At 42.9% G+C, this 72,089-nt stretch overlaps 1 protein-coding gene and 1 pseudogene across 1 annotated transcript; both read right to left on the bottom strand.

The window, feature by feature from the left end:
• Positions 1–33,547: 33,547 nt before the first annotated feature.
• On the bottom strand, positions 33,548–36,909 carry LOC123403945. The gene is made up of 8 exons (XM_045097850.1): positions 36,380–36,909; positions 36,181–36,261; positions 36,037–36,096; positions 35,485–35,528; positions 35,273–35,315; positions 34,177–34,248; positions 33,996–34,097; positions 33,548–33,921 (listed from the first exon to the last, which is right to left on the bottom strand). The coding sequence occupies exons 1-8, from the start codon at positions 36,698–36,700 to the stop codon at positions 33,796–33,798; spliced, it is 849 nt and encodes a 282-aa protein (XP_044953785.1). The 5' UTR covers positions 36,701–36,909; the 3' UTR covers positions 33,548–33,795.
• On the bottom strand, positions 36,771–43,521 carry LOC123405147 (annotated as a pseudogene).
• Between the last annotated feature and the right edge of the window lie 28,568 nt (positions 43,522–72,089).

The raw sequence follows: 72,089 nt of genomic DNA, 5'->3' as shown, positions 1-72,089 counted from the left end.
CAACCTGTCACGTGAAAAACTCGTGTGAACACAGGCTGAACTCAAAACCCTCACGGACAAGTATACAAGTCTTCAAGCTGATTGTAAGGGGGTCAAAGTGCAATTCGTGAAAGCTGCAACTACTGCAATTGATGAATACAATAGCAGAATGGCCTCTCCAAAGCGGCAGACAAACCCTCAGCCAAGCTATACTATTTAATTGACTGAGGAAGATGAAAATAAAGAACTCGTTGCTGAAGAAATTCCTCAAAATATTCCAGATAAAAAATTTGTCAGGCATGACACTCATGAAATAGTGCCTGATGAAATAGCTCATTCTCCAAAATCCTCAAAGGTGAAGAAAGTTACTCCGTCTGCAACAAACGTCAAGAAAACCAAAGCGGCTGAAAAAGAAGCTAAAAAGAGAAAAGTTTCAATGGCTTCAGAATCCTCAGAAGCTAAACGTGTGAAGATTATTCCTTCAGAATCTTCATCAACCCCGGTGGATGCTACTCCTCTAAATGTAGCACCTTCGTATACGATTGTTCCGTTCGGTGGGGAATATGTCATTCCTGAAGAGGATGAAGAAATGGAAGACACTCGCTCTCGTGCATCCACATCGATGGATGAGGAAATTCAAATTGATGATATTCCTCAAACCACCACACCTCCAATGACTACTGAAGGAAAGGAGGGTGGTGAAGAAATTGGATGCAACACACATGTGATCCATGATAAGTTATGGGAAGAGACTCATCCAAACTCACCAAGAACAACTCAAATCCTCAAATTCCAGTTGTCACTGAGATTCTGATCGGCTTTGATGAAAAGAGCATTCGTGAGGAATCATCACAAGAATCAGCTGCATCAGCTGAAGAAAATGCAACATCAAACACTTTAACTACTTCCTCAGATAAGCAAATTCCTCAAGCTGAAGAAAATGCTCCTGCTCCTAATGCTGAAACTGCAATTGTCGTAGTGAATCTTGAAACTTCAATTGTGGTGGCCACTACTCCTCAAGAGCATAATCTTCAACCAAAGTCTCATCAGCCCTTCACCAAGAGGCCTAAGTTTCAGAAGGAAGCATTCTATGATGAGTGTCAGTACTTCACTGGAGAAAATCCCTATGATAAGCTTCGCATCAGGCACAGAAAATTCTGGACCAGAAATCAACTCAACTACTATGCCTTTGTGTTGTGTGGTAGAAAGAAGATATTTCTTCACACTCATATTCCTCACTATGACATGGAGGAAATACCTTGCTTCACCCCAGTCCTCAATGTTCTTCATGAAGCAGGGCTCTTGCCATTCTGTATAGATATCAGTGACTGGAATACTGATATAATTCTTCAATTATATGCCACAGTGCATATCTCAGGAGACCCCAAAGACATCAACACATGGGTCTTGGACTGGATGACTCAACACACATATTATAAAGCTCCGGCCACAGAATTGCTTCGAGTTCTTCCAATGTCAATTCCTTCAAAAGATGCAGTAAGAATGTATGGTGAAAGAGAACTGTCAGACAAGCTCATGGAAGTCCTCATGAAGCCTTCGGCCAAGGGCCAACCTCCAAGGACTCGATTGCTGGTGCAGGATTTGAAATATGAGCCTAGGATTGTCTACAGGATCTTGTCAAATTCCTTTGCAACTATCAAAGGACATGACAATGAAGAAGATGTCGTAGGCATCATGAAGAATATCCTGTTCAACGTCATTCATGGCATCCCTATGAATCTTCATGATTTATTCTTGAGGACTTTGGCTGATAATGCTTTGTCACCATATGAGTTGAAGATTTATGCGCCTTGGATCATGAGATTCATCAGGAACAGATCAAGCATCAACTATCAAGCTGACTTTCAGAATCACCTCGGATATCTGTCGCCCATCAAAGTATCAAGCAATCTTTTGAACCAGTTGAAGGCAAAGGCAAGTCTGTGATTGATGAAGGAAATCGGCCCCTAGATGGCCAATTTCGCAAGGCTGACTCATATTCCTCATATGATGGCACTGCTACTCAAGATCCTTCAACCCCAACTACCCCAAGGGTGATGACTAACAGAGCACTTCTCCTCAGTCTTCACCACAAAGTTGATCGCAATCACAAGTGGGTGAAATGCCAGTTTGGTGCTATTGTGAAAACCCTCAATGAGACTCAAAACGCAGTGAAGAAAAATCACTATTATCTTCATGAGGTTTTTTATCGCACTTGGGCCACCTTGGCTCACCTGAAGACTCCCGAGGAACTTGAAGAACTGGAATTTACTCAAGACTTTGACTGGTCGTGGACTCCAAAGAAGAAATTCAAGCCAATTCCAGTTCCTGACTTGGAGGATGATACGTCTCAAACGTATCTATAATTTTTTATGGTTTCACGATGTTATCTTGGCAACTTTGGATGTTTTGTTTACCTTTTATATCTTTTTTGGGACTAACTTATTAACTCAGTGCCAAGTGTCACTTCCTGTTTTTTCTGTGTTTTTGACTCTTTTTAGATCTGATTTTGGAATGCAGTCCAAACGGAATAAAATCCCCGAAATGAATTTTTCCAGAACGGAAGAAGATCGGGAGGCTTGAGGGCCAAGCAAGTGGGCCCACAGGGGGCCCACAAGTCTTGTTGCCGTGGCCAGGGGGGAGGCCGCGGCAACCAAGCTTGTGGCCCCCCTGGCGCTCCCCTGCCCTATTGGGGAACGTCGCATGGGAAACAAAAAATTTCCTACGCGCACGAAGACCTATCATGGTGATGTCCATCTACGAGAGGGGATGAGTGATCTACGTACCCTTGTAGATCGTACAGCAGAAGCGTTAGTGAACGCGGTTGATGTAGTGGAACGTCCTCACGTCCCTCGATCCGCCCCGCGAACAATCCCGCGATCAGTCCCACGATCTAGTACCGAACGGACGGCACCTCCGCGTTCAGCACACGTACAGCTCGATGATGATCTCGGCCTTCTTGATCCAGCAAGGGAGACGGAGAGGTAGAATAGTTCTCCGGCAGCGTGATGGTGCTCCGGAGGTTGGTGATGACCTTGTCTCAGCAGGGCTCCGCCCGAGCTCCGCAGAAACGCGATCTAGAGGAAAAACCATGGAGGTATGTGGTCGGGCTGCCGTGGAAAAGTCGTCTCAAATCAGCCCTAAAACCTCCGTATATATAGGTGGGAGGGAGGGGGCCTTGCCTTGGGGCTCAAGGAGCCCCAAGGGGGTCGGCCGAGTCCAAGGGGGGAGGACCCCCCCCCAAACCGAGTTGGACTTGGTTTGGTGGGAGGGAGTCCCCCTTCCTTCCCACCTCCTCCTTTTTTTTCTCTCTTGATTTTCTCTCCTTGGCGCATAGAGCCCTTTTGGGCTATCCCACCAGCCCACTAAGGGCTGGTGTGCCACCCTCAAGGCCTATGGGCTTCCCCGGGGTGGGTTGCCCCCCCCCCCCGGTGAACTCGCGGAACCCATTCGTCATTCCCGGTACATTCCCGGTAACTCCGAAAACCTTCCGGTAATCAAATGAGGTCATCCTATATATCAATCTTCGTTTCCGGACCATTCCGGAAACCCTCGTGACGTCCGTGATCTCATCCGGGACTCCGAAAAACATTCGGTAACCAACCATATAACTCAAATACGCATAAAACAACGTCGAACCTTAAGTGTGCAGACCCTGCGGGTTCAAGAACTGTGTAGACATGACCCGAGAGACTCCTCGGTAATTATCCAATAGCGGGACCTGGATGCCCATATTGGATCCTACATATTCTACGAAGATCTTATCGTTTGAACCTCAGTGCCAAGGATTCATATAATCCCGTATGTCATTCCCTTTGTCCTTCGGTATGTTACTTGCCCGAGATTCGATCGTCAGTATCCGTATACCTATTTCAATCTCGTTTTACCGGCAAGTCTCTTTACTCGTTCCGTAATACAAGATCCCGCAACTTACACTAAGTTACATTGCTTGCAAGGCTTGTGTGTGATGTTGTATTACCGAGTGGGCCCCGAGATACCTCTCCGTTCACACGGAGTGACAAATCCCAGTCTTGATCCATACTAACCCAATGAACACCTTCGGAGATACCTGTAGAGCATCTTTATAGTCACCCAGTTACGTTGCGACGTTTGATACACACAAAGCATTCCTCCGGTGTCCGTGATTTATATGATCTCATGGTCATAGGAACAAATACTTGACACGCAGAAAACAGTAGCAACAAAATGACACGATCAACATGCTACGTCTATTAGTTTGGGTCTAGTCCATCACATGATTCTCCTAATGATGTGATCCCGTTATCAAGTGACAACACTTACCTATGGCCAGGAAACCTTGACCATCTTTGATCAACGAGCTAGTCAACTAGAGGCTCACTAGGGACAGTGTTTTGTCTATGTATCCACACAAGTATTGTGTTTCCAATCAATACAATTATAGCATGGATAATAAACGATTATCATGAACTAAGAAATATAATAATAACTAATTTATTATTGCCTCTAGGGCATATTTCCAACAGTCTCCCACTTGCACTAGAGTCAATAATCTAGTTCACATCACCATGTGATTCCAACGAATCCAACACCCATATAGTTATGGGGTCTGATCACGTCTTGCTCATGAGAGAGGTTTTAGTCAACAGTTCTGAAACTTTCAAATCCGTGCGTTCTTTACAAATCTTTATGTCATCTTATAGATGCTGCTACTACGTGCTATTCGGAAATGCTCCAAATATCTACTCTACTATACGAATCCGTTTCACTACTCATAGTTATTCGGAATTAGTGTCAAAGCTTGCATCGACGTAACCCTTTATGACGAACTCTTTAACCACCTCCATAATCGAGAAAAATTCCTTAGTCCATTAGTTACTAAGGATAACTTTTGACCGCTGCTAGTAATTCAATCATGGATCACTCTCTGTACCTCTCAACAGACTTTGAGTCAAGGCACACATCAGGTGCGGTACACAGCATGGCATACTTTAGATTCTACGGCTAAGGCATAGAAGACGACCTTCGTCTATTCTCTTTATTTTGCCGTGGTCGGGTTTTGAGTCTTACTCAAATTTACACCTTACAACGCAACCAAGAACTCCTTCTTTGCTGATCTATTTTGAACTCCTTCAAAAACTTGTCAAGGCATGCATCTTATTGAAACTTTCATTAAGCGCTTTTGATCTATCTCCATAGATCTTTGATGCTCAACGTTCAAGTAGCGCAATCCAAGTATTCCTTTGAAAACTCCTTCCAAACAACCTGATATGCTTTACAGAAATTCTACATTACTTCTGATCAACAATATGTCTACCACATACACTTATCAGAAATTCTATAGTGCTCCCACTCACTTCTCTGAAAATACAAGTTTCTCATAAACCTTGTACAAACCCAAAATCTTTGGTCATCTCATCAAAGTGTATATTCCAACTCCGAGATGCTTGCACCAGTCCATTTAAGGATCACTAGAGCTTGCATACTTGCTAGTATCTTTAGGATCGACAAAACCTTCTGGTTGTATCACATACAATGTTTGCTCAAGGAAACCGTCGAGGAAACAATGTTTTGACATCCTACGTGCAATATTTCATAAATAATGCATCAATAACTAACATAATTCTAACAGACCTTTAGCATCACTACGAGTGAGAAAGTCTCATCATAGTCAACTGTTTGATCTTGTCGAAAACATCTTTGCGACAAGTCGAGCTTTTCTTAATAGTGACTTATCACCATCATCGTCTGTCTTCTTTTAATGATCCATTTTACTCAATAGTCCTATGACCATCAAGTAGTTCTACCAAAGTCTACACTTTGTTTTCACACATGGATCCTCTCTCGGATTTCATGGCTTCCAGCCATTTGTCGGAATCCAGGCCCACCATTGCTTTCTCCATAACTCGTAGGTTCACTGTTGCTCAACAACATGACCTCCAAGACAGGGTTACCATACCACTCTGCAGTAGTACGCGACCTTGTCGACCTACGAGGCTTGTAGTAACTTGATCCGATGCTTGATGATCACCATCATCAGCTTCCACTTCAATTGGTGTAGGCGCCACAGGAACAACTTCCTGCGCCCTGCTACACACTGGTTGAAGTGATGGTTCAATAACCTCATCAAGTTCTACTACCCTCCCACTCAATTCTTTCGAGAGAAACCTTTCCTCGAGAAAGGATCCGTTTCTAGAAACAAACACTTTGCTTTCGGATCTGAGATAGGAGATGTACCCAACTGTTTTGGATACCCTATGAAGAAGCATTTATCCGCTTTGGGTTCGAGCTTATCAGACTGAAACTTTTTCACATAATTGTCGAAACCCCAAACTTTCAAGAAACGACAATTTAGATTTCTCTAAACCTCAGTCTATATTGTGTCATCTCAACGGAAATACGCGGTGCCCTATTTAAAGTGAGTGCGGTTGTCTCTAATGCATAACCCATAAACGATAGTGGTAATTCAATAAGAGATATCATAGTATGCACCATACCAAATAGTGCGTGGCTATGACGTTCAGACACATCATCACACTATGATGTTCCAGGTGGCATGAACTGCGAAACAATTTCCACTTTTGTCTTAACTGTGTACCAAAACTCATAACTCAGATATTCATTTCCATGATCATATCGTAGACAGTTTATCCTCTTGTTATGACGAACTTCACTCTGAAACGGAATTGAACTTTTCAACATTTCAGACTTGTGATTCATTAAGTAAATACTCCTGTATCTACTCAAATCGTCAGTGAAGTAAGAACATAATGATATCCACTGCGTGCCTCAGTACCCATTGGACTGCATACATCAAAATGTATCACTTCCAACAAGTTACTATCTTATTTCATCTCAATGACAAGGCCTTGCTCATGTGGTATGATTTGCATGTCACTAGTGATTCGAAATCAGGTGAGTACAAAGATCCATCAGCATGGAGCCTCTTCATGCAATTTATACTAACATGACTCAAGCGGCAGTGCCACAAGTAAGTGGTACTATCATCATTAACTCGTATCTTTTGGCACCAATATCATAAACATGTGTAACACTACGATCGAGATTCAATAAACCATTGAAGGTGAATATTCAAGAAAATAGAGTAACCATTATTCTCTTTTAAATGAATAATCGTATTGCAATAAACACGATCCAATCATGTTCATGCTTAACGCAAGCACCAAATAACAATTATTTAGGTTTAACACCAATCCCGATGGTAGAGGGAGCGTGCGACGTTTGATCATATCAACCTTGGAAACACTTCCAACACGTATCGTCACCTCGCCTTTAGATAGTCTCCGTTTATGTCGTAGCTTTCATTTCGTGTTACTAATCACTTAGCAACCGAACCAGTATCCAATACCCTCATGCTACTAGGAGTACTAGTAAAGTACACATCAACATCATGTATATCAAATACACATCTTTTGACTTTTGCCAGCCTTCTTATCTACCAAGTATCTAGAGTTGCTCCGCCTCAGTGACTGTTCCCCTCATTACAGAAGCACTTAGTCTCGGGTTTGGGTTTAATCTTGGGTCTCTTCATTAGTGTAGCAACTGTTTTGCCGTTTCACGAAGTATCCCTTCTAGCCCTTGCCCTTCTTGAAACTTAGTGGTTTTACAAACCATCAACTATTGATGCTCCTTCTTGATTTCTACTTTCGCAATGTCAAACATCGCGAATCGCTCAAGGATCATTGTATCTATCCTTGATATGTTATAGTTCATCACGAAGCTCTCACAGCTTGGTGGCAGTGACTTTGGAGAACTATCACTGTCTCATCTGGAAGATTAACTCCCACTTGATTCAAGCGATTGTCGTACTCAGACAATCTGAGCACACGCTCAACGATTGAGCTTTTCTCCTTACTTTGTGGACAAAGAATCTTGTTGGAGGTCTCGTACCTCTTAACAAGGGCACAAGCATGAAATCACAATTTCATCTCTTTAGAACATCACTTATGTTCCGTGACATTTCAAAACGTCTTCAGCGCCTTGCTTCTAAGCCATTAAGTATTTTGCACTAAACTATCGTGTAGTCATCATAAACGTGTATGTCGGATGTTCACAACATCTACAGACGACGCTCGAGGTGCAGCACGCCGAGTGGTGCATTAAGGACATAAGCCTTCTGCGTAGCAACGAGGACAATCCTCGGTTTTACAGACTCAGTCTGCAAAGTTTGCTACTATCAATTTTCAACTAAATTTTCTCTAGGAACATATAAAAACAGTAGAGCTATAGCGCAAGCTACATCGTAATTCGCAAAGACCATTAGACTATGTTCATGACAATTAGTTCAATTAATCATATTACTTAAGAACTCCCACTCAAAAAGTACATCTCTCTAGTCATTTGAGTGGTACATGATCCAAATCCTCTATCTCAAGTCCGATCATCACGTGAGTCGAGAATAGTTTCAGTGGTAAGCATCTCTATGCTAATCATATCAACTATACGATTCATGCTCGACCTTTCGGTCTCATGTGTTCCGAGGCCATGTCTGCACATGCTAGGCTCGTCAAGCTTAACCCGAGTGTTCCGCGTGCGCAACAGTTTTGCACCCGTTGTATGTGAACGTTGAGTCTATCACACCCGATCATCACGTGGTGTCTCGAAACGACGAACTGTAGCAACGGTGCACAGTCGGGGAGAACACAATTTCGTCTTGAAATTTTAGTGAGAGATCACCTCATAAGGCTACCGTCGTTCTAAGCAAAATAAGGTGCATAAAAGGATTAACATCACATGCAATTCATAAGTGACATGATATGGCCATCATCACGTGCTTCTTGATCTCCATCACCAAAGCACCGGCACGATCTTCTTGTCACCGGCGTCACACCATGATCTCCATCATCATGATCTCCATCAACGTGTCGCCATCGGGGTCATCGTGCTACTTATGCTATTACTACTAAAGCTACATCCTAGCAAAATAGTAAACGCATCTGCAAGCACAAACGTTAGTTATAAAGACAACCCTATGGCTCCTGCCGGTTGCCGTACCATCGACGTGCAAGTCGATATTAACTACTACACCATGATCATCTCATACATCCAATATATCACATCACATCGTTGGCCATATCACATCACAAGCATACCCTGCAAAAACAAGTTAGACGTCCTCTAATTTTGTTGTTGCAAGTTTTACGTGGTGACCATGGGTATCTAGTAGGATCGCATCTTACTTACGCAAACACCACAACGGAGATATATGAGTTGCTATTTAACCTCATCCAAGGACCTCCTCGGTCAATTCCGATTCAACTAAAGTTGGAGAAACTGACACCCGCCAGTCATCTTTGAGCAACTGAGTTACTCGTAGCGATGAAACCAGTCTCTCGTAAGCGTACGAGTAATGTTGGTCCGAGCCGCTTCGATCCAACAATACCGCGGAATCAAGAAAAGACTAAGGAGGGCAGCAAAACGCACATCACCGCCCACAAAAACTTTTGTGTTCTACTCGAGAAGACATCTACGCATGAACCTAGCTCATGATGCCACTGTTGGGGAACGTCGCATGGGAAACAAAAATTTTCCTACGCGCACGAAGACCTATCATGGTGATGTCCATCTACGAGAGGGGATGAGTGATCTACGTACCCTTGTAGATCGTACAGCAGAAGCGTTAGTGAACGCGGTTGATGTAGTGGAACGTCCTCACGTCCCTCGATCCGCCCCGCGAACAATCCCGCGATCAGTCCCACGATCTAGTACCGAACGGACGGCACCTCCGCGTTCAGCACACGTACAGCTCGATGATGATCTCGGCCTTCTTGATCCAGCAAGAGAGACGGAGAGGTAGAAGAGTTCTCCGGCAGCGTGACGGCGCTCCGGAGGTTGGTGATGACCTTGTCTCAGCAGGGCTCCGCCCGAGCTCCACAGAAACGCGATCTAGAGGAAAAACCGTGGAGGTATGTGGTCGGGCTGCCGTGGAAAAGTCGTCTCAAATCAGCCCTAAAACCTCCGTATATATAGGTGGGAGGGAGGGGGCCTTGCCTTGGGGCCCAAGGAGCCCCAAGGGGGTCGGCCGAGTCCAAGGGGGGAGGACTCCCCCCCCCCAAACCGAGTTGGACTTGGTTTGGTGGGAGGGAGTCCCCCTTCCTTCCCACCTCCTCCTTTTTTTTCTTTTCTCTCTTGATTTTCTCTCCTTGGCGCATAGAACCCTTTTGGGCTGTCCCACCAGCCCACTAAGGGCTGGTGTGCCACCCTCAAGGCCTATGGGCTTCCCCGGGGTGGGTTGCCCCCCCGGTGAACTCCCGGAACCCATTCGTCATTCCCGGTACATTCCCGGTAACTCCGAAAACCTTCCGGTAATCAAATGAGGTCATCCTATATATCAATCTTCGTTTCTGGACCATTCCGGAAACCCTCATGATGTTCGTGATCTTATCCGGGACTCCGAACAACATTCGGTAACCAACCATATAACTCAAATACGCATAAAACAACGTCGAACCTTAAGTGTGCAGACCCTGCGGGTTCGAGAACTATGTAGACATGACCCGAGAGACTCCTCGGTCAATATCCAATAGCGGGACCTGGATGCCCATACTGGATCCTACATATTCTACGAAGATCTTATCGTTTGAACCTCAGTGCCAAGGATTCATATAATCCCGTATGTCATTCCCTTTGTCCTTCGGTATGTTACTTGCCCGAGATTCGATCGTCACTATCCGTATACCTATTTCAATCTCGTTTTACCGGCAAGTCTCTTTACTCGTTCCGTAATACAAGATCCCGCAACTTACACTAAGTTACATTGCTTGCAAGGCTTGTGTGTGATGTTGTATTACCGAGTGGGCCCCGAGATACCTCTCCGTTCACACGGAGTGACAAATCCCAGTCTTGATCCATACTAACCCAACGAACTCCTTCGGAGATACCTGTAGAGCATCTTTATAGTCACCCAGTTACGTTGCGACGTTTGATACACACAAAGCATTCCTTCGGTGTCCGTGATTTATATGATCTCATGGTCATAGGAACAAATACTTGACACGCAGAAAACAGTAGCAACAAAATGACACGATCAACATGCTACGTCTATTAGTTTGGGTCTAGTCCATCACATGATTCTCCTAATGATGTGATCCCGTTATCAAGTGACAACACTTACCTATGGCCAGGAAACCTTGACCATCTTTGATCAACGAGCTAGTCAACTAGAGGCTCACTAGGGACAGTGTTTTGTCTATGTATCCACACAAGTATTGTGTTTCCAATCAATACAATTATAGCATGGATAATAAACGATTATCATGAACTAAGAAATATAATAATAACTAATTTATTATTTCCTCTAGGGCATATTTCCAACATGCCCTAGGTCTTTGGCCTATAAATTACCTAAAAATCCAGAAAAAATCAGGGCGTCCATGAAAACACGTTTTCCGCCGCCGCAAGCTTCCGTTTTCGCAAGATCTCATATGGAGACCCTTCCCGGTGCCCTGCCGGAGGGGACTTTGGAGTTGGAGGGCTTCTTCATCAACATCATCGCCCCTCCAATGACTCGTGAGTAGTTCACTTCAGACCTACGGGTCTGTAGTTAGTAGCTAGATGGCTTCTTCTCTCTCTTGGATCTTCAATACAAAGTTCTCCATGATCTTCATGGAGATCTATCGATGTAATCCTCTTTGGCGGTGTGTTTGTCAAGATCCGATGAATTGTGGATTTGTGATCAGATTATCTATGATATATATTTGAGTCTTTGTTGATTTCTTATATGCATGATTTGATATCCTTGTAAGTCTCTCCGAGTCTTGGGTTTTGTTTGGCCAACTAGATCTATGCTTCTTGCAATGGGAGAAGTGCTTGGTTTTGGGTTCATACCGTGTGGTGACCTTTCCCAGTGACAGAAAGGGCAGCAAGGCACGCATTGTGTTGTTGCCATCAAGGGTAACAAGATGGGATTTTATCGTAGATATGAGATTGTCCATCTACATCATGTCATCTTGCTTAAGGCGTTACTCTGTTCTCATGAACTTAATACACTAGATGCATGCTGGATAGCGGTCGACGTGTGGAGTAATAGTAGTAGATGCAGAAAGTATCGGTCTACTTGTTTTGGACGTGATGCCTATAGATATAATCATTGCCATAGATAACGTCATGACTTTGCGCGGTTCTATCAATTGCTCGACAGTAATTCGTTCACCCACCGTCTACTTGCTTTCATGAGAGAAGCGACTAGTGAACACTACGGCCCCTGGGTCTATTCACACCTATCGTTTCCACTTTCGCTTTTACTTTGCTTTATTTCTTTGTTGCTTTCAGTTCTCACTTGGCAAACAATCTATAAGGGATTGACAACCCATCATAGCGTTGGGTGCAAGCTCTTTGTGTTTGTGCATGTACTTGTGATATTCCTTCACTGGATCGATACCTTGGTTCTCAAAACTGAGGGAAATACTTACTGCCGCTGTGCTACATCACCCTTTCCGCTTCGAGGGAATACCAACGCAAGGCTCCAAGGCCACGGGGGAATCCTTTGCATATTTTCCAAGGAAGTCCCTAAAGGCGTAGCCGTAGCAGAAGGATTCCTGGTGCCGTTGCTGAGGAGTATCAAGACAAGAATAGTCTCCCATCAGCACGCTTGTTTCTGGCACCGTTGGAAGGTCTTTTGTTGCAGTAGCAGAAGTATTTCTGGCGCCGTTGCTGGGGAAGGAGAGATCTATCCAAGTAGGTCTCACAAACTCATCTCTTGCATTTACCCTTTTTGCCAGTTGCCTCTCGTTTTCCTCTCCCCCACTTCACATTTGTCGTTTTCATTTGCCTTTTTTTTCTTTTGCCTTTTTCTCTCGCTTGCTTTCTGTTTGCTTCTGTGCCATGTGCCTTCAATATGCTTGCATCTTCGCTTGCTGAAAATCTAGTGATATGGATCCTCATCCACTTGCTAATCTCTTTAAGAGATCCACTTATGTGGAACCAATTGCTAGTGAATTGAGTGCACTTGACTATCTTTATGGAGTTTTGCTTGAGATGCGTGAATCTGAAAATCATGATGAAGAAACTTATGAAGTGATTCACGAGGGCTCCTTGAATGAAAAGCATGATTGCAATGGTTTCACTATAAATCCTATTAGTGACAATCATGCTAAAAATATGCAAAACCCTAAGCTTGGGGATGCTAGTTTTGCTATGACCACTGCTTATTGCAATAATCATGATTGGGGTGATGATCTTTCTTATGATCTTGAAAATTTGTTTAAACCTCATGATGAATATGATATTTGCAATATTATTGAAAGTGGGTTTGGAGAAGTCATGACTTTAGTTGATGATAATCCCACTATTTTTGAAGAGCGTCAACTTTGCATGCATGTGGATCATGAAAAGAATATCCTATGTGATAGTTAAATTGTTGAATCCGAATATGATCCCACATGTAATTATTATGAGAGAGGAAAATATGGTGGTAGAAACTTTCATATCACTAAATCACCTCTCGTTATGTGGATATTGCTATTGTCTCTTTCTTCTTCCTTGCATATGGTAACTATTGGTTGTCTTGACAATCTGTTTTCCTATAAAATGCCTATGCATAGGAAGTATGTTAGACTTAGATGTGATTTTCACATGCTTTATGATGCTCTCGTTGTGTTTCAATTCTTGTCTTTTGTGAGAGCATCATTGAATTATCAATGCCTAGCTAAGGGCGTTAAACAATAGCGCTTGTTGGGAGGCAACCCAACGAATTTATCCTTTTTATTTTGTTTTGTGTTTTCCACACTTTCATAATTCTTTTATGATTGTGTTTTTGTGTTTCTTTTTGCGTTTGTACCAAGCAAAACCGCTATGATTAGTCTTGGGGATGATCGTTTGGTCATGCTGGAAAACACAGAAACTTTCTGCTCACGAAAAGAATTTTCATTTTTTTTCTGTAAGAGATTTTGAGTTGATTCTTTTTGCTGCTGATTGCTATGCAAATTCTTCAGACTTTCGTAATTGTTCAGAATTTTTGAAGTAACAGAAGTATACGAAGTATACAGATTGCTATAGACTGGTCTGCTGTTAACAGATTCTGTTTTTGTTGTGCTAGTTGCTTATTTTGATGAAACTATGGATAGTATCGGGGGGTATTAGCCATGGAAGATTGAAAATACAGTAACCCAACATCAACATAAGTAGAATTTAAGTTTGCTACAGTACCTAAGGAAGTTGTTGTTTGCTTTCTTATACTAATGTTATCACGAGTTTCTGTTTAAGTTTCGTGTTGTGAAGTTTTCAAGTTTTGGGTGAAGTTCTTATGGACAAAAAAGATAAAGAGTGGCAAGAGCTCAAGCTCGGGGATTCCCAAGGCACCCCAAGTTGATTCAAGGATGCCGTAAAAGCCTAAGCTTGGGGATGCCCCGGGAAAGCATCCCCTCTCTCGTCTTCAATCCATCGGTAACGTTACTTGGGGCTATATTTTTATTCACCACATGTTATTTGTTTTGCTTGGAGCGTCTTGTATCGTAGGAGTATTTTATTTTTGTTGTGTCACAATCATCCTAGCTGCACACCTAGAGAGAGATACATGCACTCACCGTGATTTTGTCGAGCTTCACTTATATCCTTTGGTTAGACAATTCAGCTCACATGTGCTTCACTTATATCTTTTGAGCTAGTTGATTTTGCTCTATGTGCTTGACTTATATCTTTTAGAGCACGGTGGTGTGTGGCTTGGTAGTTGATCTATGCTATGAAAGTAGTCTCAAAATGGGTAGTTATCCAAAGGGATACGAAAACTTCCACCTTCATGTGCATTGAATAGTTAGAGAAGTTTCATTCATCTCAACTAGTTTTGAGTTGTGGTTATGGTAATATTGAAGTTATGCTAGTAAGGTGTTGTGGATCTAGAAATACTTGTGTTGAAGTTAGTGATTCCCGTAGCATGCACATATGGTGAACCGCTATGTGATGAAGTCTGAGCATAATTAGTCTATTAATTGTCATCCTTTGTGTGGCGGTCGAGATCGCGCGATGGTTTATACCTGCCAACCCTTCCCCTAGGAGTATGCGTTGAATGCTTTGTTTCGATTACTAATAGAACTTTTGCAACAAGTATATGAGTTCTTCATGACTAATGTTGAGTCCATGGTTTAGATGCACTTTCACCTTCCACCATCACTATCTTCTTTAGTGCCGTGCAACTTTCGCCGGTGCACAAAACCCACCATTAGCCTCCCTCAAAACAGTCACCATACCTTCCTACTATGGCTTTTTCAAAGTTATTCCGAGATATATTGCCATGCAACTACCACCATGACATGTGCCACCATGTCTACATTGCCATTGCATGATCGTAAGATAGCTAGCATGATGTTTCCACTAATGTCTATGCCATGCTAGACCATTGTCACGGTACACTACCGAAGGCATTTCATAGAGTCATCATTGCTCTAAGTTTTGAGTTGTAAGTGTGATGATCATCATTGATGGAGCATTCTTCCATGTGAGAAAATAAAAGAGGCCAAAGATGCCCACCAAAATTTCAAAAAAAAGGCCAAAGATCCCATCCAAAAAAATGAGAGAAAAAGAGAGAAGGGACAATGCTACCACCTTTCCACACCTGTGCATATTAAGCACCATGATCTTCATGATTGAGAGTCTCTCGTTTTGTCACCACCATATAGCTAGTGGGAAATTTTCATTATATAACTTGGCTTGTATATTCCAATGATAGGCTTCCTCAAATTTGCCTTAGGTCTTCGTGAGCAAGCAAGTTGGATGCACACCCACTAGTTTTCTTTAAGAGCTTTCACATACTCTTAGATCTAGTGCATCATTTGTATGGCAATCCCTACTCATTCACATTGATATCTATTGATGAGCATCTCCACAGCTCATTGATATGCCTAGTTAATGTGACCATCTTCTCCTTGTTTGTCTTGCAACCTCCACCACACTCCACACCACTTATAGTGCTAAAACCATGGCTCACGCTCATCTATTGCGTGAGAGTTGAAAAAGTTTGAGAAAGTGAAGGTGTGAAAACAATTACTTGGCCAATACCGGGGTTGTGCATGATTTAAATTCGTTGTGCAATGATGATAGAGCATAGCCAGACTTTATGATTTTGTAGGGATAACTTTCTTTTGGCCTTGTTATTTTGAAAGTTCATGATTACCTTGCTAGTTTGATTGAAGTATTATTGTATCCACGTCAATAGCAAACTATTGTTTTGAATCTAATGGATCTGAACATTCACGTCACATAAGAGAAGTTACAAAGGACAATCTATGCTAGGTAGCATGAAAGCATCAAAAATTCATTATTTATCACTTCCCTACTCGAGGACGAGCAGGAGTTAAGCTTGGGGATGCTTGATACGTCTCAAACGTATCTATAATTTTTGATGGTTTCACGCTGTTATCTTGTCAACTTTGGATGTTTTGTTTACCTTTTATATATTTTTTGGGACTAACTTATTAACTCGGTGCCAAGTGCCAGTTCCTGTTTTTTCTGTGTTTTTGACTCTTTTCAGATCTGATTTTGGAACGGAGTCCAAACGGAATAAAATCCCCGAAATGAATTTTTCCAGAACGGAAGAAGATCGGGAGGCTTGAGGGCCAAGCAAGTGGGCCCACAAGGGGCCCACAAGCCCTGTTGCCGCGGCCAGGGGGGAGGTCGCGGCAACCAAGCTTGTGGCCCCCTGGTGCTCCCCTGCCCTAGGTCTTTGGCCTATAAATTCCCTAAAAATCCAGAAAAAATCAAGGCATCCACAAAAACACTTTTCCACCGCACCAAGCTTCCGTTTCCGCGAGATCTCATCTGGAGACCTTTCCCGGTGCCCTGCCGGAGGGGACTTTGGAGTTGGAGGGCTTCTTCATCAACATCATCGCCCCTCCAATGACTCGTGAGTAGTTCACTTCAGACCTACGGGTCTGTAGTTAGTAGCTAGATGGCTTCTTCTCTCTCTTGGATCTTCAATACAAAGTTCTCCATGATCTTCATGGAGATCTATCCGATGTAATCCTCTTTGGCGGTGTGTTTGTCGAGATCGGATGAATTGTGGATTTGTGATCAGATTATCTATGATATATATTTGAGTCTTTGTTGATTTCTTATATGCATGATTTGATATCCTTGTAAGTCTCTCCGAGTCTTGGGTTTTGTTTGGCCAACTAGATCTATGATTCTTGCAATGGGAGAAGTGCTTGGTTTTAGGTTCATACCGTGTGGTGACCTTTCCAAGTGACAGAAAGGGCAGCAAGGCACGCATCGTGTTGTTGCCATCAAGGGTAACAAGATGGGCTTTTATCGTAGATATGAGATTGTCCATCTACATCATGTCATCTTGCTTAAGGCGTTACTCTATTCTCATGAACTTAATACACTAGATGCATGCTGGATAGCGGTCGACGTGTGGAGTAATAGTAGTAGATGCAGAAAGTATCTGTCTACTTGTTTTGGATGTGATGCCTATAGATATAATCATTGCCATAGATAACGTCATGACTTTGCGCGGTTCTATCAATTGCTCCACGGTAATTCGTTCACCCACCGTCTACTTGCTTTCATGAGAGAAGCCACTAGTGAACACTACGGCCCCCGGGTCTACTCACACCTATCGTTTCCACTTTCGCTTTTACTTTGCTTTGTTTCTTTGTTGCTTTCAGTTCTCACTTGGCAAACAATCTATAAGGGATTGACAACCCCTTCATAGCATTGGGTGCAAGCTCTCTGTGTTTGTGCATGTACTTGTGATATTCCTTCACTGGATCGATACCTTGGTTCTCAAAACTGAGGGAAATACTTACCGCCGCTGTGCTACATCACCCTTTCCGCTTTGAGGGAACACCAACGCAAGGATCCAAGGCCACGGGGGAATCCTTTGCATATTTGCCAAGGAAGTCCCTAAAGGCGTAGCCGTAGCAAAAGGATTCCTGGTGCCGTTGCTGAGGAGTATCAAGACAAGAATAGTCTCCCGTCAGCACGCTTGTTTCTGGCGCCGTCGGAAGGTCTTTTGTTGCAGTAGCAGAGGACAGGTCATTTTCTTCATTTCGCACTACAGGATCAGATGAAGAACTAGAGGACACTACAACTGATCCAAGGAAGAAGCATGTCTCCAAGGATGCTCACGCCTCTACATCTACAAAGAAGTGAATTTTTTCAAGGGCATTAGTACTCAGTTTTGTCCCTTTTCATGGCTTGATGACAAAGAGGGAGAAATCTGAGAGTTAGTCTTCAAGCGGGATTCACTATGGGCTTATAAACTCTATTAAGTTACAAACTCTTGGCTCTTCTGAAGTTTTTGATGTAATGAGTTGTAACTTAAGCCCGATGGTGTTCTGACTCTTTTGAACGTTTTTCTTCGCATGCTTATTCCTCAAAGTCTATTAATGCCGGCATGCTGAAATTCGTCGGACACCATTTTTCATCATGCATTTTTAATTCCTCATACTATATGTTAAATGCATGCATGAATTGCAAGATACAGGGGGAGATCTCCATGATATAAATCATCAACGTGCATCTGTTGTGCAAAGCAAATTCCTTAAAATATGCACATCTTCAGGGGGAGTTTCTCTGTATCTTGATTTCAAATTCCTCAAACTATGTACTTACATTTCATATTATTATTCCCGTTGAAAACTTAACCTAATTTTCATCAACCACCAAAAAGGGGGATATTGTAAGTGCATCTAGTGCCCCTTAGTGATTTTGGTGGTTTGAAGACTTATAGGTTAAGAGACTAATATGTTTGTGAGTGTACATAGGCTCTATAAGTCGTTGAGTAGTTTGAGTTATCCGATGAATATCGACCCCTAAAAATGTATGTCTTCCGGTGAAGACTTTGGTCCTTCCTTGAAGACTTTGATCACGAATAAATTGTGATGAAATTGATAGTCCTCATGAAGATATTGAAGATGAGGAATTCAATGTGTCTTGAAGAAAACACTCTAAAGACTTTGAAGAGTGAAGATTTACTCTTTGTGTTTCATTTTCTTTACTCTTGAGTCATAGAAATACCGTGTTGTTAAAGGGGGTCGAGGTAAAACTACGGAATGAATATCCTCATGATGCTCAATCCAAGCCTAAATCTGCCAAAGCCTCAAAGTGAGGAATATGAGAGACATGAGGACTTTCACAGTTGAAAGTTCCAACAGTTGCCGCGCCTCACGCCACCTCACTGATCTTATCCACCCAACAGTCATATTATTTAAGGGCATTTATGTCAAATCATGTCGGGATGCTCCCAGGCTATAAATAGCCACCACCACCACCCCCCCCCCAAACAACCACTATTTGGTTGGCTGCTCCGAGAGAAACTGACACTTGTCATTTAGAGCAACCCAAATTCCTCAGAGCCTTTGAGAGAAATCATCGAGTGAGGAAATACTCCAAAAACACCAAACCCAAACCAAAAACCAAAGTGATTGTGTATCACTAAAGAAGTTGTTCCTGTGTGAAACCGACGCTTGTTACCTTTGAGGACTGTGCATCCTCCAGACAATTAAGCGTCATGGTCTAGAGCTCCAGCAGTCAATTGTGGATCGTCGGGTGACCGAGTTTGTGAAGGTTTGGAAGTCTGCCCTGAAGACTTACCACGAGTGTTGGACGAGGACTGTGTGTCCTTATATGAAGGAGAATACGGTAGGGACTGTGTGCCCGGGACTGTGTGTACTTTGGTTTCAATACCAAGCCGCTCCGAACCAGACGTACAACTATCATAGCAGTTGGAACTGGGTCATCAACAACTATCTTCATCAAGCTACGGGTTCTATTTCTTGAACTCTTTCATTTCCTCTATTGTATGTTGAAGACTTTCATCCGTACTGCTTGAAGAATTTGTCTGAAGACTTTCTCTAAATTTCCTCAACCTAAAATTCTTCACTTGAGTTAATCTTCACATGCTTACTCTGTACTTGCGAACTGTGCAAACTGAATCTTATAAATCTCATCGAGTACTTTGTTGTAATCGTTTTTGCACACCTGATCCTGTAATATTTCCGCTGCACTTAGTTCATGATTGATGACTTTCCTCACAAGGAATTTCCTCAGTGATGAAATTCTAAAAATCGCCTATTCATCCCCCTCTAGTCGACATAACGCACTTTCACTCATGTTATTCTAGGAGTTGTTGTTTGTCCGGAATACGCAGGTTACATCATTTTTTTCTTGGATGTTTTTGTGGATCATACTAGGAATTTGAAATGGATTGTATCTTGCTTTGAGACACTATCCAGGGTGAAGATTAATTTCCATAAAAGTGACCTTCATACTATCCATGTGGAAGAAGACCTTTGTAACGACTAAGATGCAGCCCTTTCCTTATTTGGGGGCGAGGCCTCAAAAGGGCAAAGGGGCGCATCTATGCATTTCGCAAACGGGATAATCATCACAATACATAATTAAAGAGTAACAAGTAGGGCATACACTTGCCATCTGTTAAGAATATATCATATAGCTTATAGACACACATTATTCAGAGTAGCAGCAGGTCCAGCTACGGACTTAAACAGAAAACAGATGATCTAACACATCACATATGCTAGCCCACGATCACGACCACGGCCTCAGTCTTTCGATAGTTCACATACAGACGGCCAGAGTCCTCATCGAACTCCCACTTTAGCTGGGTGTCATCAGGATCTCCTGCGTCGGGCGTACCTGTACCTGTCGGGGTTTGTAGGAATCTGTGAGCCACGGGGACTCGGCAATCTAATGACCTTGGTATCGAATCTAGCCAAGTTATTAGGTGAGGAAGGTTTAGTGTATGGGTTTGCAGCAACCTAAGCATATATGGTGGCTAACTTACGATGAATAGAGTAATTATATGGTGGTCTACGCGAGCGATCAAAGACTAGATTGATCACTAAGTGATCCTGAATACCTACCTACATCAAACATAACCCCACCGTGTTCTCGATCGAAGAGCGATCTCCGAAGGAGACAGTCACGGTTACGCACACAGTTGGCAGTTTTTATTAGAGTTAATTCAAGTTGTCTAGAACCGGATGTTAACAAAATATCCATATTTGCCACATAACCGCGGGCACGGCTTTCCGAAAGATTAAACGCTCCAGGGGTGCTCCAACTAGTCCATCACAAACTGCCACGGGCTGCAGAGTCATCCTCTATCACGAAACTCGTGATCTCGTCGGATTCCTTAGAGGAAAACCTCAACTTTGAGGAGACCCAAAGTTTCACCGGAATCCCTATAAGCAAGATATATCGCTAAGGTAAGACAACTCTAGCAGGACCTCCCGGTGTGTCGACGACCCGATAGGAGCTGCATTCTCGTTCTCAGGACAACATTGTCTATGCATAGTGGACAATAACCAAATGCCTCAGGTTGACCCGAGGTGGCATCGTCGACTACTAGGTGGGTGGACCAACACTCATGAGGAGCACTAGCCCGGGTTGTTGATTAAATCCTCGGGGTATCTATTCCCTATGCAAATTATTGTTAGGTGATTAGCAGATTAAAACCAATGTTGGGTCCTGCCAGATAAGCCTTAACACTACACGATTTATCAAGGGGGTCCCCATAACAACCCCGACTGTGTTAGGAGCGATCAATTATGGAATCAAACACCGGTAACCGAAACTAAGGCGGCAACAACAGAACAAATCACCCGGCAAAAGCCTAGGCCTTCCGTTATTTACCAAGTATATAGGTGCATTGATTGAATAGCAGTTTAAACATAACGATATAAAAAATACTCTTGTTGTCACAAGAGACAGCTGGCACCTGCAACTAGCAAAGCTACTCATTAGAGGTTGAGCAAGCCTACTTAGCCAAACAACATTTGCTAGGAGAGGGAGGTGTTTGGGTTCATGGCAAAGACAGGTGGCATTATATCAAGTGGTAGGCAGCGAGCATGTATCGAAGGAAACGTGATTCTAAGCATAACAAAGCTAGATACGGTATCAAGGTCGCGGCCATCTTGCCTGTGATGTCTTCAGCTTGGAACTGCTCTTGATCTTCCTGCACGTACTCTCTAGAATCCACGTACTCGCTCTCTGATCCCGATGCTACCCAAGATAAGATAACATCCAATGAACACCAACACAACATAATGCAACAAGCAATATGATGCATGTGTGAACAAGGAAGCATGCATCACTATTCTAGTCACTTTTCATATGCATTAGTTGAGTTAATTGAATTCTGGATAGAACCTCATTTTAAGTTATCTTGACACGCATGAAGATGGCATGAACATGTGCATCACGAGAAAACGATGCAAAAACATATAAAGGACGTAGAGAACGGAGTCACGGATCAACCGGAAACTACAGAACAAGATATGGAGACCTACGGTTCAAATCAGCCACAAATACACTCCAATGGCACTCCCCTGGTGTAACCAGGTTGCCACATGATCAAGCAACAAAATATAAGTGGGTGGTGCATGGGAACACACCACACCATCAACAATGCCCACACAAGCTTCAAATCAACACAAACATGCAATCTGTTTTCAACAGCAACATAGCAGTTTGTCTACAATATTTAAAGTAGCTACAATCATCTAAAAGAGTCAAACAAGATATGAGGCAGAGGCCATCGAAAAGCTCTACAACCCTGAACAAGAAGCTAATGCAAAGGAATCACCCATGAGCAGATCTATGGACACAAACTTGGACAAAATATCAAAGATTCTCGGACTTAGTGAAAATCATAGATTTTCACCAGTTGCTTATGCTCTGAAGCATTTTGGCAGCCTCCAAAATGATATCTACAGGAAGTGAAAAAGCATGAAATTTAACAGGGAGCTAGACAAACATAAAATCTAACAAATTTTAGTTTGTTGCATGGGATGATTCCCAACACAGGAGCTAATTCATCCAAGACAACAGGGGAAGAAAATAACATCAGATTCCCAGACTTAGTGAAAATCACAAGGTTTCACAAATCTGTTAGTTTCAGCCAAGTGTCAACTTTGAGAGGGCACAATAGGTGCATACAAATTCCTAAGAACAAAACAAAGACCCCATGTTATAGAGGGGTTCACCCACTACCACTATATCAAGGATTCATCCTCAAAGGGTCAAGGCACCACCTAATACAAAGCACTAAACATGGCATCATGACAGAAAATAACAGTTTTATGAAGTTGCTCCAAAGTGAAATCTGATTGCACCAATGGATTCCTGGGATGATTCTACCCCAAAAACATATATCATACATGGGTACTTGCATGTAACATCAAGGCCCAAAGCTAACTCTGAAAATAGCACATAGAATCCTATAACTACAATGACTATCATCATATGTGAAACTAACACATATTGCAACATCGACACCTACACATGCACACACAAGCACTATTCACAACAACTTCACTTGCATGTAGGCAAGCATGAGGGGCTAGGCTCTCATGCACAAGTGCATATGCACCCATGCACACACATACACCTACATGAGCACACACACACACATACATGTGCTCACACACACTCAAGTGCATACACTCACGCATACATTACATAAATAGGTGCAACATGAGGGGCTAGGCCCTCTTGCACATGTGTATGGCACCCTCATGCACACGCACACACACACATGTGTACACACATACACACATGTGCACATACCACACTCATACACATACACATGCACTCTAGGCCTTAAAAGAAATAAAACACCCTCTGGTTTTTTTAAGAAACAAAACAACAATATGCAGCAAAAGAAAAGAAAAAATAACATAAATGAAAAAATCAAAGGGGAGGCCGTGGGTTTCGAACCCACACCCCTTGCACCACTACTCACACCTGCACCACTGGGCTACCGCGGTGTAGCTGCACTATCATAGGGGTAAACCCTCTTAGGCAGCCTCTGCCACCCGCACAACAGCAAAAGAAACCCCAGATTAAAAGGGGGGCGCTGGGTCTCGAACCCCAGACCTGCTCGATGCGCGCGTGGGAACAAAGCCAGCTGAGCTGGTGTGGTACTACTGTCCCAAAGGGGGATCCACGACAGGAAAACACGCCATAGGGGGATGCTTGCTCTGCTTTGCAGAGAGGCGCTAGAGGCGAAGCTCACCGGAGCGTGGCATCCTACACACATACACTACATCTGCGGGGATCTACCACAGGCTACACTACATGCCGCGAGGGGTGCCTCGGCCACGATGCAGAGGGGCGATGCCCATGCACGCGCAAGCCACAGCAGCTACGACTGCTGCCACGTCGCCGGAGCTACACACGCGGAATCTCTCTGCCATCGCCCATGACTAGTGGAAACCCTAGGAGAAGGAGGGGGGAAAGAAAGGCTCGCTCACCCACAGCACGCGGCTGCATAGCCGAAGTAGAGGAGGTCGTCGATGAAGCAGAGGACGCCGGAGCAGGGAAGTCGCCGACGTCGAGGAGGGCGTTGGAGGGGTTCTCTCCGCGACCTGAGGACGGGAATGGAACCCCACCACCTTCTGCTTGCACCTGGACCAGTCGGGGAGGAGGCGTTGGCGTTGATCCATCGGCGACGAGCTCTACTAGGAGCCGGTCATGGCGTCGGAGTTGATCGGGTGCGCCCCCGACGGCACCACAGGGTGAGAGGAGGGAAAAATGGGAACCCTAGGACAGGGAGGAGCGCCGACTGCTTATATGGCCTCGGGGGTTGAGCTTCGAGCCGCAAGATCGAGGGAAGGAGGAGATCGGCGGCTGCGGTTCGGTCGTATAGGGTGACGTAGCGAGGAGGAAGAAGGTCGCGCCACGGGCCAACGCTCGAGACAGAATAGACGAGGCCCAGGTAGGGAAGAGCGAGCCAACCCACGTGGGCGCCTGATAAAACAGAGAAGAGATAAAAAGGTTTTTCATATTTTTCAATAAACCAAACAAAAGCAAAATACCCAGAGTATCACAGGGTTTTAAAAATTAAAATAGGAACACCTGGGGCATGAGGGAATTATGCCCTATTTAAATAAAATACAAATCTTATTTTTAGGACAACTAAATTATATCCAAAACAGGGGCTTTATATGTTGTTTTATTAAAACTCCAATTGATTTAAAGCTTAAAAACCTCAAGACAAAACCCCACTCAATCACAAGTTAATACTGTGAATGATCAACATTTTTAAAACAGGTTCTAGCAAGGTTTGACACACAAGTTAAATAAATAGAAAGGGGGAGAAGGTTTTGACATAGAATGAAAGCAATGTGTTTGAAGGCATTGTTTGGAAACCTCCACATCATCACACACCACCACAAGCATAGTTAGCAACCAACAAGAATGAAACAATGCAAAAGAAAAGAATGATGCCATGATGCAAAGATGATATCATGAAATTACACATGAAATGATGACTTCATATCATTCAAACATGGTTCCAAAGAAGGGAAGGATCCCAATATGGCAAGGATTACATCTGGGGTGTTACAAACTCTCCCACACTACAAGAAGATCTCGACCTGAGATCTAAGACTGAAAGAACTCTGGAAATTCGGAACGGAGGTTATCCTCACGCTCCCAAGTGGCCTCTTTATCGGAATGATGTGACCATTGCACCTTGAGAAACTTGATTGACTTATTGCGGGTCTTGCGCTCAGTCGTCTCAAGAACTGCAACTGGATGCTCACGGTAGGATAGGTTGGGTTGAAGGTTGATATCCTGAAGATCAACTGTGCGCTCGGGAGTCTTGAAGCATCTCCGGAGCTGAGAGAAATGGAACACGTCATGCACATTTGCGAAGTTTGAAGGGAGCTCTAATTAATATGCAAGGTCGCCTCTCTTGCCAATAATTCTGAAAGGCCCAACAAAACGAGGAGCAAGCTTCCCTTTGATGCCAAAACGCTGAGTGCCCTTCATAGGAGACACTTTAAGATAGACGAAGTCATCAGGCTTTTAAGCCATGTCACGATGCTTGCTATCATAGTAGCTCTTCTGATGGGACTGCGCTGCTTTGAGATTACCCCAAATGACACGACACATATCTTCAGCTTCTTCAATCATGTCATTCCCAAGAATCTGACGCTCGCCAGTCTCTGACCAATTGAGCGGGGTACGGCACTTCCTGCCATAGAGAATCTCAAACGGAGCTTTGCCTGAACTTTCCTGATAGCTATTGTTATATGAAAACTCAACAAAAGGTAGGCAGTCTTCCCACTTCATGTCAAAGGAAATGACACAAGCTCTTAGCATATCCTTGAGGACCTGATTGACTCTCTCAACTTGCCCACTAGTCTGAGGATGAAAGGCTATGCTGAATCAAATCTTAGTACCCATCGCAGACTGAAATGAGTCCCAGAACTTGGAAGTAAAGATGCTTCCTCGATCCGAAGAAATCAGCATTGGAACAGCATGCAATGAGACTACCCTTGACGTATACAGCTCTGCAAGCTGAGCTGCCGAGATAGACTCCTTGACTGGAAGGAAATGAGCTTCTTTGCTCAAGTTGTCGATGACGACGAAGATGGCATCGTTACCTTTCTTGGACTTCGAAACCCGGTGACGAAATCCATCTCAATATGGTCGAACTTCCGCTCGGGAATGGGCAAGGGATGCAAAAGACCTGCTGGACGTTGATGCTCTGCTTTCACCCTTCAACGTACATCACATTCATTTACGAACTGAGCAATCTCATGCTTCATGTGAGTCCACCAGAAGGTCTGTTTCAGATCCTCATACATCTTGGAACTTCCTGGATGTATCGAGACAAGAGAGTTATGAGCTTCTTCCATGATAACCTTTTTGAGATCCCCTTTCGGAACGACAAGATGATCCTCAAAGAATAATGTATCTCTGGTATCAACACTGAAGCACTTATATTTGAGAACTCCCTTTGCCAAGCCAATCTTAACTTTCTTCACCGTAGCATCAAGAAGTTGAGCTTATCGGACTTGGTCTTCCAAGGTAGGAGAAATCTGAAGATTAGCAAGAAATCCCTGAGGTACTAACTAAAGGTTGAGCTTTCTGAAAGATTCACAAAGATCAGGCTGGAGACGCTTCAGAATGAGACTGTTGTAGTAAGCCTTCCTGCTCAAGGCATCTGCGACGACATTAGCTTTGCCTGGAGTGTACTCAACGCTCGGATTAAAATCTTGGAGCATTTCCACCCAACGAGTTTGCCGAATATTGAGGTTAGGCTGGGTGAAGATGTACTTGAGACTCTTGTGATCGGTGAACACTTCAACCTTTCTCTCCAACAAGAGGTGTCTCCAAGTCATCAGAGCATGTACCACTGCCGCCAACTCAAGATCATGAGTGGGGTAATTCTTCTCACTTGGCTTCAACTGCCTCGAGGTATAAGCTACCACTTTCTTGTCTTGCATCAACACTGCACCAAGACCTTGAAGAGAGGCGTCGTAGAACACTTGATAAGGTTTGGAGTCATCGGGAGGAACCAAGACTGGAGTAGAAGTGAGCTTCTCTTTGAGTGTGTCGAAAGCCAACGGACACTCTGGAGACCAGACATACTTCACACCCTTCTGAAGAAGACTTGAGAGAGGCTTAGCAAACTTGGAGAAATTCTCAACGAATCTTCTGCAATAGCTTGCAAGCCCCGGAAAGCTTCTAAGCTGCTTCACATTTTGCGGAGGGTCCCACTCAACAATGGCCTGCACCTTCGATGGATCAACTTTGATGCCCTTGGCAGAGATGATGTGCCCAAGGTAGACAACTTCCTTCAACCAAAACTCACATTTGGAAAACTTAGCATAGAACTTATGGTCTCTTAGCTTATCAATCACAAGCCTGAGATGTTCTTCATGCTCTTCCTCAGTTTCCGAAAAGACCAGAATATCATCAAGATACAACAAGACGAATTCATTCTTGAATGGGGAGAAGATATAATTCATCATCCAACAGAAGGTTGGTGGAGCATTGGCCAGACCGAAAGACATCACTGTGTACTCATACGAGCCAAAACTTGTTCTGAATGCAGTCTTTGGAATGTCCTCTTCGTGAATGCGAATCTGATGATAACCCATTCTGAGATCAAGCTTCGAGAAGATCTTAGCCCCTTTCAATTGCTCAAACAACTCGTTGATGTTCGGAAGTGGATACTTGTGTTTGATCATCTTCTTATTCAATGGACGGTAATCGACACAGAGTTGTTCCGTACCGTCCTTCTTCTTGACGAAAAGAACTCCACAGCCCCAAGGAGATGAGCTTGGTCTGATCAGACCCAGATGCTCTTGCTCATCAAGTTGTTTCTTCAGCTCCTTCAGCTCTTCTGGACCTAGTTTGTACGGACGTTTACACACAAGCTCAGTACCCGGTTCAAGCTCAATTACAAACTCCACTGCTCGGTGTGGAGGCATTCCTAGCAGTTCTTTCGGAAAAACATCTTCATATTCGCAGACCACTGGGACTTGCGAAATTGGAGAGATCTCACCCTTCTCATTCAAGGAAAACAGACGGACCGTGTCATAACGCGCTGCGAAGATAATCATGTCCTCCGAATAATGAGTTAGCTTCACTTCTTTAGCTTCACAATCAATAGACGCCTTGTTCATAGCCAACCGATCCATTCCAAGGATCAAATCAATATCAGAGTTGCCAAGGACAATAGGAGATGCCAGAAAAGCATAATTACCCATCTTGACAGAAACATCCGGAACTACCATGTGGAAATTCATGATCTTGCCGGGAGACACAATTGACAGAGGCTTAGGCAAATCACGAGTTGGGAACCCATGCTTGATGAGAAAGGCCTTGAAATGAATGAATGCGATGCACCAGAATCAAATAAACCTTTGCGGGAATATCATTAACTAGAAGATTACCCATAATCACGTCTGAGGAGTTGTCTGCTTCAGCTGCATTCACCATATTGACTCTCGCAGTCATGGGGTTGAACTTTACCATAGCATTGCTTGGAGGCTTCCCTGGAGAAGGGGGCGGAAGACGCAGCTGAGAGGCGCACTTGTTGGCATAGTGACCCTTCTGCCCACACTTGTGACAAGTAACATCTGTCGGCTGACGGATGTGCACCTGAGGATTCCCTTGCTTCTGTTGCTGAAACCTCTGCTAGAAAGCTGGGTTGGGTGGGTGGGAAAAACCACGACCACCTGATTGCTTGAATTGCTGAGTCTGCCAAGGAGGAGGAGGGGGAGGAGACACCCAGTATTTCTGCTGCTTCGGAACCACCTGAGTTGAGGGCGACGAGCTGGACTCTCTGAAACGCTTCCTCGAATTCTCCACCTTGAGCAAATCTGCCTCAGCCCTGAGAGCCAAGTTATAGAACTTATCGAACTCATCAGGATCGTGCAAGGCGAGGGCCAGCTGCAAGTCCTCTCTCAGACCACCTCTGAACTGATAGATCTTGCTTTTCTGATCTGAAATGTCCTGCAAAGCATATTGAGCCAGCTCATAGAACTCGACATTGTACTTGTATATAGAGGAACCACCTTGCTTCAAGCGTCTGGACTTCTCACGCATCTCTTCCACAAAGCTAGACGGGATATAGTGAGACCTGAAATCTCTGCAGAACTCATCCCAACTGATCAATCTGCCACCCCTGGAGTCCTTCAACTGCTGCCACCAAATACTGCCTGCCCCTTGAGCTGAAATGTTGCAAACTTGACGAAGTCCTCTGGACGAACATTGTTGCACTCAAAGTGTTTGTTCATGTCCCGAATTCAGTCCTCAACGTCAAACGGTTGATCACACAACGTGAAGGTCTTCGGCTGGTTCACCAGGAATTGATTCAGAGATGCAAACTGATTACCACCATGGTTGTAATTGCCCTGCTGCTGATTGGTCCTCTCTTGCAACAGCTGGATTAACATCTGGGTGTTGGCATTTGTTGCAGCCATCACCGCTTGTCAAGCCTCTACAGGAGGCGGAGGAGGAGGCGGAGGGGGTGGTGGCAGAACATCAGCACCCTCGCGACCCGGATTCTGGCAAGTTGGTGGAGCCATCCTGAAGATGGACAACACATTAGACCAGAGAATAACATTGAAGGTAACGCTGAATCAATAGGCAGAAATATCTGAACAAGAATATTAGCAATTGCATTCGAACAAAATAGTAAGAATGCTTCCTCAAAAGTGACTGTCGACAAAATCTGATTAAAGACCACTTGCAAACCAAGTATGAGCTAGAACTGCTCGGAACAAACGTATGACAGAAATTCCATCCGATATCTTCGTGGATATGATCGCACGGGCTCGAACTTACAGTAGCCATCCTGTGCAAGGCAGTGCACACGACTTACGAAGCGTCCCCGAGTCGTAGCAAGCTACAAGGACTCTTTAAGACACAACGAAAACCGATGTAAGACGACCGTGAACAAACGTACCCACTGAATGTCGAATCCCAACCTCGCATCATGCATCTGTTGGAAGATTGTCCTATAAGTCACTACTTGATATCCCACCTATGAATTTCCGAAATATCTGGTCATGCAATCTGGTACACGGATACAAGGAGTAATATGTCACACAACTCCTATACTAACCCGTCCAGTGTATCACATCCGTCAACACATAACCAGAATCTCGGACCTTCATCTACTACACACCCTCGTAATCACAACGATACAAAGTGTGACGATACATCCGGAACTCTCTGCACCAGTACTGGGGAAGCCGGACTCCTCTTGTCACAACTAGTATTGAAGCAATTACGAACATCCTCCGTCCAGAGATACTAAGAAATCTGAATGATGGCGATGTGCACAAGAATCCCCTAGAGCTCAACTCCCCGGAAGAAATCAAGTCAAACAGGAGGCACCAAGACAGAACTCCGTCACATCGATATCATATAGATTTCAAAATACCCGCGTGATCCTAAAAAAAATTGAGCGAGAAGAGGAGTAGAATTAAGATTTCTAAGTCGAAAACCTCACCAGAGCATAGAAGAGGAGAAAAAAGAAACCTACTCTCCCATATAACTAAGACTCAAAATATTTTACTAGACTCGACTCGGCCAAGTTCGATCACACAAAGGCTCCTATGATCGTTTTGCTCAGATTTTCTGTTGTCAGATTGATTCTTTTCCTTTTAGGTAATTTGGTGTTCCTTTGCATTGCAAAAAGTTGAGGAGGCGGGATACTCAACCCATTATAGATAGGATTATTAAGAATATTTCTGGCTGGTTTGGCCGGAATTTATACTACACATGGGTAAGTTTAATTTTCTTACTACTTGTATTGTCGTTATTCTTACTTACCTAACGCCCATGATTAAGTTTTCTAAACGGGCCACTAAATCCATCATTTCTTAGATGGCTCATTTCTGTTGGGGTAATGTTGGGGATGAGGACATGTATAATCTTGCAAAATGGAGGCTTATCTCTAGAAAAAAAAGAATTTGGTGGTATGGGGTCCCAAAATCTTAGGGGTTCTAACATGGATTAATTAGCCTTTTGGAGCAAAAGTTCTTTTGATAATCATCCAAGTGACTCGAAAAGGTTGTTGAGTTTTAAATACACTACTGAAATACGAGTGCGGACGTTTGGAGCTCGGCCTCCATGGAGGCCGAAATTTTTGAATAATTCAAAATTCAAACTTTTCGGTTTCAAAAAAATCTGAAAAAAAATATGGAAGTAAAGAAGGATGTTATGCGTATGTGTGCAAAAATTTAGGATGAAATACCTTGAAATACGATCTGCACAAAAAAGACAAATTCATGACCTGAAATGATGAATAGTGTCATGTGTAAAAAAGCCTCAGACTTGTCTTTTTTGCACAGCCCTCATTTCAATGTATTTTTTTCTGAAAATTTACACGCATGTGTGTTACGCCTTCACTTATCCCTGTATTTCTTTTCAGAATTTTTTGAAATGTAAAAATATGAATTTTCATGAAATTTGAGTTTCAAATTTAAAGGGCTCCATGGAGCTCGGGAGCCAAAAGCAATTTCCGACTGAAATACCCACTATTTCTTTGGGCTAAACCTGGTTTAGGTTCTCCTTTTTGGAAAGGTATATCCTGGCATTTTTCTGTTGCTAAAACATTTTGTAGATGGAAGTTGGGTACTGGACAAAAAGTTGCCTTCTAGCATGCTATATGGTTGGGTGGTTGTTCACTCAAAACTCAGTTGTGGGATCTATTTGAGATCTGCTAGCAATAAGATGTTTTAGTTGCCCAAGTCTGGGATGGTGTAGTCAAAGAATTAACTTTCAGGAGATGTGTTAACGAACAAACTCTCAATAGTTCGTTTGAGTTGATTTCTCGGGTGAAACCAATTGTTCTATTTTCTGAAGCTGATGTTCCTGCTTGGTCCCTTGAGCCTTCTGGCACATGCTCTATTAAATCCTTTTACAAGCTAATCAATTTTGGTGGGATATCTTCTAATCTTAAAGACTGTATTTGGAAAATTAATTCCCTACCAAATATTCTTATTTTTCTGCGGCTCGTCTTACATAATAAAAGTCTAACTAGAGATATCTAGCTAAACGTGCCATGTGGCTGATCCTACTTGTGTAATCTGTAATGAATTGGAAACTAATCAACACTTACTCTTTGATTGATTGTTGCAAAAAATACTTGGAAGGTGGTGGTTGGTGTACTTGATATTCCAATTCCATGTTCTTATGATTCCTTAGCTATGTTTTGGCAACAAAAGAAGCAGGCTACTATCATCAACATGATTACGACTAGGCTAAAAAAAACATGATTACGACTGGTACCATGTGGAGCTTATGGTTGCTTCGCAGCAATTTTGTTTTTCAGGGTCGAATGTGGCGAAGCAAAAAATGCATCCTGAGTTTGGTAGGAGCTTTTGTTCATCAATGGGAAGTGTTGTGCACAGATGTTGAAGCTACTCTGCTCCTCAAATGCCTATGGTTGCTCGATCATGGGGAGCTCCTTAGGACCGCTTGGAGATGATCAGTTGGTGTTTACTACTCTGTATTTAGATGTATTTTAGTTTTAAGTACATCAATTTTTATCAATTTGTGCGACAAGTAATTTCGGACGGAGGGAGTAGGTTATATGGTAGTAGCTTGTGTTCCACTGTTTAACTCTGTTATGCTGTCTGTAGACCGCCGCAACTACTTTCTGGTTGCGATAGCGAACTGTTGAACGATGGTTACGATGGCTGTTTGCCTATGCTTTTAATAAAAGTTGCAGCGGGGGGTAACCCCTTTGATTCAAAAATAAAAATAAATTAACTTGCAAGGGGGAAACAACGCAACAATAAAAAGAATAGTAAGTGTCTCATGAAAGTATTTTGTATTGCAAAATCATTGTATGCAATTTGTAGTTTCAGATGACAAGATTTCTAGTTTGGAAAGGAAAACAATAAGAAAGGGAGTTCGAGAAGTTCAAAGGAGATGATAAGTACTCCCTTCGTCTCAAAATGTAAGACGTTTTTTGACACCACGAACGAAGGGAGTATACAAGAAAGTGGGCTGGATGCCCAGCGATGGTAGGGGAAGCCACTGGCAGAAACCAATCCTACCCCTCTTTTACCCCCTAGCAGTATCAACCAAACAATACATAAATGTTTTCTCTAGCTAGCTAGGGTTAGAGTTTGTTCAAATGCCGTGTAACCCTATAAACCGGTTTGATGTACGTGAAGGGAATGCAGAAAATCAAACTTAAGAAAGATTGACTTTGGATAAAATGAATATGACTTTTAGATTTTCAGATGAAGGGAGTAATGCCCCAAAATTCTAAATTATATATTAACAGAAACACTGCAAAAAAAAGGTTAAATGAAAGAAGTGACCAGGGCAATATACTCGACAAGCCTAAAAAATTCTACAGCACTTGTTGATCAGTCAATGGCACCAATGCAGAATTGCAATCAACAAAAATCTTGTCGGGAAAACCACAATCATGTACCAACGAGCCGGACAATAATGCTCATATTTCAAAGGCCACGATTGCCATCCCGGCATGCATCGGGTAATGGGGGAGCATTTGTAACACTAAAATGCTGCAAATTCAGTCAGGGTGCAAACCTCCAACTACAAATTACCATGGTCGCATTCTACCTATCAACTAGATGTTGCTTTGCCCAGCCATCGTGGAAGTCTAAGTGAAGGCTTGATTCCAAGCTTGGTCAGGAAGATTGTGTAAATTATATGCAGTATGAAGACAAAGAATCCAGAATTAAGTAGAACCTGACAAAGAAAGGGAAGTTACTTTCTGAACCAGCTCATGCTATACACGTATAATTTGGCAGCTTAAAAATTACCAGTGTCCCAAAGATAACATATATTGCATCCATGGATGGAATCGTGTTCACACCAGCCGCCGCCAGAATGTACGTCAAGGAGGCATGTATGTTAACAGTTATCTGAAATGAGTAGAAGTTAAAGAAGATAACCCCCTCCCCCCTTCCAATCTTACTGTCGAATAGAGCTGAGTAGACATACCAATTGAAAAATATTTTCTCGTATCAGGAACGATGTAACCAACACATATCCACAAGCTCCCACTGCACGGATCTGGAAAGCAAACTGTCAGCAGACATTCAATTTAAGGACTAAGAGTAGCACAGACCACCTGTGTGCCGGATATGTACTGGATGATGCGGAAAGGGGTGTGCGCGTTAAGTTAGGACAAGTGAGGGGCCATGGGCCAGTGCAGTGTGTTTTGGCTATATTAGCCCATCTTTCACGAACAAGCAAATATGAATTGAGGAATAAAGCTCTGAATTATCCTCCAACTTCTCCCGTGTTCTCTTCTGCTTCTTGCTCACGTCAGACGAACTGAGAGAGAGACCTCACGTTGACAATCACACTGGCAAGGAATTAGTTCCTAAGCAAATATGGATCCTTGTATCTATTTCTTACCGAATGATCTAGTATTTTGTTATTAGCAAAATTGGCTGTTTATTTATTTCCACCCAACGATCCTGAATTTGATATTAGGTGGACCAATCAACTACCTCCTTTCTCCTCACAGACATATGCGCTTATGCACTGGCATCTATTGTCTCTCAACTCTTCCACCTCTGTTTTCCTATTATGAGGAAGTTTCGTCGCGTGAAATTAGACATCATGTAAAGTTAAGAAGAAACACGAACTGTCAATGTGTTGCCTTCCTGAAGTGATAGCAATTGCAATTTGCTATTTCATATATTAAAAATAATGAAAACAATGTAAGCATTTTTTTGTGCTGGTTTTAATTTCCTTGGTAATTTTTTGATAGACTAGCACAAAGGTAACCGTTTATCTAAGAGGTGTACAACAAAGAATACAGAGATTTGCAACTACTCCCTCTGTTCCTAAATACTTGTTGTTGGGAAGAACTAGATTAGTTCTCTCCAACAACAAATATTATGGGTACAGAGGAAGTAGTAAAAACTAAAAATCATGAACTACACAATGGGTGATTCATATTTTCATATAGAAACTACATGGTAATCTTGTCAAGTTCAAATCCAAAGCTATGAGGTTCATGTGTAATCCATACATGATCAGAAATACATCTATAGATATGAAATACCGATTGAGAAAAGATATTTACAATTGCACAGATTATGATGGAAGCAATCCAATTGGTCTCCAACCTGATGATAGAGGAGGGAAAAAATATTACTGTTACTCAAAGTCAATATAAATCGACTGGAAGCTACAGCTGCATACATGCACCTTTGATGCACATATACCATTAACTTTAAGTGACATAGGCCAAAGGTGAAAGCAAAAGTTTCACCTTTTAACCTTTGTGTTCCTCACCTCCACATAGTACCCATGGATAGACCAACTACTCCATGCATAAGCTGCAGGAAAACAAGGCCAATGAATGTAAGAATGTCCTCAGCCATAACGAATGAATGCAGGGTTCTTTCAATCTTTCAAGTCCAAAGAAGACACAGAACGAAAATCGGCCAATATAGACAGAGAATCTAAGGGGGAAAACAAGGTAAATTTACCAGGAACACCAAAACTGAAGTACTAAAATGAAAAGTGGAATAATGTAGTTAGATTATTGATAAATGTTAACCCTTCCTGTCATAGCTTGCAATCTCTAGTTAAATAATTTCTTTCACTCAGAATATTGATTTCTTTTAGCGCTATAAGATATACTGATTTTTTGTTCTGGAAAATGAAGCTAGTGTTCATTTCAATGACAATGAAGTTGCCGACCCCGACTCAACACTCAATTGCAACACCAACATCCATTAGTTTCAAGGTACATATTTGAGTTGTCAACCTTGGATGTTTCGAACTAAACACATGCCGTTGGTACAGCTATGATATGAACCATATGCCACAAGAGATACTTACCAGATAAGTTAACGCTTTGACAGGGCCAGACAATGTGAAGAGCAGTAAAACAGTAGCCACCTGATGAGGCAATGTCATAAATAAACTAAAATAAAATGCATCAAAGCTACATATGCCAAGTGAACCATTTGATCAGATGTTTACCATAGTCTTCCTGCCGGCTTCTAATCCCCATCTTAATGAGGAGATGAGTATTGGCAATGGAAAAAAGCAGCTGAAGTAATTCTGCATCAGCAAAAGAAAACAGCAGTGTCATGTGCTTATAACCAGTCGAACAAACAGATATAAGAAGATAAAAGGAACAGAAAAAACATTTACACCGGACTGAAAGAAGGACGCAGACCTCGATGGCGAGGGAGTTGCTGAGGAAGTAGGCGAGACCAGCAACGGATGCGAACATGGCGCACTCGACGAGCCGCCGCGTCTTGGTGAGCGCCTCGTGCAGGTCCGCGCCTTCCTCGTCCTCATCCGCGCCCCGCCGTTCCTCTCCGGAGGCGGCTCCGCTGACGGCGGCCTGAAGCGGAGGGTTTCGAGCTCGGAGCGCGGTGACGGCGGATGGAAAGGGGAGCTTCGGGAGCGGAGAGGCGGCAAACCGGCGGGGGAGGGTGGGGTGATATGGCGGCGGAGAGAGGCGTGGGCAAGGATGGAGGCCAAGGCGAAGCATAGCACCCCTATCCGCTCCTGGATAGAACTGTAGAATGTAAGGAAGGAAATCGGAATTTATCTGTGCTTTCTTACAGTGGCGGGGCTAGGTTTGAGGGTTGGGCGGAGCGGAGCCCGGGAAGGTTGGGACCGGCGGCCGGCGGCAGCACGGCGGCCGGGGAGGACTGGAGGCTGGGCTCGCGCGGACCGCCAAGAGGAAGAAGATGCAGCCAATACTGAAGATATGTTCTGAAGAACGGGTGATCATGTGATTCAGTTATCCAACGGCTTAGAAAGAAGGAATCCAACGGCTGAGATCACTCCCAGAGGAAGCGCCTGGGTTTGTATGCTCACTCGTCATTCGGCCTTGTTTAACCTTTGAGCAAGTTTAACAGTAAGCTTAGTTAAGCTAAAAAAAATAGTAAGCTTAGTTACTCCATTTCTCCATTTCAAATAAATAGTTACTCAATTTCTCTTTCGTTTTTCCTCACATTTTCCAAATTGCTCAACACAGGGTCGGACCTACAAGGTACCGGTCCTCGCTAGCGAGATTGAATCGGGAAGGCCAAGTGGTGGGGATTACTTAGAGGGTGCTTGGATCCGAGGGACTAAAACTAGTCTCTTTAAGAGGCTAAAGTTTCAAGCACCCCTGACTAAAGAGAGGCTAAAACTAGTCTTGAGGCTAAAATCTTTTAGTCAGGCCTACCCCTACTAAAATGTGCATTAGTCCTATTTCTCCTCATTTAACTCCTCATGCAAATTCTGGATTGGAGGGTTTGGAGGATAATAAATACTCATTAAATTGATTTTATTCTCTTTAGTATTTGGATCCAAGCATGGGTGAGGCTAGCAAGTTTTAGTCTCACTACTTTTAGTCATGGGACTAAAACGTATCCAAGCACCCTCTTATAAAATCGCTCCCTACTCTTATGATTTGCTGTGACGGCATTAATTCTCCGGATACTTCGATATACATGTTGGTGCAATGATGGGGCAATTCACATACCTAGACTTGCTCATATCACTAGATCCTATGTTTTTTCTTTATTGCCATTTTTTCTGCAATACCATATTCACTAGAGGTTTGTTAGGTCATGGCCAATGCGAACACTAAACTAAGGCACCAGGATTTGTTTCTTCATTAATCGATAGTTACGCGATCCAATCCTAACATTAACTACGACATGAATGAAAAAGGAAACTAGACAGCTGGGACTTTTCTGCTGCGCTAGATGAAGTGACGAGTGAGACGATTTTCTTAGCGTCCTAGATTAGCATTTGTAGATGAAACAAGAGGCCCTAAGATGCTTTTCTAATTCTACTACTCCCTCCTTCTGAATTTACTTGTCACACAAATATATAAAAATACGTATATCTAAAACTAAAATACATCTAAATACGTTAATTTCTATGACAAGTATTTTCGAATGAAGGAAATATAAGATTTATTTTGTTTCTTTAAATATCTTTATTGTTGAATATGGCCTTAGGGTAACTTATGGTAAACTAGTTGAGCGCCCGTGCGTTGCCACGGGACAACAAACTTATGTTGCTCACCGTTATTTCTAGCCGTTGAGTCCGACCCAACCTTATCAATTGTCTCGCATCAGTTGTCTTGCTGCCATCGTGATAAATCCCTTGTTCCTCGTCGTCGTCAACCAATGGAACATGGGTTCTATCACCCTAGCAACCCCTCCATTACAATCCCTCCACTGCAAGCGTCTATCACATAAAATACACCACATACTTTCGTGTCCTATACAGTGTATCACATGCGACTCATACTTAAATTTCAGTTGAACATAAGCAAGTCAATAATAATTTATACCGGTACGTTCTTGATCAGAACTCATACAAGTTCAAGTATATTGGCCCCCAAATAAATGCTCGACATTGTTGTATAACTATAAATTTTGACAGAGATGCACGTGCAACTCTATGAAACATCACAAAAAGCGTGTGTCATCTTCTCTACTCTTTATTCCTATCGTATTCTTGTGTCTAGATAAGAAGACAAAAACACTATAGTCGGTAGCAAAATTAGGAAGGTCATGTCCCAGAGAACAAGATTCAACATGACCTGCATGTACGATACAAGACCGCAGCTGCTTGTCACTACAGGTTAAGGAAGCCTCTCGTAGATGTTCATACTGTTGCATAGATTTCATGAATGGATTTGAATAGCCAAGAGACCCTGCAGTTTGTGAGAGGCACTGTGCTGCTTCTTGTGCACCTTTTCTTGTTGAACAAAAAACAAGTGCAGACTTCCAAATGTAGGTTCCTGATGAAGAAACAAAGTTAGCAGAAGAATCAAAGCAGGATAAGATAGAATTGCTATCATGCAAGTTTTGATTGTTCCTGTCAGTATAAGGTCAACTATTTTTGCTACTCGCAGCTACATGTTCTCACGCGGTTTGGGAATATGCAAGAACGAGCAAGTTTACATGACACCAAACCATTCTAAGAAAATTCGTCAAAATTGGATAAAAAGTGCAAGCTTAGCAAGAAGAGGTGATGAGAGGAGACACATGAGCATGAGCAGAGGAACCATGGTAGTAGTAGAGGACGACATAGAGGGACAGGGGGCTTTTCTCCATACTATAATTCAATCAAACCATGGCACAACCATAATAGTTTTCCCGCATGGAAAGCATGACATATTCGCTTACTTGAATTACTCCTATATTTTTCTTGTGCACAAACATTTCCCTTACAAATAGTTTTCATTCGATAACAATGTATACAATGCAGCTTCGTGTCTATATATTTTTTGGGTATTCCGTGGCAATATAAGATGGTAACTAAAAGTTGACTTTGAATTCAGTAATTGAGCTTTCATGCATTAGAGTCGACAAGCTACACAAAACAAGTAAACTCAATAACAAGGCAAACAACTCACCAGGCAGTTTGTTTCCAATTTTTCTATCAACACTTCGTTGATTGTTGTGGTTGTTGGCAAATAGCCGTGTATGATGGCGCTTCTGGACCACCACAAATGTAACGGGTGGCTGATAATTGGGCTCCAAGGATGCGCAGGCCTACGTTTATTAAACCAAAATGTTCAGGCCCCATGCAGATCCCATGTGAGAATGTTTAGAGAAATGAAATCTCACATTTCCAATCGCATCAAGCTCATACAACAAAACCTGATAGAACTGTCCTTCACTAACACCATCCCTGAAATTGGACAATTGTGTGAGGTTTAGAAAATAATGCCAATTGGACATGCTTAATCTAAGATTAATACATGTAGAATATGATCCTCTGGGGATCTTGCCACACTTTAAAAATATCTTGTATCAACTCCTGGCGACGGGTTTGTGCACTCACCAATCCAGCATACTTGGTGACCTCGGGCCAATCTTGAGAAGCAACAACCTGCATGAGCATGAAATCATCACAATATCATTGGACGACCAACCTGATGAACATAGCAACGGTATAACTGAAAAGTGGATGTTCAGCATAGAAAGTGCAAACTTTCGCCACAAAATAATACATAAATAATGATTTAAGATTGGCATGTTATGCACTCACAGCTGCGATGGAAGGGCTGGAATCTTCTCTAGGATGAGGATGGGTAACATCAGCACCAAATATAATGGTTGGTCTGTCTCTAACAAGGGGAATTTCTCCTTGACAAAGCATCGACGAGTATAGTATTTCTTCCTCCCACCTAAAGAGTATAGAAATGTGAAAAGGAAGTATAGAAGGAAAAGATCTACAAAAACCAGGTTGGCAGTGGGCAGAAGCCACAGAACAGGACGAACCTTAACATTGATTTTAAGGGCGACATTTGCAAGATACTGCGGGCTCATCTTAAAAATATGTTTCGTCAAACAGCATTGAGAGACCATCCAAGATCTGTCTCACATATTCTTTTGAGATTACCTGAGGAATGATTAGAAGTTAAAAACAATACAACATCAAAAACTGATAAGAATAATAGTTAGTATTTGAATTAGATAATACACTACTCCCCTTCGTTCCACGGCAAGAATTGTGGAACCGAGGGAGTAGGTATCTTTTGAATTAAAAAAGCATACCATAAAGAGAACCATTATTGTCACGCAAAATTGCAACAAGCAGGTCAAGCTCCCTGCCCAGTGGTTTCAGAACATTCATGGCATCTTGATAGCGTGCCTTGAGTGCTCTTTCTACATGTTCAGGTCTCGCAGATAAAGGAGGAAGCAGAGGATCCACTGAGAAGTCCTATGGTGAGAGGATACGGAGCATGTGAGAAAGTGGACACTGGGAACTAAATCAACAAACTAAAAAAGAAATCTCTGGAGCACTGTTTAGATGACATAGACCTACCATCCCAGATGTTTGGCACATGCCAGCCAGTTCATGACAGAAATTCCCCGCGGCACTATCTTGGACATTCTGAGAAAAGTTGATGCATATCCAGTCCTTGACTCTTCCACCATTGTCCATTTTCTGGAACAGGCATATTACCAAGAAAACCAATTAATCATACACACTACGGCGGCTAGCGCGTGGGGGCGGGGGCGAGGGCGGGTGACCATACTACGACCGAGCGGCGCCGGGAGCGGCGGCTAGCGCGCAGGGGCGGGGGCGGGGCGGCATCGGGAACGGCGGCTAGCGCGCGGGGGCGGGGGCGGCGTCGGGAACGGCGGCGGTTCCAGCCTAGGGAGGGTTAGCGAGGGGAGCGGTTCAGCCTAGGGAGGGTTAGCGGCTAGCGCGCGGGGGTGGGGTGAGGCCTATGGATCTGGTTTTCTTTATTGAGCCGTTTGGTTTTCGGAGGGTTGGAAAAAAAATCTGTGAGAGGAGAATGTAGGTGGGAGCGCTTGGATCGAGAGGTTGAACCATCGTTGGTCGAACAATCACGACGGCACATCCCCTTTAATAGTAGAGATATGTAGTCTACATGTTTGTTCATATTCATGCTGAAATATGTTATAAATTTGAGCTATGCACAAAAAAATCATGAACTTTTAGGACATTTACTGTTCATTATAAAAATCTATTTTTTTAGCTCACATCTTAACGTATTTCATCATGAAAATTTACAAACATGTAGAATATATCCCTATGTAAATGTTAGTTTTTCAGTTTTCTTTTTGAAACTTTAAACCTCGATTTTTCAAATATCAGGCTCCATGGAGCCCAATTTCTAGAACGCTGCACTCCTGGAAGATGTTGTGTTCTTGCTACCTTGATGAATCTCTGCATGTTAGGCCTTCCTGCGATGGTATTATAGTTCTTTATGTTGACGAAGAATACCTGGAATCCATCAACAAATGGTGCATATGCGATGTCCACTTGCTTCCAGCAAATGATCTTATTAGATCTTTAAATGGCCAAATTCTAGCTAACATAAGGGACTGAGGATGGTCTGTGCAAAATTACCAGACTGAACTGTCCGAGGAAGAAAGGCCCATCATCAAATTTTGAAAGGGAGACTTCTATTTTGTCGAGAGCAGCTTCTATGGACCAGCAATGAATCACATGTTAGTAATCAGCATGAATATATATTTATAGTTGAATTCCAACAAGTGTTCTTAGCTCTTGCCGGCATCAGCGGTCACTGTCCCCTTGGCTTTCAATGCCGACATCATTGCTTGATTGAAGGTGTCTGAATAAGCCAGCAGTTCTTCTGCAAACCCTTGCTTTTCAGGATCCTAAGGTCATCAGTATTTTTTAAGAGAAGAATCATGAGGTCACCAGTGACCAATGGGGAATGCATTCAACCTTTAAAGACAAACTGAACTCACATCATGACTCAATTTGGGCCTTTGAAGTTGTTGTCCATGTACTTGATCAAATCCAAACTCTCACCTATCATTTTGTTGTTGTGCTCTAGGCAGGGTACCTTGCCAGGAAAAAGGAGCATCTTAACACTAAATAAGAGAGAATGTTAGTTGACGAGACAATCTAAATAGGAGATGGTGTGTATTTTAGCCTAGCTGCACCTGATTCTCGGGATAAATCTTACTGAACCACGCTGGCCTGTCCGCCATATCGATGGGGACAAGCAAGATCTTGTGCTGCAAACCCTGGTGCCGGAAACACATCGGATTCCAAAAATCACAGCATGGAGTGAACCTAACCAAAGAAGGCAACTCATGTGGAGGGGAAAAGAGCATCGATCATCGGAGGATGAACTCGGTTGGTACCTTGAAATTCCTCGCGATCCATGCTCGATGCGCATACGGGCAAACATACGTCATGTACAACCTGTAATCCCAGCTTCTCACACGTGAGAAAAGGTGATACGGCCGGAGATATATCAAGACTGAACATTGACATGAGTAAAGAAAGTTTCAGAGAACACATCAAAGGAACTTGGGGCAGACCAAAATGTGCAAACTGGAGTGCGGCAGAAGGCCTCCCGGTGCGCGCACTTGGACGGGAGGAGTTGAGGCGGCCGAGGTCGAGGCCGGAGACGATCCCCGACGGCGCGGCCTCGAGGGCCTCCCGGTGCGCGCGCTTGGACGGGGCACGTGTGTCACTTACGGCGGCTACGGCAACGGCGGCGGCGGACTCCATGGTCGCGACGGACACGCGCGCCGAGGGGCAGCACTGGCGGCGGCCTTGGAGCGGCCGGACGCGTGCGCATCCGAGCAGTAGGGACGGCGGCGGAGCAGGAGATGGGGGCAGGGGCGGCGGAGCAGGAGATGGGGGCGGGGGCGGATGGAACCCTAGCCTAGGGTCGGGACTCGGAGGAAGAGATGGAGGGGAGGGGGCACATGTGGGTGGGATGCGAGGGGATCGCTCCAGCCGGCCTCGACCTCGTCGTCCTCGTCCTGCTGCAGCGGGAGCGAGCGGGCACCATCGGATGCGCTGGGTGGTCGCAGGAGAAGGGGGGCGACGGGGCATGTAGGGAAGAGAGATCTGGATGCAAACAGGAAGGTGGGGGAGGAGGTGGAGATCGTGCGAGCTGTTTAGTTTTTTTTTTCTTTTGTAACGTGGGGCTGTACGAGGGGAGGGGAGGTCGAACCATCCAGCTGGTTGAACCATCACGACGTTCGATCCTGCTTTAATAGTAGAGATTTGGATGGGCAGGACTCACTCTTATATCCCCCCATAAGCCAACGCCCCGTTAGTTTAGTACTTTTAGTTTTTTGTTTTTTTTGTCGGTCTTAGGTTTAAGTTTACTTCCAATTCATAGTATTTGTTACCTTATTGTCCTTTCATGTATATTTCTTTTTTTCCAAGTTTTTTTGTTCTTTTTATTTTTTATTTTATTTTTGAAATTACATAAAACTTTATATAAATGAATATTGTTTATAAATAAGAACAACTGAAAATATATGTTGAAACTTTGTTTATATATTAATTAATTATTTTTTAATGAAATTATGCAAATCTTTTACTATGATTTTTTGTATATATTAATATTTTAAAATACCTAGTGAATAATTTTCAAATATAGTGTGAATATTTATATGTAAGAGCATGCATTTTTTTCATTTGCCATAATATATTGTTTTTATGTTGAATACTGATTAGCTATATTCTAAAATTATGTGAAATACGATGGTTATTGTAGAAAAGAAATAGCATTGAACCATAAATGGGCTTAGTCTAGGGTGCCTCGCGTGAAACTCCCCTCCCCCTCCTCCCGCAGCCGCTTCCCCCGGCTTCGGTAAATGAACAAAATAGACAATGGCACCTTAGAAACAACAGAAATCAATGGAAGCCCTGGACACCGGCTGGATTTTCACTCCTCTAGGGCAAGGAAATGTCGCAACAAAGATGAGAGAGAAGGGTCTAGATGCGAATAATCAAGGTAGGTGAGACAAGGATGGAGACGACGTCAGTCAGTGAGGGAATGAGAATATGTGGAGCTAGCATGAGTAGGAGTGCGCCTTTGTCACGTGGCGGAGGCGAAGGTGTCAATGTTCCAATAAATGGCCGTTTCAGATGTGGTAAGCGAGTGGAGGGTGAGTTGGAGGTTGTGACTCAGTTGCGATAAGGATCGGGCAGCGCTAGCTAAGACTTGTGGTGATAATAGGAAATGATCATAATTGTTCCCGCGTGAATACAAACAAAAGGCCACTTCTACTAATGTTGATTGTACCCACCTTCTCCACCCCTCCCGGGTCCATACGTCACAACTCTTCTTTAACTTTCTTCGCCTAAGAAAATACGACCATCACAACTGTGAGCTAGTAGGCCCAGCACCGACCACCTTCGATGAGGAGGTAAACGAGGACAAGGATGACACAGATGGAGGCACTTGGCAAGGATGTCTTTCTCACTAATCGGCCCAAACCGTCCTACACCACACAATATTAAAAAATGAGCTTCTCCGAGAGATGTGTTGAGGTGAATGGAGGTTGCTATGCTTGCAGGTGGGCCGGACTAGTCGCGGCAAGGTGAGCCGCGTTTTATTTTCTTATGTTTATTTATTGTGTTAGTATTCTCTTGTTCTTTCACTCGAAGCTGATTTTTCATATATATTTTCTTTGTGAGCTCTTTTGTTTCTTTTCTCTTTTCATATTTGGTTTTTCTTCTATCCTCTTCATATTTTGCTTCTGCATATTTTCATTTTTTAGTTTTAGTGAACATTTTTTGAATATGGTGAATATTTTTAAATATATTGAACATATTCTAGTATACTTTGAACCTTTAAAAAATCACACTATTCTTTACATATCCCAGAAAACCACATCAGTTATTTTGGGTTAAAATCGACTAAACAACCTAAGCGAGAAAATAAAAAAAATCACTCAGAGGCAGAGTGGGCTGGCCCATTTCCCCTGGCGTCAGCGAGAGCCTGTGCTATTTGACACCCACAGACGTCCAATCGAAACTCTCGCTTAGGTGGCACTAGAGGAAATTTGCACGGTCGAAGAACATGAAAACTAATGACTCGGGCCATAGAAACCAGCGTAGGTTTTCTTGTTCATCGTTCTCACCAGCTCACTATCGTCTACACCCCTAGGTACGATGTGTTTTGTTCCCCAATATTTGAGCTACATACATATTGATCCGACAACTATCCCATGCAGTGGCGGTTTTGGGCTCCAGCCAGCCCAGGCGACGGCCTGGGGCCTGAGGCCCATTCGCTTTGTTGACTGTAGCAATTTGCTACAGTCAACAAAGGGTGACTGGGCCTTGGCCCGATTCGTCCTGGGCTTGGCCCACTTCTAGGTCCGCCGCTGATCCCATGCACGTGTAACACAGGATCGAGGTTGATTTATGAGAGGGTAGCTTGCACGTTTTTTTCTTGAGAATCATTACAGTTCATTTGTTTATTCATAATAGTTTGGGATCTCACCGTTTAAAATGGAGTCCACGGGGTACTTGAAACCAAACTCTACAAAGTTCTGACTAACATCTACTCCCTCCGTCCCAACTAATTGTCTCAATTTTGTATTAGTTTTAGCATAAAGTTGTATTAAGTTTAAGATATTTATTTTAGGACGGAGCGAGTACTATTTTAGCTAGCAAGTGCACAACCTCATTGCTGGATCTCCTCTCCCACTTCACACGAACCTAATGTCTTGATCGGAGGAAGGACTTAATGTCCTCTACATTAGGCCCAAAGACTGATGACATTGGGAGCTACTTTGAAATGAAGAAGGGATTAAGGCAAGGAGACTCTATATCCCTACTGTTATTCAATCTAGTGGCGGATATGTTGGCCATTATGATTGACCGGGCTAAGCACGACCGTCATATTGAGGGGGTAGTCCCACATCTAGTTGATGGGGGCTATCAATCCTTCAATAGGAAGACGATACGATTCTTTTTATGAAACACGACCTCGAGAAAGCAACGAATCTAAAATTAATATTAATTATCAGCTTTCGAACAACTATCGGGATTGAAAATTAATTTCCATAAAATTGAATTGTTTTGCTTTGGCGAGGCTCGGGATGCAGCTCTCAATATGTCGAGCTATTTAGCTGTGAGCAAGAACAATTTCCTATTAAGTATTTGGGTATACCAATACAATATAGGAGATTAAATAATGTCGAATGGAAACACGTCGAAGAGCGTCTACAAAAAAGACTTCTGAGTTGGAAAGGAAAACTGCTATCCCTGGGAGGAAGACTGGTTCTCATAAATTTGGTACTCACTAATATGGTACTATATATGATATCTTTCTTACAAATATCCAAAGGAGTCCTGCAAAGATTGGATTATTTCCAATCGAGATTCTTTTGGCAAGGGGATAGTGAAAAAATTCCAACAGCTGACAAGATCTCCTTTGAATCCCTCAGCATAGTAACCAAACCCTTTGCTATCCATCACTATCGGGGTGGCAGTATTGCCGCTGACCTCCTGGGCTGCTGGACATTGCTCCATGCACGCATAGAATGTATGTAATTGCAAGCTCTTGGATGTTGTTTGGATTTACATGACTGTTGTCGCATATAGTTAGAAAATTTCAAGGAAAAAATACTATCAAACTTAGTAAAGTTGTGATGCAGTGAGGGTGTTTGAAAGTGCGTTATATCGACTAGAGGGGGGTGAATAGGCGATTTTTAGAATTTCATTGCTGAGAAAATTCCTTTTGAGAAAATTCCCCACTGATGAATTGCGTGCAGTGGAAATAGTGCAGAATCAGAGGTGCAAAGATTACAAGAGCAGTTTACTTGATGAAGATTATGAGAATCGGTTTTCACAGTATGCAGGCACAAAATAAGCAGGTGAAGATTAATTGGTATGAAGAATTTGAGGTTGAGGAAATTCAGAGAAAGTCTTCATCAAATTCTTCAAACAGTGACAATGAAAGTCTTCAACATACAATATTGAGAAACTGAAAGAGTTAAAGAAATAGAACCCGTATCATGGTGAAGACAGTTGTTGATGACCCAGTTTCAACTGTTGTGGCAGTCGTACGTCTGGTTTGGAGCGACTTGGTATTGAAACCAAAGGACACACAGTCCCGGGACACACAGTCCCTACCGTATTCTCCTTGAGCTAAGGACACACAGTCCTCACCCAACACTCGTGGTAAGTTTTCAGGGCAGACTTCCAAATCACCCGGTGAGCCACAATTGACTGCTAGATGCTCTAGACCATGACACCAAACCGTCTCGAGGATGCACAGTCTTCAAAGGTAAAAGGCTTCAGTTCCACACAGGAACAAATTCTTCGGTGATGCTCAATCACTTGTTTTTGGTTTGTGGTTTGGTGTTTGGGGTATTTCCTCACTTGATGATTTACTCTCGAAGACTGAGGAATTTGGGTTGCTCTAATTGATAAGTGTCAGTTTCTCACGGAGCAGCCAACCAGCTAGTGGTTGTGGGGGTGGCTATTTATAGCATGGGAGCATCCCGACATGATTTGACATAAATTCCCTTTAATATTGTGACCGTTGGTGTGGATAAGATCGGTGAGATGGCGCGAATCGCGGCAACGGTCGGAACTCTCAACTGTGAGAGTCCTCATGTCTCTCATATTCCTCACTTGAGGATTTTGAAGGTTTTGTCTTGGGTTGAGCATCATGAGGAAATTCATTCCGTAGTATTACCCACCCCATTTAACAGTACGGTGTTCCTATGACTCAAGAGTAAAGAAAATGAAACAGAGAGAATAAACTTCACGCTTCAAAGTCTTCAGACTGATTTTCTTCAGGACACACCGAATTCCTCATCTTCAATATCTTCATGAGGAATCGCAATTTCTTCACGATCAAAGTTTTCAAGCTTAGACCAATTTCTTCAGTCGAAGACATACATTTTTAGGGGTCGATATTCATCGTATAACTCAAACTCCTCAGCGACTTATTGAGCATGTGTACACTTACAAACACATTAGTTACTTAACCTATAAGTCTTCAAACCACCAAAATCACTAAGGGCACTAGATGCACTTACAATCTCCCCCTTTTTGGTGGTGCATGACAATTAGGTTAAGTTTTCAACGGGGATAAAAGTATGAAATGTAAATACTGAGTTTGAGGAATTTGAAATCAAGATACTGAGAGACCCCCTGAAGATGTCCATATTTTGAGGAAATTGCTTTTCACAGCAGATGAACATGATGATTTATATCATGTAGATCTCCCCCTGTATCTTGTAAATCTTGCATACATTTGACATATAATATGAGGAATTGAAAATGCATGATGAAAAACGGTGTCTGACGAATTTCAGCATGCCTGCATTAATATACTTTGAGGAATGAGCATGCGAAGAAAACGTTCAAAAGAGTCAGAGTACCATCGGGCTTAAGTTACAACTCATTACATAAAACACCTCACAAGAACCAAGAGTTTGTAACTTAATAATGTTCATAAGCCCCAAAATATATCCCCCGTGAAGAATAACTCAGATTTCTCCCCATTTGTCATCAAGTGACGAAAAGGGACAAAACTGAGGACTAACGCCCCATGAAGAAATTCACTTCTTGGCTGATGAAGAGGCGTGAGGATTCTTGGCGACAGGCTGCTTCCTCGGACGAGTTGCAGTGTGCTCTCGTTCTTCATCAGACTCTGTAGTGCGGAATGAAGAAAAAGAACTGTCCTCAAGGTCAGGAACTGGAATTGGCTTGAATTTCTTCTTGGGAGGCCACGACCAGTTGAAGTCCTGAGTAAACTCCAATTCCTCAAGTTCCTCTTGAGTCTTCAGATGAGGCAAGGTGGCACAGGTACAGTCAAACACCTCATGAAGATAATAGTGATTTTTCCTCACTGCATTCTAGGTCTCGTTGAGGGTTTTCACGATGGCACTGAATTGATGTTTGACCCATTTGTGATTGCGATCGACCTTCTGATGAAGACTGAGGAGTAGATCTTTGTTATTCATCACTCTTGGGGCAGTTGGGCTTGGTGGATCTTGGGTAGCACTGTCATCATATGAAGAATATGACTCTGCTTTGCGAAACTGGCCATCAAGGGGCCGATTTCCTTCATCAATAACAAATTTTTTTTTGCCTTCAACGGGCTCAAATGTCTTGTTGATGACTCTGATGGGTGGCAGATATCCAATGTGATTAGGAAAATCAGCATGGTAGTTGATACCTGACCTGCTTGTGATGAATCTCATGATCCACGAAGCATAAATCTTCATGTCAAAAGGCGACAGTGCATTATCACCCAAAGTCCTCAGGAAGAAGTCATGAAGGTTTATTGGTATGCCATGGATGATATTTAAAAGGATATTCTTCATGATGCCCACGACATCTTCTTCATCATCATGGCCTTTGATAGGAGCGATGACATTGGCCAGGATTATGTAGACTATTCGTGGTTCATACTTCAAGTATGGAACCAGAAAGCGAGTCCTTGGAGGTTGGTCCTTGGCCAAAGACTTCATGAGGACTTCCATTAGTTTTTTGGGCAACTCACGTTAATCATACATCAACACCGCATTTTCTGAGGGAATTGAGACTGGAAGAGCTCGAAGCAATTCAGTGGCAGGAGCTTTGTAGTGCGTGTGCTGAGTCATCCAATCCAAAACCCAAGTGTTGACATCCTTCGGGTCTCCAGAGATGTGCGGTGTGGCTAGAATTGAAGAATGATGTCGCAGTTCCAGTCGCCAATGTCAGTGCAGAGAGGCAGCAGTTCAGCTTCGTGAAGAACATTGAGGACTAGTGTGAAGCAAGGAATTTCTTCCATGTCATAGTGAGGAATATGCTTGTGCTGAAATATTTTGTTTCTCCCACAGAGCACAGAGGCATAGTAGTTGAGCTGATTCCTCGTCCAAAACTTCCGGTGCTTGATGCGAAGCTTATCATACGGATTTGCGCCTGTGAAGTACATCCGTTCTTCAAAGAATGCTTCCTTTTGAAACTTTGGCCTTTTTGAAAAAGGTTGGTTTTGTTGTGGTTGAAGATTATGCTGCTGTTCTTGAGGAGGAGCTACTAGCATTGCTATTTTTGTGTTGACCACAACAATAGCAGTTTCGGTATTTGGGGTAGGAGCATTTTCTTCATTATGAGCTTTTTCTTCAAGTTGAGGATTTTCCTCAGCTTGAGGAATTTGCTTGGTGGAGGAGGCAGTTGTAGCATTGGTCGCTGCATTATCTTCAGCTGATGCAGCTGATTCTTGAGCAGATTCCTCACGGAAAGTCTTCCCATCAGATCCTGTGAGGATTTCCGTTGCAGCAGGAGTAGGAGGGATTTGGGTTGACCTTGGTGAGCGATGAGTTTCTTCCCAGAAGTCATCATGAATAACTAGAGTGGTGCACCCAGTTTCATCATCACCCATAATTTCATCAGAGGTCTTTTGAGGAATGGATGGTTGAGGAATGTCATCAATTTGTATTTCCTCATCCATGATTTCTTCAGCTTCAACATCTTCCATTTCCTCATCATCTTCAGGAACGACATAGTCAACTCCAAAGGGAACCAGTGAGTAGGATGGAGCTACATTCAGAGGTGTAGCATCCAGTGGGGCAGTTGAAGACTCTGTCTGAGTGACCTTTGGGCGCTTGGCCTCTGAGGATTCTGAGGTCATTGAAGCTTTTCTCTTCTTTGCTTCTTTCTCAGCAGCTTTGGTCTTCTTCACATCTGATGCAGACAGAATCATCTTCTTCACCTTTGAGGGTTGTGGTGAAGGAATTGTTTCTTCAGGAGCTGGTGCAGACACAGTCCTCGCAGTTTCCTCAGCTGAAGGATTTTCTTCAGCTGGAACATTTTCTTCAGTTGGAGCAGATTCATCAGCTGGAGTATCTTGAGTAATTTCCTCAGCAGCAGGTTCATTAGCTTCATCTTCTTATGTCAGCTGAACCGTGTAGCTAGACTCGGGTAGCTTTTGCTGCACAGGAGGAGCAATTTTCTTGTTGTATTCATCAACTGCATCTGTTGCAAACTTCATGAAATTCACCTTGATACTTTGACGATCATATAGGCTTGTGTACTTATCTGTCAAGGTTTTTATTTCAGCCTGGGTTGAAACAAGAGTTTGAGGCATCAGATTGACGAGATTCTGCTTAAGGAGTTTCTCCTTCTGCAGTTTAGCAGCCTTTGCTTGCTTGGCTTGATGGTCTTTCCATTTTGCCTCATTGATGAATGTGGCAACCATGTGACTGACCACGGGAAAGCTTCAAGTCATCAATGGGAGTGTTTGGATTTTCATACCAGAGGTTGATGAAATCTAGCAGAACTTTGGGTCCATGGCAAGAGGAATAGAGCTGCCTGAGGCTTGTGCAACTCGTTCCTACTTGTTTATGATGATTGCTTGAAGAGTTTCATCATCGAATTCCTCACTTCCTTCTGATGCAGAAGGAATGTTGATGACTTTGCTCGGACTAGGCCTGATGCCTCTTCCAGCAGTCATTTTAGTCTTCAAAAGAGTTGGTGAAGACTTTGTAGCAGAGCTGGTGGCAGATGGAACCGAGGAACTGGAATGAGCAGGCTGATGCTTAACTATATGCTTTTGTTGAGCCTGTGAGGACTGTGGTGCTGTTGAAGGTTTTGGCACTAGTGCAGCCTTCTGAGGCAATTGCTCTTTTGGCACTGAGTCCTTTGGTTTCTTTGGCACAGTCTTCTTCTGAGGAATAGCTGTACCAGAGGCTTCAGCAACTGAAGAGGTGGTGGCAGTGGCAGCAGCAGCAGTGTCCTCATTGAATTTCTTCACTACAGCTTCTGCTTTCTTCTGTAGCTTAGACAAATGTTTGTCTTTCTCCTCAGGGTAATCCTCAATTGTTTCAACACTTGAGGGATGTGCAGCTTGTTGATTACCCAGAGAAGGCCTCTTGCAGGGTGGCTTGAGGGTGAATTTCTTTGCATATTTTGGAGTTACATAGCGATATTCCTTCCACTCCTTCGTCCACCTACGTTCGATTTTCTGAAGCCTTATCTTATGCTTCGCCATGGTTTCTTTGCCATATATTTCCTCATGAGGAGTGCAATAGTCAACATATATTTCTTCAGGAATATCAACTGCAGTGTTCTATTCAAGTTTCTTTCCTCCTTTTTGCTTTCTGTCATCTTCCATTTTCTTCAACTAAGGCTTTTGCTGAGGAATTTGCACTCTTGAAGATTCTGATGACACTGGTAAAGTTTCTTCAAGGAACGCTGCAAATGAGTTAAGTTGATGAGAACCTAGTGATTCATCAGCTAACATTTTGTACTTGTGAACATAGTATGGGTGCGAAGAATTTGGAGAGGTCATATGCGTTCTCAGATTTGAAGAAATTGAAATTTTAGAAGTTGAGGAATTTGACCAGTGGGTTGAGGAATTTGACTAAGAATTCTGATATTGGGTTCTAGAGTTGTGCAGATTCAAGAATGTACACAACTGAGGAATCTCATGAAGAATTTGAGTGGCTTAGTGAAATTCATCAAGTGTTTGAGGAATGAGTGTGCGAGGCTGACAGACACTGAGAAAAAACAGATTTCGCAAGTCTAAAGTGAAATAATAGATCAACAAAGGTAGTAAAATAAGATTTTAATTACCCTGAGCAAAGAACACGAAGAATAGGAGCAGTAAAAGTGAGAAGCTCTTCAGTTCAGATCTTCTGCGCCCTAACTTGGCGGCAGAACACAACTACGGCGGTGGCGGTGGAAGAGATTCCGCTTCCGGCGTGAGTTCTGCGACGGTGAGGGCGAGGCAGTGAAGCTGTTCCTCACCGACGACGAGATTGCTAGAGGTGGCGCTAGGGTTGAGCTCGAGCGGGGAGGTGACGATAGTACGAAGGGTTTTAACTAAGGGGGTAAGGACCTATTTATAGCTCAGGTGAAAAATTGTTCGGGTGAATCTTTCAGACTGAACTGCCCTTGCCTATTCGTCTCCGCACGACACGTGGAGCCCACGATTGAAGCGGTGGAGATCATGCTTATCCGATCATGAGGAGTGGGTCCAGTTACTGTGTAACGTTATAAAATTCATTTTTGAAGATTTGAGGATTTCGTTGCAAAATCCTCACCTAACAAGGACACAGTGAGGATTTTGAACAAGTTTCAAGTAGAACGCATATGAAGAAATGAATAGACTGGGTTGAGTATAGCATAGAGGGGAGTCGGGTCCGATCACATTCACTTAGATGAAATATCAAATTGAAGACAGAGCTATAAGTGAATGTTGTTGAGGACTTTGAAATCTCAGTCTATATATACACACACACACACACACACACACACATCTAGGCAAATGAAAATCATCATACATTTTGAAGAATTTGAATATTTTGAAAAACATGAGGATTTTGTGAAAAAGTGTCAGACTGATGAATTACAACTTTGAGGAAAAACAACTTGAAGAATTTCAAAGTTGGGTGGTGGCATGACCCACCGTATAAGAATGATGATTTCAGGCGCCGCGTACAATTGTCGTAGGGCCCTGAGAACCAAATTCTTCATTAATTTCCTCACACTAAGAGTGATATTCTTCATTGATTGAAGAAAATAGATTCCTTGTGTGTTGCACAGCTAAGTCATCAATTTTTCATAAGTGTTAGGATGTGTGCATGTTTTCACAAAACATTTGAAGACTCTAAGATATTTAGCTCACACCTCAACTTGCAAAACCTTTTCTCATCCAAGGGCTTAGTGAAAATATCTGCTAGTTGATCGTCAGTTTTCACATGGTCGATGATGATATTGCCCTTGAGGACATGGTCCCGAAGAAAATGATGACTAATTTGGATGTGCTTAGTCTTCGAACGTTGTACTGGATTGTATGCGATCTTGATTGCACTCTCATTGTCATAGTAGAGAGGCACATTCTTCATGTTGATGCCGTAGTCTTTGAGGGTTTGCTGCATCCATAGGAATTGTGCACAGCACGATCCAGCAGCAATGTACTCAGCTTCGGCAGTGCAGAGAGAAACATAGTTTTGCTTCTTTGAGGACTAGCAGACTAATGATCTTCCGAGGAAATGACAAGTGACAGATGTTGAGTTGCGATCCACACGGTCACCAGCATAGTCAGAATCATAATATCCCACGAGATGAAGATTTGAGCCCCTGGGGTACCATAATCCTAGTGTTGGTGTGTGAGCTAAGTATCGAAGAATATGCTTCACACCCTTATGGTGTGATTCCTTTGGTTTTGCTTGAAAACGAGCACACATGCAAACACTGAGCATTATATCTGGCCTAGATGCACATAACTACAATAAAGAGCCAATCATCGAGCGATATACCTGTTGATCGAAATCTTTACCATTTTCGTCAGTGCAGAGGTGGCCGTTGGTAGGCATGGGAGTCTTGGCGCCTTTGCATTCATGCATGTCGAATTTCCTCAGAACATCCTTGAGGTATTTCTCCTGTGATATGAAGATGCCATTGTGTTGTTGATGAATTTGAAGACCTAAGAAGAATTTCAGCTCCCCCATCATAGACATCTGATATTCTTCACTCATCATGTAATCAAATACATCACTGTACGTTTTTCAGTACAACCAAAGATGATGTCGTCGACATATATTTGGCACACAAATAGTTCATTATCATATGATTTTGTGAAAATAATTGGATCGAGTGAACCAGGTTTGAAGCCTTTCTTCATGAGGAATTCCTTCAATGTATCATACCACGCCCGAGGGGCTTGCTTGAGGTCATAGAGTGCCTTTTTGAGTCTGAAGACTTTGTCTGGATTCTTTGGATCCTCAAAACCCGGGGGCTGAGCAACATATACTTCTTCCTCAAGCTTACCATTGAGGAATGCACTTTTCACATCCACTTGATATAGAGTAATGTTATGATGATGAGCATAAGCAAGTAGAATTCGAATAGCTTCAAGTCTAGCAACAGGTGCAAAAGTTTCATCAAAATCAATTCCTTCAACCTGTGTGTAGCCTTGGGCTACTAGTCGTGCCTTATTCCTCACCACTTGACCATCCTCATCTTGCTTGTTTTGGAAAATCCACTTGGTGTAGATGATATTGGGCTTGCGAGGATCTGGTCGTTTGACGAGTTCCCACACTTCATTTAGCTTGAATTGAAGAAGTTCATCTTGCATGGCTGAAATCCACTGAGGTTCCATGAAAGCTTCAACAACTTTTGAGGGTTCTGTGATAGACACAAAAGAGGAATGCCCACAAAAGTTAACTAAATGTGAAGCTTTTGAGCGAGTGAGAGGACCTGGCGCGTTGATGTCATCGAGGATTTTGTCAAGTTCTACTTCATTTGCAATCCTTGGATGAGCTGGTTGAGGATTTTGTTTGGGCTGAGGAATTTGATCTGGAGCAATTTCCTCAGGAGCACATTCCTGAATTTCATTAGTGCTGGGGATGATTGCTTCAGCAACTTCCTCAGTAGGAACAATGTATTCAGTAGCTTTGAACTTGATTGCTTCCTCATGAGATAATTTATCTGGTACAGAAGGCAATTGCTCTTTTTGCGAGCCATTAGTTTCATCGAACGGCACATCTACAGTTTCAACAACCTTGTTGCGATAGGTGTTGAAGACTCTGTAGGTGTGCGAGTCCTTTCCGTAACCAAGCATAAAACCCTCATGTGCTTTAGGTGCAAATTTTGAGCTATGGTGAGGATCTCTAATCCAGCATTTTGCACCGAAGACTTTGAAATAACTTACATTGGGTTTCTTATCAATGATGAGTTCATATGAGGTTTTCTTGAGGAATTTGTGAAGATATACCGTGTTGATGATGTGGCAAGCAGTGTTGATTGCTTCAGGCCAGAAACGACGAGGAGTCTGGTATTCTTCAAGCATAGTCCGTGCCATTTCAACCAGAGTCCTGTTCTTTCTTTCAACAACGCCATTCTATTGAGGAGTATAAGGAGCAGATAATTCGTGAGTAATACCAAGTTCATCAAGATAATCTTCAAGACCAACGTTTTTGAATTATGTCCCATTGTTACTCCTGATGTGTTTGATCTTGACACCGAAGTTTGTGGAGGCCCTTGAGGAAAATTGTTTGAAGACTTCCTGCACTTAAGTTTTATACATAATGATATGCACCCAAGTATATCGAGAATAATCATCTACGATGACAAAGCCATATAAGGATGTTGCATTGGTTAGAGTAGCATAATGAGTAGGTCCAAATAGATCCATGTGAAGCAATTCAAATGGACGAGTAGTATTCATGATGGTGTTCGAGGGGTGCTTGGATCTGGTCATTTTTCCAGACTCACAAGCACCGCAGAGGTGGTCCTTCAGTAATTTGACTAATTCGATGCCAATGACATGCTTCTTCTTCGCCAGCGTGTGCAAATTCCTCATGCCAGCATGACCAAGTCTTCAATGCCATAGCCAACCTTCTGAGGTTTTTGCTAGTAAGCATGTGGCTAGTTGGGGACCTGTGGAAAAATCAACAATGTACAAATCTCCTCTCCTAACGCCTTCGAAGACTTTGGATCTGTTAGATTCCATGATGGCTACATATCTATATTTTCCAAAGATAACAACCATATGAAGATCACAAAGCATTTAGACTGACATGAGGTTAAACCCAAGGGATTTGATAAGCATCACTTTGTCCATGTGCCTGTCCTTCGAAATAGCGACTTTGCCAAGTCCCAATACCTTGCTTTTACCTTTGTCAGCATAAGTGATTTGCTTCAGTTGTGATGGAGTCAGTGACATATTCATCAACAAGCTTTTATCACCAGTAAAGTTGTCAGAGTCGTGACTCAATTCTTAGAATCTTACGACTTTACGATCCAAACTAGCCCCTCCGATTCTATGATTTTGCTCATAGAATCTAAGTTTCTACGATCCTAGTAGTTATAATTCTATGATTCACGATCCTACCAACGTAGCTCCGATCCGATTCAGACTCACGATTCTGACAACCTTGATCACCAGTCATGTGGTGTGTGCAGCCACTATCAAGAACCCACTCAGCGCTCTTGGGTTTGTCATCCTACACATGAATTAGTACAACTTACCATCCCATATTGGAAGTGCGTTATATCGACTAGAGGGGGGGTGAATAGGAGATTTTTAGAACTTCATCACTGAGGAAATTCCTTTTGAGGAAATTCCTCACTGATGACTAACTTACAGCGGAAACAGTTAAGGATTAGTTGTGCAATCGTTCACAATAGAAGTATTACAGAGTGAAGATTATGAAAACAGATTGCACAGCAAGCAGGCACGCAGAATACAGATGATGATTTACTCAAGTGAAGAATTTGGGGTTGAGGAAATTCAGAGAAAGTCTTCAGCAAATTCTTCAAACAGTCACAGTGAAAGTCATCAACACATAATACAGAGAATGTAAAGAGTTGAGGAATTAGAACCCGATTCTTGGTGAAGGCTGTTTTTGATGACCCAGTTCCAACTGCTGTGACAGTTGTACATCTGGTTTGGAGCGGCTTGGTATTTAAACCAAAGGACACCCAGTCCCGGGACACACAGTCCCTACCGTATTCTCCTTGAGCTAAGGACACACAGTCCTCGCCCAACACTCGTGGTAAGTCTTCAGGGCAGACTTCCAAACCCTCACAAACTCGGTCACCCGGCGATCCACAATTGACTGCTGGATTGCTCTAGACCATGACGCCTAACCGTCTGGAGGATGCACAGTCCTCAAAGGTAAAAGGCTTCAGTCCCACACAGGAACAACTTCTTCAGTGATGCTCAATCACTAGGTTTGGTTTGTGGTTTCGGTGGGTGGTGTATTTCCTCACTGATGATTTACTCTCGAAAGCTCTGAGGAATTGGGTTGCTCTTATGACAAGTGTCAGTTTCTAACGGAGCAGACAACCAGCTAGTGGTTGTGGGGGCGGCTATTTATAGCCTGGGAGCATCCCGACATGATTTGACATTAATGCCCTCAAATAATATGACCGTTGGAGTGGATAAGATCAGTGACTTGGCGTGGCTTATCGAAACGGTCGGGACTCTCAACTGTGAGAGTCCTCATGTCACTCATATTCCTCACTTGAGGCTTTTGGTAGGATTTGGCTTGGGTTGAGCATCATGAGGAAATCCATTCCATAGTGTTACTTTGACCCCCTTTAACAGTACAGTGTTCCTATTCATTAAATGCGAAGAAAGTAAAACAAAAAACGTAAATCTTCACGCTTCAATTTCTTCAGAACGATTTTCTTTAGGAACCACCGATCTTCTCAATATCAATATCTTCATGAGGAATATCAGTTTCATCGCAAATTCTTTGCGATTCATTTCTTCAGCTTCAGACCAATTTCTTCAACTGAAGACATATATTTTTAGGGGTCGATATTCTTCAAATATCTCAAACTCCTCAATGACTTATAGATCCTGTATACACTTAAAAACACATTAGATACTTAACCTATAAGTCTTCAAACCACATATAACTTATAGATCAATTACAAACTTTCCTTTTCCCTCAATAGGCTCGAAAGTCTTCTTGTTGACTCGGATAGGAGGCATATAACCAACATGGTTCTGGAAATCTGCATGGAAGTTGATGCCTGTCCTTGTCCTGAAGAATCTCATGATCCATGGTGCATAAATTTTGTGATCATATGGGCACATTGCATTGTCAGCCAAAGTCCTCAAGAAGAAATCATGGATATTCATGGGGATACCGTGAATGATGTTGAAGAGGATATTCTTGATGAGGCCGACGACATCTTCGTCATCATCATGGCCTTTGATTGGCGCTAGCACACTACAGAGAATGCGGTAGATAGACCGTGGTGTGTACTTTAGCTCATGGACGAGGAATGTGGTTCTTGAGGGTTTTCCTGCAGCCAAAGGCTTCATGAGGACTTCCATCATTCCATGTGGCAGCTCACGCTCACCATAAAGCTTCACTGCCCCTTCTGAAGGAATTGGTACGGGTAGTTCTCTGAGGAGTTCAGACGCTGGAGCCTTGTAGTGAGTATTTTGGGTCATCCAGTCGAACACCCAAGTGTTGATGTCATCAGCATTGCCCGAGATGTGCAGAGTTGAATAGAACTGAAGAATTAGCTCACTATTCCAATCTGATATGTCGGAGCACATAGGGAGCAAACCTGCATCATGTAGTACACTGAGGACTGGTTCCATGCAGGGAATTTCTTCAAGTTCAGCATGAGGAATGTGCCTGTGCTGGAATATCTTGTTGCGGCCACAGAGCACAGAAGCATAGTAGTTCATCTGCGTCCTTGTCCAAAACTTCAGATGCCTCATTTGAGGCTTGTCATAAGGATTCTCTCTGATGAAATACATGCGTTCCTCAAAGAAATTTTCTTTCTGAAACTTTGGCCTCTTCGAGAATGGCAGGCGCTGAACTGGATTGAGATTGTGCTGAGGAATGGGAGGGGAAACAACCATGGCAGATTCTGGGTTGAGCACAATAAACTCATTGTCAGGGGCGGGAACATTTTCTTCAGCAGTTTCCTGAGGGTGAGGAATTTCGTGCTCTGGCTGAGCATCAGGCTGAGGAATTTCTTCTTCCTTCTCAGCTTGAGGAGTTTGGTCAGCCTGTTCAGTGGGAGGAGCCTGCTCAGACTGGACATTTTCTTCAGCTTGATTTTCATCAGCTAACTTTGTGGCAGAAGCAGATTCATCAGCTGCTTCGGCTGAGGCTTCAGTAGTCTCTCTCTGAGGAATATGAGGTTGAGGACTGTCATCAATTTGTATTTCCTCATCAGTATGCTCCTCAGAGGCAGCATCCTTCATTTCCTCATCTACCCTCGTAGTGTGGTCACCAACAACAACCATTTCAAATGAGGGTGCAACATTAAGAGGCACCGGGTCCAGTGGGGCAGATTCTTCAGTTTCCTTGAGGCGTTTTGCCTCAATCTTTTCTTCTGCTGAGGAAGCTTTTCTCTTCTTCGCTTCCTTCTCAGCAGCCCTTGTCTTTTTCGCGTCTGATGCAGACGGGATTAACTTCTTCACCTTTGAAGTTTTTGGTGAAGGTGTTTTCTTAACAGATTCTTCAGCTGGCAGTGAGGAACCAGCTGGAACATAGTCATCAGCCTGCTTTGGTGAAGCATCTGGATCAGTAGCAGTTTTATCAGGAGCGGTCTCAGTGATGATTTCTTCAATGGCCGGCTCATCAGCACGGCGCTCTTGGTGTTGTTCCTCAGCTTGAGGAATTTCCTCCTCAACAGGAGATGCATCTTTTGGCTGTTCAACCAGGGGCTGAGGAGTTGGTGCTGGTGGGGGTGACGTCTGTTGTAGTCATCAACAACACTAGTGGCTAGCTTGATGAAATTGCTTTTGATGCTTGTGCGATCTGATAGTTTCTCACACTTGTCAGTCAAAACTTGCAGCTCTGCCTGGGTGGACACCAATGCTTCAGGCGTCAGCTTGAGAACATTTTGCCTGAGGAATTTCTCCTTTCTGGCCTTTGCAATCTTTGCCTACTTGGCCTTCTGTTCCTTCCACTTGGCTTCGTTTATGAAAGTAGCCACCATGTGGCTGACACCAGGAGGAAGTTTCAAATCATCAATGGGTGTGTTTGGGTCTTCATACCACACATTGATGAAATCGAGGAGGACCTTGGGGTCCATCGCCAGAGGAATAGCACTGCCTGATGCTTGTGCTACCCTTTCTTGCTTGTTCCTGATGATGGCTTCCAGAGTTTCATCATCATATTCTTCACTTCCCTCTGATGCAGACGGGACTGTGATGATTTTGCTTGGGCTGGGCAGAGGTGCAGGTTCAGTAGTTGCCAAAGTCTTCACATGGGGTGTTGAAGATTTTGTCTCCGAGCTAGTTGCAGCTGGGAGTGAGGAGCTAGAGCTGGCAGTCGTAGTCTTCACGACTTTCTTCTGTACTGGCTTTGGAGGTGGAGCTGAGGACTTTGGTGTAGATGAGATGGGTGCTGAGGGTTTTGGCGCTGATGGTTTTGGTGTTGACGGTTTTGGAACCGAGGGTTTTGGAGCTGAGGGTTTGGTGACAGAAGTCTGTGCAAGCTTCTCTTGGGGCTTTGAAGCTTTTGGCTTTGTTGGCACAGACTTTGGTTGAGGAATCTCGGAGCCTGAGGTTTCTGCTGCTGAGGAATGAGCAGCACCGGAGGCAGCAGCTGAGGATTCATGAAATTTCTTCACTGCTGTTTCTGCTTGCTTCTTGAGCTTGGCCAGATGCCTTTCTTTTTCCTTTGGGTAGTCATCAAGTGTCATAAGACTTGAGGGATGAGCTACTTGATGATCCTCAAGCGGGGCCCTTTTGCCAGGAGGCTTCAAAGCGAATTTCTTCGCATACTTTGGAGTCACAAACCTGTACTCCTTCCACTCCTTTGCCCATCTGCGTTCAATTTTCTGCAGCCTAATCTTTCTTTTAGGCATAGTCTCAGGTTCATCATCAGGCGTGCAGTAGTCCAGGTATATATCATCAGGAATATCAACAGCTGTGTTCTGCTCCAGTTTCTTTCCTCCCCTCTGTTTCCTTTCTTCCTCCATTTTCTTCAGACGAGGAACTTTCTGAGGATTTTGAACTCTTGAGGATTCTGATGAGCCTTGAAGAGTTTCTTCCAGAAACGCTGCAAATGAGTTAATGTGATGAGAACCGAGAGATTCATCAGCTGACATGTGTGTACCTGTGAACAGAGTATAGTTGCGAGGAATTTGGAGAGGTCATATGCGTTCTCAGATTTGAAGAAAATGGAAAAGTTTGACAGTTTGAGGAATATAACCAGTGGTTGAGGAATTTGCTTAAGCATCCTGTTCTTGGGTTCCAGAGTTGTACAGATCCGAAAATTCGCACAATTGAGGAATCTCGTGAAAATCTTAGATGCTTAGCTAGTTCATCAATGATTGTGGTGATGGATAGTGTTTGAGGAATCATGTGCGCATCATATCTTGAGGAAAAACAGATTTCACATTGGAGAGGTAAAATTTTAGATCTAATCTATTGTAAAAATGGGATATATTTACCCTGGAAGGTGCGAACGAAGAACACAAAAAGGTGGCGTTGGAGAGGCTCTTCGGTCAAGTGTCCAATGCACCCTAACTTGGCAGCAGAGGACGTCTACGGCGGTGGCGGACGTAGATGTTCCGTCTCCGGCATGATCCTGGCGGCGAGAAGGTTGAGGCAGTGAAGCTCTTCCTTGCCGGCGACAAGACTACCAGCGGTGGCGCTAGGGTTCGGTGTGCTGTGGCAGGAAAGCGATGAGGCGAAGAAGATGATACCGAGGGGGTTAAGGACATATTTATAGCCCGAGAGTTACTGTTTGGCACGAAATTTTCAGACCGAATAGCCCTTGCCTCTACGTCTCAGCAGGACACGTGTAGCTCCCGTACGATGCGGTGGAGATAGTGGAGATTGTGGCTATCCAATCATGGTAAGTGGGGGTTCAGTTACTGTTCCTTTGAAGAAAACAATTTTTCGAAGATTTTAGGATTTTCGTTACAAAATCATCAGCTGACAAGGATGCAGTGAGGATTTTGAACAAAGTTTCAAGTAGAACACATATGAAGAATTGAATAGACTGGATAAGTATAGCATAGAGGGAAAATAGGGTCCGATCACATTCACTTAGCACAAACATCAACTTGAAGAAATAGCAATAAGTGAATGCTGTTGAGGACTAGAAATCACAGTCTACCTAGGCAAATGAAAGTCATCAAGTGTTTTTGAAGATTTTGCAATAGATCATCACAATGAAGAACAGTTGTTTTGAAGAAAAATGCATTGTGAGGAAATTGATCATTTGAAGAAAATCAACTTGAGGAATTTCACATTGGGCGGTGGCGTTGCCCACCATATAAGAATGTTGATTACAGACGCCGCGTACAATTGTCGTAGGGCTCTGAGAATCAATTTCTTCGTTAATTTCTTCACATTCAGAGTGACTTTCTTCATTGGTTGAAGAAAAATCGTTTCATCATGTGTTGCACATCTAAGTCATCAACTTTGCATAAGTGTTAGGATGTGTGCATGTTTTTACAAAACATTTGAAGACTCTAAGATATTTAGCTCACACCGCAACTTGCAAAACCTTTTCTCATCCAAGGGCTTAGTGAAGATATCAGCCAGTTGATCATCAGTCTTCACATGGTCGATGAGGATATTGCCCTTGAGGACATGGTCCCGAAGAAAATGATGACGAATCTGGATGTGCTTGGTCTTCGAGTGATGTACTGGGTTGTAGGCAATCTTGATAGCGCTCTCATTGTCACAGTAGAGAGGCACATTCTTCATGTTGATGCCGTAGTCCTTGAGGGTTTGCTTCATCCATAGTAATTGAGCAGAGCAAGAACCAGCAGCAATGTACTCAGCTTCGGCAGTGGAGAGTGATACGCAGTTCTGCTTCTTTGAGGACCAGCAAACCAGTGATCTTCCGAGGAAATGGCATGTGCCAGATGTTGACGTGCGATCCACACGGTCACCAGCATAGTCTGAATCAGAATACCCTACCAGATGAAGATTGGAGCCCTTGGGATACCATAATCCTAGTGTTGGTGTGTGAGCTAAGTATCGAAGAATATGTTTCACAACCTTATGGTGTGATTCCTTCGGTTTTGCTTGAAAACGTGCACACATGCAAACACTAAGCATTATGTCTGGCCTAGATGCACATAGATACAATAAAGAACCAATCATAGAACGGTATACCTGCTGATCGAAGTCTTTACCAATTTCATCAGTGCCGAGGTGACCGTTGGTAGGCATTGGAGTCTTGGCAGCTTTGCATTCATGCATGTCGAATTTCCTCAGAACATCCTTGAGGTATTTCTCCTGTGATATGAAGATTCCATTGCTTTGTTGACGAATTTGAAGACCTAAGAAGAATTTCAGCTCCCCCATCATAGACATCTGATATTCTTCACTCATCATATAGGCAAATTCATCACTGTATCTTTTGTCAGTACAGCCAAATATGATATCATCAACATATATTTGACATACAAACAGTTCATTATCATAAGATTTTGTGAAAAGAGTTGGATCGAGTGAACCAGGTTTGAAACCTTTCTTCATGAGGAATTCCTTCAATGTATCATACCATGCCCGAGGGGCTTGCTTGAGGCCATACTGAGCCTTTTTGAGTCTGAAGACTTTGTCTGGATTCTTTGGATCCTCAAAACCTGGGGGCTGAGCAACATATACTTCTTCCTCAAGCTTACCATTGAGGAATGCACTTTTCACATCCATTTGATATAAGATGATGTTATGATGATTAGCATAAGCAAGTAAAATTCGAATAGCTTCAAGTCTAGCGACAGGTGCAAAAGTTTCATCGAAATCTATTCCTTCAACCTGGGTGTAGCCTTGGGCTACAAGTCGTGCCTTGTTCCTCACCACTTGACCGTCCTCATCTTGCTTGTTTCGAAAAATCCACTTGGTGCCGATGATGTTATGCTTGCGAGGATCTGGTCGTTTGACAAGCTCCCATACAACATTCAGCTTGAATTGAAGAAGTTCGTCTTGCATGGCTTGGATCCACTCCGGTTCCAGAAAAGCCTCAGCTACTTTTGAGGGTTCTGTGATAGATACAAAAGAAAAATGCCCGCAAAAGTTAACTAAGTGTGAAGCTTTTGAGCGAGTGAGAGGACCTGGCGCGTTGATGTCGTTGAGGATTTTGTCAAGTTCTACTTCATTTGCAATCCTCGGATGAGCTGGTTGAGGATTTTGTCTGGGCTGAGGAAGTGGTGCTGTTGCAATTTCCTCAGGAGCTTATTCTTGGTTTTCATCAGCGATGGGGATTGTTTCTTCACCAATTTCCTCAGTGGGGACAATGTCTTCAGTAGGCTTAAGCTTTATTGCTTCCTCAAGAGACAGCTTATCTGGATCAGAAGGCAACTGCTCTTTTTGCGAGCCATTAGTTTCATCGAACCGCACATCTACAGTCTCAACAACTTTGTTGTGATAGTTGTTGAAAACTCTGTAGGTGTGCGATTCCTTTCCATAACCGAGCATAAAACCTTCATGTGCCTTAGGTGCAAATTTCGAGCTATGATGAGGATCTCTAATCCAGCATTTTGCACCGAAGACTTTGAAATAACTTACATTGGGTTTCTTGTCTGTGAGGAGTTCATATGAGGTTTTCTTGAGGAATTTGTGAAGATATACCGTGTTGATGATATGACATGCAGTGTTGATTGCTTCAGGCCAGAAGCGTCGAGGAGTCTGATATTCTTCAAGCATAGTTCTTGCCATTTCAACCAGAGTCCTGTTCTTTCTTTCGACGACACCATTCTGCTGAGGAGTATAAGGAGCAGACAATTCGTGAGTAATACCAAGTTCATCAAGATAATCATCAAGACCAGTGTTTTCGAACTCGGTTCCATTATCACTCCTGATATGTTTGATCTTGATGCCGAAGTTCGTCGAGGCCCTTGAAGAAAATCGTTTGAAGATTTCCTGCACTTCAGTTTTATACACTATGATATGCACCCAGGTGTATGTGGAATAATCATCAACTATGACAAAGCCATATAGAGATGCTGCATTGGTTAGTGTTGCATAGTGAGTAGGTCCAAATAAATCCATATGAAGCAATTCAAATGGACGTGTAGTGGTCATGATGGTTTTGGAGGGATGCTTGGATCTGGTCATTTTCCCAGATTCACAAGCACCGCAGAGATGATCCTTGAGGAATTTGACTGATTCGATGCCAATGACATGCTTCTTCTTTGCAAGTGTGTGCAAATTCCTCATGCCTGCATGACCTAGTCTTCTGTGCCACAGCCATCCTTCTGAGGTTTTTGCTAGTAAGCAAGTGGCTGGTTGAGGACCTGTAGAGAAGTCAACAATGTACAAATCCCCTCTTCTTACACCTTCGAAGACTTTGGATCTGTCAGATTCCATGATGACTACACATCTATATCTACCAAAGATAACAATCATATCAAGATCACAAAGCATCGAGACTGACATGAGGTTAAAACCAAGGGATTCAACAAGCATCACTTTGTCCATATGCCTATCCTTGGAAATAGCTACTTTGCCAAGTCCCAATACCTTGCTTTTACCTTTATCAGCATATGTGATTTGCTTCAGAGGTGATGGAGTTAGTGGAATATTCATCAGTAGGCTTTTATCACCAGTCATGTGATGTGTGCAGCCACTATTGAGAACCCACTCAGTATTTTTGGGTTTATCATCCTGCAGATGAATTAGTACAGCTTACCATCTCATATGCTTCAAGTTTGAAGAATATGATACTAATTTCATCATAACAGAAATGTAAGGACGTGTGAAATATTTCTATTTCATCAATCACTAGCTTGCGTCCTATCAAGCATTTCCTCAGGTCTCCAGCAAATTCTTCAGATGATGATTTTCATCTGGAGACCTGACCTGCAGAAGTGATTAGTTTGATTTCTTCACCACCCACATTTGAAGGGGTGGCAAAGCGTTCATCATCCTCCGAGCACCATATGAAAAAGGTGGCATTGACGCTAATGCACTTCTCTTAACAGTAGGGGGGTTAAAGTACTCATATGAGTATGCAGAGAACTGGTTTGAGGATTTTTGAACATAATGATTTGAAGAATAGCGCTCATAATCATATTCCTTGTAGTTTCCCTGCATGTTAGACGCATAAGCACGGGTATGAGCATAGTTATGACCAGTTGAGGATTTTGATCCTCTTGAAGACTTTGGTCCTCCCGAGGAATTTGATCTGGGGTTCAGATTCTTTAGAGGTGATGTCATGAGGACATTCACTTGAAGATTTTCAAGACAACTTTTGGGAACCCAGATTTTCCTCAGAGGAGGGCCATTCCTGCAGTTAGTTCCAACATATCGAGCAAATACTTTACCAGATTGATCTTTGAACAGTTTATAGTTGGAATCAAATGACTCATCAGAGGAATAGGATAATTCACATGAGAAGCCAGTTAGATTAGATGGATCAAAAGGAGGCCCAGTAGCAGCAACCCATGAGGTTTTGGGATACTGCTCAGGTTTCCAATAAGATCCATCAGCATTCAGTTTCCTCTCAAAGGCAATTCCTTCTTTCCTCGGGTTCCTGTTCAAGATCTGCTTTTTGAGCACATCACAAAGGATTTGATGTCCATTGAGGCTTTTGTACATGCCTGTCAAGTACAATTCCTTCAACCCTGCATTTTCATCAGTGACATTTGTGTTTTCCTCAAGTGAGGAAATAGACACAACAGGTGCAGTTGAAGAATTTGTAGCAGTGGTAGCATTTGAAGATTCTGGTGAAGAATTAGCAGTTTCACGATCAATACATTTAAGACATGGAGGAATAAATTCAACTTGACTAGCGCTGATCTGTTGAGCTAGTAATGAATCATTTTCCGTATGAAGATCATCATAAGACATCCTCAGCTTCTCAAGATCAAGCTTCCTTTGAAGAAATTCGTAGGAAAGCTTCTCATGATCAGTAAGGAGTGTATCATAACGATCCTGAAGAATATCAAATCTAGACTGAAGATTTTTCATGTCATCAGCGAGGATTTGATTAAGATTCATTTCATCATTCAGCAGATCATCACTTTTGTCTAGCAGTTTTTGAAGCTTTTCCAGAGCAGTTTGTTGTTTAGTGGCAATGATGACAAGTTTACTGTAACTGGGTTTTTTGTAATCATTATGTTCACAGTCACTTGAATCAGATGAGGAGGCATTATGTGATACCTTTGAACCTTTTGCCATGAAGCAATAGGTTGGAGCGAAGTCATCAGCATAGTTATCAGTATGGATGGTGCACTCATTTTCTTCAAGATTGAAGATTGACTTGCTGACGAAATTGGTTGCTAGTGCAAGACTAGCCCGTCCGGATTCTGAATCTTCTCCAGAGCCTTCTTCATCATCACATTCTTCTGATTCTGCCTCGGAATCCATTTCCTTGCCAATAAGTGCCCGAGCCTTTCTGAAGCTAGTCTTCTTGTGTGAGGAGGACTTTGAGGATGAGGATTTGAAGATTTCTTCTTCTTCTTTGAGTCATCAGAACTGTCATCCTTGTATTTCTTCTTCTTTGATTCCTTTCCCCAGCGAGGACAATCAGCAATGTAATGGCCTGATTTCTTGCACTTGTGACAGGTCCGTTTCTTGTAGTCCTCAGATGCAGATTCTGATTTCCTCATGTCTCTTCTTGATGATTTACCGAACTGGCCTCGTCGTGTAAATCTCTGGAATTTCCTCACAAGCATTGCAAGTTCCTGACCAAATTCTTCAGGATCACAACTGCTGTCATCTGTGTCTTCTTCTTCAGATGAGGAAATTGCTCTTGCCTTCAGTGCACGTGGTCTGGAATAGCTTTGTCCATATAGATCTCTCTTTTCTTCTAGCTGGAATTCATGAGTATTTAGCCTTTCAAGGATATCAGCAGGACCTAGCATCTTGTAGTCTGGTCTTTCTTGTATCATCAGAACTAAAGTGTCAAATGAAGAATCCAAAGATCTCAGCAGTTTCTTCACAACTTCGTGATCAGTGATGTCTCGAGCTCCCAGTGCTTGCAGTTCATTTGATATGTCAGTGAGGCGATCAAAGGTGTCTTGGCAGCTTTCATTTTCATGTCTTTTGAAGCGATTGAAGAGATTTCGAAGAATATCAACACGAGAGCCGCGTTGGGTTGATACTCCTTCATTTACCTTGCACAGTCTTTCCCAGATCAGTGTTGCAGAGCCTAAGGCACTTACTCTTCCAAACTGGCCAGGGCTCAGATGACCACAGATGATGTTCTTCGCTTGAGAATCGAGTTGCTTGAATTTCTTCACATCAGCTGTAGTGACACTAGCAGAAATGATGGGAACACCATTTTCCACAATATACCAGAGATCATTGTCTATAGCTTGTAGATGCATTTGCATTTTGTTCTTCCAGAAGGGAAAATTCTTTCCCTCGTAGGTAGGACATGCTGCAGTCACCTTAAACATGCTTGCAGTCGACATAACTAAAACTCCAGGTGGTTAAACCAAAATCACACAGAACAAGGGAGTACCTTACTCTGATACCAATTGAAAGTGCGTTATATCGACTAGAGGGGGGGGGGTGAATAGGAGATTTTTAGAACTTCATCACTGAGGAAATTCCTCACTGATGACTAACTTACAACAGAAACAGTTAAGGATCAGTTGTGCAATCGTTCACAATAGCAGTATTACAGAGTGAAGATTATGAAAACAGATTGCACAGCAAGCAGGCACGCAGAATACAGATGATGATTTACTCAAGTGAAGAATTTGGGGTTGAGGAAATTCAGAGAAAGTCTTCAGCAAATTCTTCAAACAGTCACAGTGAAAGTCATCAACACATAATACAGAGAACGTAAAGAGTTGAGGAATTAGAACCCGATTCTTGGTGAAGGCTGTTTTTGATGACCCAGTTCCAACTGCTGTGACAGTTGTACATCTGGTATGGAGCGGCTTGGTATTTAAACCAAAGGACACCCAATCCCGGGACACACAGTCCCTACCGTATTCTCCTTGAGCTAAGGACACACAGTCCTCGCCCAACACTCGTGGTAAGTCTTCAGGGCAGACTTCCAAACCCTCACAAACTCGGTCACCCGGCGATCCACAATTGACTGCTGGATTGCTCTAGACCATGACGCCTAACCGTCTGGAGGATGCACAGTCCTCAAAGGTAAAAGGCTTCAGTCCCACATAGGAACAACTTCTTAAGTGATGCTCAATCACTAGGTTTGGTTTGTGGTTTCGGTGGGTGGTGTATTTCCTCACTGATGATTTACTCTCGAAAGCTCTGAGGAATTGGGTTGCTCTTATGACAAGTGTCAGTTTCTAACGGAGCAGCCAACCAGCTAGTGGTTGTGGGGGGCGGCTATTTATAGCTGGGAGCATCCCGACATGATTTGACATTAATGCCCTTAAATAATATGACCGTTGGAGTGGATAAGATCAGTGACTTGGCGTGGCTTATCGAAACGGTCGGGACTCTCAACTGTGAGAGTCCTCATGTCACTCATATTCCTCACTTGAGGCTTTTGGTAGGATTTGGCTTGGGTTGAGCATCATGAGGAAATCCATTCCATAGTGTTACTTTGACCCCCTTTAACAGTACGGTGTTCCTATTCATTAAATGTGAAGAAAGTAAAACAGAAAACGTAAATCTTCACGCTTCAATTTCTTCAGAACGATTTTCTTCAGGAACCACCGATCTTCTCAATATCAATATCTTCATGAGGAATATCAGTTTCATCGCAAATTCTTCGCGATTCATTTCTTCAGCTTCAGACCAATTTCTTCAACTGAAGACATATATTTTTAGGGGTCGATATTCTTCAAATATCTCAAACTCCTCAATGACTTATAGATCCTGTGTACACTTAAAAACACATTAGATACTTAACCTATAAGTCTTCAAACCACCAAAATCACTAAGGGGCACTAGATGCACTTACACATATGCTTCAGACTTGAAGAATATGATATCAATTTCATCAGATAGGAATTTCATCATAAACAGTAAATTTGAGGATGTGTGAAATGTTATCATTTCATCAATTTTAGCTTGCGTCCAATCAAGCATTTTCCTCAGGTCTCTAGCAAATTCTTCAGATGATGATTTTCATCTGGAGACCTGACCTACATAAGTGATTAGTTCAATTTCTTCACCACCCACATCTGAAGGGGTGGCAAAGAGTTCATCATCCTGCGAGCACCATATGAAAAAGGGGGCATTGAAGCTAATGCACTTCTATTCATAGTAGGGGGTTAGAGCACTCAAATGAATAGGCAGAGAAGTTCTTTGAGGATTTATGAACATAATGATTTGAGGTATAATGCTCATATTCATATCATTTGTAATTTCCCTCCATATAACAAGCATTAGCACGAGTACGAGCATAGTTTTGACCAGTTGAGGATTTTGATCCTCTTGAAGACTTTGGTCAACCTAAGGAATTTGATATGGGGTTCAGATTCTTCACGGGTGGTGTCATGAGGACATTCACTTGAAGATTTTTCAAGCAACTTTTGGGGACCCAGATTTTCCTCAGGGGTGGTCCATTCCTGCAGTTAGTTCCAATATATCGAGAAAAATACTTCACCAGATTGATTTTTGAACAGTTTATAGTTGGAGTCAAATGACTCATCTGAGGAATATGATAATTCACATGCAAAGCATGTAAGAGTAGATGGATCAACATGAGGTCCTTTGGAAGCAACCCATGAGGTTTTGGGGTACTGCTCAGGTTTCCAGTATGATCCATCATCATTCAATTTTCTTTCGAAGGCAGTTCCTTCTTTCCTCGGGTTCCTGTTCAAAATTTGCTTTTTGAGCACATCACAAAGGGTTTGATGCCCTTTGAGACTTTTGTACATGCCTGTCACATACAATTCCTTCAGCCCTGCATTTTCATCAGTAACATTTGTGGTTTCCTCAAGTGAGGAATTTTATACCACATGAGCAGTTGAAGAATTTGTAGCAATAGAAGAATTTGATGATTCTAGTGAAGAATTGGCAGTTTCACGCTCGATGCATTTGAGACATGGTGGAGTAAATTCAACTTGAGCGGCACTGATGTGTTGAGAAAGTAATGAATCGTTTTCCATTCGAAGATCATCATGAGATATCCTCAACTTCTCAAGATCAAGTTTCCTCTGAAGAAATTCATAGGAAAGTTTCTCATGATCAGCCAAGAGTGTGCCATAACGATCTTGAAAACTATCAAATCTGGACTGAAGACTTTTCATATCTTCAGTGAGGATTTGGGTATGATTCATTTCATCATTCAACGGGTCATCGCTTTTGTCTAGCAGTTTTTGAAGTTTTTCAA

Source organism: Hordeum vulgare, chromosome 6H (genome assembly GCF_904849725.1).
Source record: "Hordeum vulgare subsp. vulgare chromosome 6H, MorexV3_pseudomolecules_assembly, whole genome shotgun sequence".
NCBI lineage: Eukaryota > Viridiplantae > Streptophyta > Magnoliopsida > Poales > Poaceae > Hordeum > Hordeum vulgare.
The sequence above is the reverse complement of the archived record's forward strand: the minus strand, read 5'-3'. Positions and strand labels throughout refer to the sequence as shown.

Bases quoted from the DNA above. Each gene is read 5' to 3' on its own strand.
- LOC123403945 (XM_045097850.1), bottom strand. From the start codon at position 36,700: ATGCTTCGCCTTGGCCTCCATCCTTGCCCACGCCTCTCTCCGCCGCCA. The intron at 35,529-36,036 runs GTAAGTATCTCT...GTTTTCCTGCAG, and splicing joins TCAAAGCGTTAACTTATCTG to CTTATGCATGGAGTAGTTGG. The intron at 34,249-35,272 runs GTAAATATCTTT...TTTGCTTTCCAG, and splicing joins CCATCATAATCTGTGCAATT to ATCCGTGCAGTGGGAGCTTG.